The following is a 64537-nucleotide window of genomic DNA, read 5'->3' on the forward strand; positions in this document are numbered from 1 at the left end:
CCAATTTATTTTTGCAGTATACATGATTCAAGGTAATCCTATGTTTTAAAATTAGCATATATGATATAAAATTCTTCAAATTTCATATAAACTAAATATTTGGAATTAAGATGAGTCATTTCTTTTTAAATTTATTACTTGTAAAGAAAATAAATTTTAATATTTGAAAATAAAAAGTCATTAAATTATCATTTTAGTGGAATAAAATATTATTAAATTGATACTTTACAAATAATATGTTATTTTTTAGAATTTTATTATTATTATTATTATTATTATGATTTTGAAATAAGTTTTATCATTTGATTCTTGAGAACCGGAACCAACGAGTACTTGTGATTTTTTATGGTTCCGATTCTGATTTCGGTTTCACTTATTTTAAAATCGGAATCAGAACAGATAAAATATAAAGGTTATATGGTTCCAATATTCATAAGAACCAAATCGGAACCGACCCTAAATCTAGTAGAATTTCAATAAACAACTCTCTTACCATACATAGATTTTCAATAGCTATTATGATAATGTTGGAAAAATAATGTAGGCAATGTATAATTTGATATAATCAATAATAGGCACAATCTAGTAGAATGTAGATATGTGAAATCACAGAAATCCAGTATGAAGAGAAATCCAATATGACTACGATAGAATCTTTAAATACATAATCTAATCAAATGCAGATATATGAAGATCAGAATATAGGTTGCCCCGAAACACATGTTCATGAGTATGGTGTCCTAAACGAAATATCACTCCTACTCCGATGCTTTTAGGTTGCAAAGATTTTCCTCGTACGGAATTAATCTCTATTAATTGCATAGTAATTGAGGCATAAATTCTCAAGGTGTAAGCTTCATAATAAAAGATAAAAATTGGAGTTAGAAAATAACATAAATGGTGAAAATGTACGCTCCTATGTTGTGCCCCCCAACGAAGTTTTCTCAAGACTCTTCCAAGTTAGAGATTAAGTGGGAAATGTGTTAGACATACTTCCCATGATTTAAGCTTCTTCTATTGTATTGCAACAAACCACAAATAAGGACAAAATGGAAATTAGTCATCAATTAAATTGTGACTAAAAAGAAAAAGGAATACCCAGAGTTCTGGGCTTGAAGAGCCCAATTGGGGCCACAACCTATGCTCATCCTAGCTCGACTCAATGTGGCATGGTGTGCGTGCATTTGTGTGGCATTTTCAAAATTTTCTTGAACAATTCTAACAAAGGAAGAGCATATTGAGCCCAATTGGGACCACAACCCATGCTCAACCTAGCTCTACTCAACATGGCACGGTGTGCATGCGTTCGTGTGGCATTTTTAAAAATTTCTTAAAAAATTCTAACAAAGGAAGAACATATGAGTGTTTAGAGAGAGGTTCATACTATTATACTTGATTCATGTGAAACTAAAGGAAAAGAACTAATAACAACAATCTTAAACATAAGGAGAAAAAATGAGAATAACGTTTTGTGATCAAACTTTCACAACTACACGTTATCAAGACATGATAAAAGGTCTACTTTGATAATAAATATGTCATTCAAAATAAGGATATAAATAAAATAAAGAATCGTGATAATATGACTACCCCACATGGCACACTCAATCAACTCTTTTGACATGACAAGTTCGGGAATCACATATTTGTACGCCTCAAGATACATACATGTACTTCCCCATAAAAACTCGTATCCCGAGACTTACAAATATGCAGCTCTCGAACTTGTCACATCAGGAGACGATTGAGCGTGCCATGTGGGGTAGTTAGATTATCACGACTTTAAAATAAAATGTTGGTTTTTAATTCCATAATAAAGACTAGTGGGACCAACTAAAATCGCATAAAGATAATTATTTATATCATATGACCCCCCCCCCCTATGAATGAAATATAAATAAAGAAAAAGAATTTTGGAGTACAACTGAAAAAAGTCATGAATGGCCAATAATATCTTTTGGACTTGAACCTTTGTTGGTGTAAATCCGTAGAGTACTATACTATTCTTATCCAATATATTGATATCTTGAATTGTCCAACTATATAATATAAACCAAGACAATGAACTATACACATTACTCTTTCTAATCATTATATATAGAGTTCTTTAGTTGTGCTAATTTCAACTTTGAGTAACTATCCCAAATTTTCATGAGCGCTTTAGAGAATTAGCCAAAAATTCTCATAAGAAATGATCCCACTTCCACGCTCATATAGGTGCTTCTAGCAAGAATACCCTATAACTAAACACTCCAATTGACATCTAGTTATAAAAAATATTAAGAGTAAAAGATTCACTCTTTCATTGATATATGTGTACTTTTATGTCATTGGAATAAACAAGGTAAGATCTCTACATGCCACTCAAATAACTTATCTTCTCATTGGGTTCTCCAATCACTTAGGTTAGGTTTCTATTACCGATGATTTATTTTCAATAGCTTGACTCCTATCACTACGTCATATTTCACATAAAACAACAGACATTGTCGTCGCAAGGACAGTTGTAAAAAAACGATGTCGTTTTTTCTGAACAACAGTTATCATCTGTCAACAAAGTGTTGTGAAAAATGATGATTTTTCTTTGCCGCAAGAAAATGATGAGTTGAAGCTATCGTTTTTTGTGTCAAATTTAAATTTAATTAACAGCTTATAAACAACAGTCATTATCTGTATTTTTATTTTTTTTTGACAATTTTTTTAATGACAACCATTGTTTGTCGTTTTTAATATTTTTCACCTGAGAGGAAAATGGAAAATTACATTGAAAAGAAAATTGAAATCTAACAAAATAAGTAAACATACCAAAAAAATTTACATTTTTTATATGGAAATCATTTTCCTTCAAATTTTACATGTGCAATCATAGTCCAACATGCTCAATTTCCATGGTGTCGGTTTTAATCCAAATAGTTTCAACTGAAGTCTACATTCATTATTAAAACAATAAAGTTCAAAGAATTAATTATCCTTTGTGTCAACAACTTAAAGAATTCAAATGAAACTGTTTGAAGTACCACATCCCAATGTTCAAAATTATTTTTAAAAAACAACTTCTACCAACTTCACTTCACTTGACTTGTAGAAATCAAAATCAACATCTGTCTTTCTTGATCTTTGGAAAGAATGACGTAGTGACTCTTACAAACATCATGCATTCCTACTTCTTGCGACATATTACCGAAATTTGTGGTTGAAAATTAAAAATCATTGTCAGATATATAGTAATGACACCGACTACCTAAAGCAATCCAAATAATTATGCAAGAAAGATTAATATATCAAATTATAAATTAAATAGATAAATGGCTTTGCTCAAGTACATATTTTCAATAATCTCTTATTTGTTGCCCTTAAAGTCATTTGTGAACAACACACATGACAAGATGATGTAAGTGGTGTGCAATGCTTGGACCAATAGTTCACACATGAAAAAAAAATTGTCAAAAGAAGAGATACTCTGCCTAATTTCTGAATTGAGGCATATTAGCTTATCTCAAATCCAAGTTCATTCAAGTAAAAAGAGATGCTAGAAATATAAAAGATTGTCAATATACAAATTAAAACAACAAATTTATTTTTTGAAATACAAAAAAGATGGATGATTTGGTGTAGATAAGGGTTTCTCTCAATCTTCCACCATATTGGAAGTTCAAGATCACTCATGAACTTTTGCTTACAACACTCCAATTCATATGTAAATCACCACAGAATTAGTATTCATCTTTAGGTGCTACTAGTAAATATTAGTGTGATCATAGAAGTTCTCAAAATAAAAGAGTTCTCATATCTACCATTGTCAAACATTCAATTATCTTATTATAATTTTTTTTTATGTTTAATGTCTATCTACCATATAAAGCAAGAAAAATACATTTCTTCAGTAAAACTTTATTCTAAATTTGAGCCAATTAATAATATCGCTGCATGTCAAATAATGAATGTTCCTTTTTCACTTTGTAAAATCACATTCCCATCAAAGACCTTATTTATAAGGATATCGTAACAAACTCAATCTGCATTAAATGCACCTATCACTCTTCCTTCGACAACACAATCATGTGGTCGTTGTAAACAATTCACCTTACAAGGACATGTATGTATGCTTGGTGGATTAAAATGGTATTTTCACTAGGAAATGTCTTAATTATTATGTTTCCTCTCCAATTTTATCTAAATCTATCCATAGACTTTGATTCCATAGTGGATCAAACAATGCATGTTTACTTCGTGGATTTGCTAGATATTGCACATCTTCTAGGAGTAAACACATCTCTGCTAGTGGATAACGTCTGCATTATCCAAATATTTCATTTCAAAGTTTTTCACTAAAAATCTTTGTTGATTTTTTTACTATAAGATTTTTATTTTGTTTCTTTTCAAGGTTTAAGCATTTTTTATAAAAAAAAATTATATATTTAAAAATTTTGAAGTGCAAGTTATTAAATTGAAGATTTTTTCGAGTTTGTTGAGTTTAATTTGTGTAAAAATTTGTTGGTTTTGAGAAAAATAATTGTCTTATCTTTGGCAAGAATTTTCAAATTTCAATGTGTATTTCAAGGTTTTGAAGTGTTGCAAGGAATTTGTAAAAAATGATTATTTCAAGTTTTTAAATATTTTTCTATGTAAAAGGTGGATGTGGGTCCGTTAGGGGTATTTTGATAATTTCGCAGATTTTAGTATTTTTGGTGAAACAATTTATTTTATCTTAGATCAATGTTCTTTTATGTTTTGGAAGTATTGTTTCTATGCGTAACGTTTGATTCTAAGCCCTATTTGTTACACTATAAAACTTTGTAAAAAGCAAGGCTTTGCATTTATGGTATTTTGTAATTACAAGTTTTTATGTTTTCTCTAGGGTGGGTTGCTTGGTAATCTCAATGAAAAATCTCTCCAAAGTTTTGTAGATGCTTGGTTAACAAATAAAATATAAAAAATTGTAATTTTTTTTTATATTACTTTTAAATAAAAGTTGACAACTTCATACATACATTACGTGAAAATTGGAAAACTAAACAAGAAAATTCAACGGGCCAAGACCCACGATTTTAGAAATTGAATTTTGGTGGTATAGGGCCATTGAAATTTTTTATAATCCTCATATTTGACGGCTCTAAACTGTCAAATTTCTTCCATCCTCCATTAATTTGAGAATTTTAACCATTGAAAGAAAAAAATCAACAATAAAAAATCTGATGCCTCGGTCCATCGAATATGTATAGTCCATCATATCTCATGAAAATCATTTGAAAAATGGTTGAACAAGCATTTGATTTGAAAGACCATCGAGTCGAGTCAAATTGAGAACTTATAAGACTCAAAGAGTGAAAGTAAAATATAAGGATTTAACATGCTTTTATCTTAAAAATCTAGTAGTATTCCATTGATCTTTCTCTTTAATGTCACCCATCTCCAACCTACCTTATGGTCTTAAAACTTGGTATTTCTTCTTGTCTCTCCTACCGATATTGAATTAAGTTGTAGAAGTATTAAAACATTTAACCCAATACAATTATTTGTTATAGCATTCTCCACCTCATTCATGTTTCATTTATAGTTTTGTTCATTTTATTTTTTACTAAAAAAGACAAAGATATAGTAATCTTTTACATAATAAATGTTTGTCTTTTACATAACTAGCATTTATAAATATATTATTGGTATTGATTGTCAAAGCATTTACTGTAAATATATATATATATAGATATAAATTCAATAAAATTCCCTTAGTATTTATTATGTAAAAGACAAGCATTTATTATGTAAGAAATTGACATACCTTTATTTCTTCACTCGAACCAAAATGAGTAAATGTATAAATGGAAAGTGAATATGGGGTATATATACGTATATATGTATAATTTAAAAAGGGATTAGAAGATGTTTAGTCACAAAATCACATTTTTTACTTAGATAATAAATATTTAATCATAAAAATAATTATTTAAGTAAAAAATAAAACAAAACGAGAAATGCAGGTGTAAGGTTTAGTAGGAGGGAAAAAAAAAGATTGCAAGAAGAGAGAGGTGGGTGAAGGGGATGAAAATCGAAATAAGTGGTTGAAGGGGCTTGTGAGAAAGGGGGGGTGTGAAAAGAGGGGTTGCACACACACACACACATACATACATACATACATACATACATACATACATACATACATATATATATATATATATATATATATATGTATGTATGTATGTATGTATGTATGTATGTATGTATGGGAGCATTTCGGCAGCCCTAAAGTTTGCCAAGTTTTGTGCTAAATATTTTTTGTAAATCACTTTTGATAGGGTTAGAAGTTTTGGAATAGGCTGATTTTTTGTGAGGATGATCTCTATGGTGAAGAGATCATCTTCACCAAAAATCAGCTCATTTTGAAACTTCTAACCCTAGTTTACAAGTTTAAGAATCATGGACCGTCTAATTTTTGTAAATCACTTTTGATGGGGTTAGAAGTTTTGGAATAGGCTAATATTTTGTGAGGATGATCTCCTCATCATAGAGATCATCCTCACAAAAAATCAGCTCATTCCAAAGCTTCTAACCCATATTTTAAAAAATGTTTGATACAAAACTTGCCAAACTTTAGGACTGTTGAACCGCTCCTTTTATATATATATATATATATATATAGGGAAATGTTCAGCAACAAACGTTTTGGCAAAACATTTTTCAAAACATGGATTAGAGATTTTGGAATGGGTTGATTTTTGGTGAGGATGATCTCTACGGTGAGCAGATCATCATCACAAAAAATCAGCCTATTCCAAAACTTCTAACCCCATCAAAAATGATTTACAAAAAATGGACAGTCCACGATTTTTCAACTTGTAAACTGGGGCTAGAAGTTTTGGAATTGGCTGATTTTTGGTGAGGATGATCTCCTCACCGTAGAGATCATCCTCATAAAAAATCAGCCCATTTCAAAACCTCTAACCCATGTTTTGAAAAATGTTTTGCCAAAATGTTTGTTGCTGAATGGGACCCATATATATATATATATATAGAGAGAGAGAGAGAGAGTAGAAAATGTAAACTTTGAGTGAATGTAAAATGGAGTCTCTCCAATTGTAAACTTGAATTGCAAGAGAAATAACCTTTAGAAAACACTTGTAAGAGAGAAAGATTGAGGAGGTGGTAGTGAAAACCGAGGGGCGCAATGAAAATAGTAAATGAATAAACAAAGAAGAAAAATTACTTAATAAACCTGCGGGAGGATTTCTTTCTAAATAGGCCCCAACTTTTGGGCGGTAGCTTGATAGTCCAGATTTAGCGAACTTTTTTCTTTCTCAACGGTCCATCAACCTCATCTTTGGTTATAAATTTTTTGAAATGCTCAAACTATCTTCTATACATACTTAGATTTTACAACGAGTTGCAATCATATTTTTAACCTTGAATGTCTATATACTCCTAATTTTTGACATTTAGATGTTTTTTTTTTCTTTCTATTTATTTTAATGACTTAACAAAAAAGGAAGAACGAAAATGAGATTCTAAATTGTTTGAAGATTTCCTATAATTTTTCATTCAAGTGTCTGTTCTACAACTATGTTATTTTAGGTATTTTGAGAAGATACATCTAATATTGAATTCAAAACCTAAAAAAAATAAAAAAAGCAGAATCACATTTACAATGTCGAGTTCAACAATTTTATTGTTGAGCTCAACACTTTTATTATTGAGATTAATATTGTTATTGGCGAGCGAATCAATTTTAAAAAATTGTTGAATTCAACACTATAGTGACAAATATATGCACTGTTATAGTTGATATACTTGCAGCTATTAGCTTTCATTGTTGAATTCATCAATTTTCAAGAGCGACAATTTTAAGACCTATCACGAAGGATATATCCATCACTATAATGTTGAGTTTGGCATTTTTTTTAAATGCCAAACTCAACAATAAAATTTTTTAAACTCGACAATAAAAAGTGGTGAGCTCTACACTGTAAATGTGATCCTAATTTTTTTCATTTTTCAACTTCAATACTGGATAAATCTTCTTGACATACCTAAAATGCATATATTATAGTGGTGAAACAAAATCTTCAAAAAATTTAGATTTTCTAATTTATTTTTCATTTTTTTGAAATTAAAAATTGTTGAATATAATGAATAATATATCTAAATGTTCAAAATTAGGAGTATATCAATCTTTATTTATCATTCATGGTTAAAAAATCGTCGAAAATAATTGTAATCATTGATAAAAAAATTAGGGGCTATTCGTTTGAGCTTCAAAAGTTAGCTCTTTTTGCTTTTTTAGCTTTTGAGCCAAAAAAAATAACTAGTTGAATATCGTTCGTTTGAATTTTTTCGGCTCTCACGAAAATCAACAAAAGCTCAAAAGTAGCTTTTATTTAGAGTCGTGTAAATTGGGCTTCGTAATTTTGCTTCTGCGCAAAGCCCGTTACCGAAAACGGCTTGTGTATAATGACCAATATACCCTCCATCTTTATTTCAATTTTCAACGAAAGTAAAACCTAAACCCTCTTTCGTCATCGACTTTCAACGAATGTAAACCCCTTCTGCGTCTCTCTCGTTGCAGTCCCAACCTCTCTGTGATCTCTTCTTCTTCCCCAAGCCTTCTAGGTTTTATAACCGAGAGATACGAAGCTCTGTGCACTTAACGAAATCGGAAGAGCTTTTGTCGTCATCCACCATTGAAGCTCTCACTCCACAAACCCTAGAACCAGAGAGGCTATTCGTTTGTGCTTCAGAAGCCGGTATTTTCACAAAAACTACAGGTATGCCACACGCACAGCTCGACATTTCGATCTCTCTCTCGTTCCTTCCTGTGTTTTGGTTTTGATTTTGATTTTGTTATTTTTCCTTTATTTGATGTTAATTTGTAGAAACCTTCTCCATTTTACTTCTCTTTAATGCATTTTCAATTATGGATTTCTTCTCCTCTGTTTTTTTTTTTTTTTTGGTATTTAAGTAGAGTTCTCTTCTCTGTTTTGTTGTTTCTGCGTCCTCAAGTCTATGATTGGTACAAGGATAAAGAAAATCAAACTTAAAAATAAAAAACCTTGTAAGAAAATTGCTGTTGAGATTTGGGAAGAGCTGGACACAACCTTTATAGGAAAGTTATGGAATCATTGTAGTTGGTTTTGATTGTGGGGTTCTAACCCAATTTTATATGAGGGGAATTTGTAGAGGAATTACAATAATTCTTTTGGGTTACATGAAGGGTGTCACTAGCCTATGACGTTAATTGGTCATTAATGGCAGTTGTTATTGATCCAACAAGAACAATATCTGCTGGAAAAAGTAGAAATTGGAGCATTTTGGACTTACCCTGAGGGGTATAAGCCTTCTGATGAGCCTGTTTCGGAGTATCAGACTATCCCTCTCAATAAGATTGAAGACTTTGGTTTACATTGCAAACATGTGATTCTTCTTCATAGATTAGTAATCCTGAAATATAAGCATGGTTTTAAAATTCGGTTTGATGTCTCATCTTGTTTGTGGACGAGACTAAGTTGTCTCGAACGAGATAAACCAATAAACTCGGTTTACAATTATTTATTCATATACATATGTTTATATGAAAATAATTATAATTTTTTTTATAAAATTTGTTGATTAGAAAATGTTTAGACATAAGATCATATTTATTTAGATAATATGTATTTAAATTCTAAAAAAATGATTGTTTTAATTAAAATATAGAAATTCCGGGTTGACTCGTTTGAGTTCTATTTGCTTGGATGAGATTTTGAAAATCTCTTGCAAGTCATCTCATTTATCTCGCGAGATTCCACACTGTTGAGACTTGAGATGCCACATCTATCCATCTCATTCGCTCGAGTCATCTCGGTCTCGAACGAGATTTGAAACCATGAATATAAGCCATTGGTTCTTTTGGCCATTGTAGTAATATCCTTGTTTTGTTATAGTATTATGCATTGGATATCACATATTTCAATTCTTCACTCGATAGCCATCTGTTGGATCTTTTATAGAATAAGTATTGGGTAAATGCACTTTTTTCATCTCCACTGTTGGGAAATAGAGACTATTTTGCTAGACAGATTTCAGATCTTGGTGAGCCAAATACTTTAGTGGTTTATATGAAAAATGGTTTGTAAATGAACCTCGGCTGTTTTGAATCGGACTAAAAGCAATAGGTTCTACTCTTATCTCTTTGACATTAAATAATTTTGCTTAGCCTTGTGCAACGGAAAAGCTGGAGCGAGCGAATAATCAATTCATTCACGGTTGAGATCTTTTATTTTACCCCTACATAGAAAGAAATAGGTTAATGTTTAAATTGTACCACATCCATTGGTGATGCACAATTTACAATTATAATAGTTTGATCTTGCACTAAAATGTTGCATCTCACTAGTGTTGTTATTGGTCATCTTTGTATATGCCAAACCATCTCAGTTAATTATCTTATTTTATCTCCTATTGGAGGCATTCCTAAATTTCCTTAAATATATTCATTTTTTATTTGTTTTTCTTAGTACTTTTCCCAACTCATTCATCTGAATATTCTCATTTTTGTTATCCTTATGTAAAATTATAGTTGATAGAATACTATCTCTAGCTTATCAATTGTTCTCAAATATAGCTATCTTGGAAAATATGTGGGTTCGCTATCTCCCAGTATTTAATTCCTAAATTAAAGATCAAGATAAACCCATGTAAGCATGGACTCTTTGATATTAGATTGTGTATGGGATGTTATGTGGATGTTGGATTTGTGTATAGGATGTTATGTAGATATCAGATTGTATATTATGCAGGTATTTTCTTTATCAGGAACATTTCATATGTCCATTTTTAAGAGGAGATACTACTGAAATTTCGATAAAATCATAAAATTTATACAGTTATTTAAATTGAAAATAATTATATATATATTAGTGTAATTATATATTTATTATATTTTAGTCATTTTTTGTGTATTCTGGGTGTATTATCAACATGAAGGGTATTCTGGTCATTTTACTATAATCCAGCAATAAAAAGCTGTAAAACGAACAGGCTTTTCTGACTTCTGTGCTTCTGTAACGAATAAGCTTCTGCTGAATATGGCTTTTCAGGCTCCTGGCTTCTGGAGCTAGAGCTGGCTTCTGTAAAGAAAAGACCCTAAAGTATGTGAAGAAAATGAGAAAAAAAAAAAAGTGTTCAAGTATTTTAAAAACATAATAACAAGAAATGACTTAGGAAGAAAAGGTTCACTAAATGGACCATCAAAAGTTAGGGATTATTTAGAAAGAAACCCTTTCCACAGGTGTATTAAGAAATTTGGGGCTCATCTTATCACATTAGTCATCTTCAAAATCTTCATTCAAAAAGAAATAAAGTAACTATTGACAGTTCAATTTTTAGTTGTTACACCCCAACTAAAATAAAGAAAATAATGAATCTCCATTTCTTGCATTGAATATGACGAAATTCCGAGTTGGATACACTATTCATTTTAATGCCCAAAACATGCATTCGTCATTCTTAAAATGTACGAACTCGTAAATTGTTACTTTTAATATATACAAATTCATAGATATATCAATGAATCTATTGATTATTAAAATGACGAATTCATGCCAAATACATGTTTTTTTAATTAAAATGAATTATTTACCAAAATCGGAATTTGGACATAAGTTGTACATGCTTAGGAAAAAATCCCATATTTCAACAGTGTTATGAGTTTGAGATTATAATTTAAGTCAAATCTTTTTAATGTTTGATGAGCTCAATTGGGGTGTGATAAATAATTTAAGAAATTGGGGTGCTAATAGCAGTTCTATAAAAATAAAATAAAAACATGATAGAGCTTCTTTGATGAGATGACATGGGCCCTCGACGTAGGTTAACGTGAAATGACCTAAATACCCTTTTCTTCAGCTTGGGTCTCCCTTCTCTTTTCTTCGTCCCTAAAACATAGCTTACTTCCTCTCAGTCCTTCAATTTTTCGTTTGATCCAAGTAGAAGAGCAAAAGAGGTACCTATCTCTGTCTTTCCTTTGTTAGTTTTTGTTGAATTATAGAGAATCTTATGTTAAACTCCCTCAATTTCGACCTGCAATTCATCTTATACAGCAGGAATCAAAAGGGATTCTGTTTCATGTATGGAAGCAATTTTTTTATTATTAATTTTTAATGTTTATGAAGCTGGAGGAACAAGAATTGTGCGACCAATTTGTGAATCAAGAACACAATAGAATGCAAATAATCAGAGGGGAAAAAAAAGATTTTTCAGCATTAAAGGAAAAAATGAAGGTTATAATTTTTCCTGAAGCATAGAGGATTATAAGAAGAAAAGGAATTTTGTTATGCCCTAACAAAATACCCAAAAATTGAAATTTATTCTCACATTGTAAAGCTTCCAAAAGAATCCCTTTTTATTGTATTGAAACTGAGTGCAGCTTCTGAATTACTTGGCACACGGGGTTGAGGGTTCAATGTGGATTAGTCTCACCGATGTGGGGATACTCGTTGGGTTGAAAAAAAAGAAAGATAAAAAATGGTTTTATAATGGAAATTTATAAAGTCTGTAATGAATGTAATGAAGCTTAGGTGTTTGAAGAAATGTGTCGCTCACATAAGTGATATTTTAGTTCTAATTAAATTGATTGGAATGTTGCTAAAGTGAGGTAAGTGTGAATTTATCATTTAATTATGGGGATTATTATCTGTTAATTTGAGTTTAAATGATGTTAATTTCAGATTGGGTCTGGTTGTAAATTTGTTTGTGGTACTATAGTTCCATGGTTTGATAGTTGGTGATGGTTAGAGTAGGAATTGTCTGTAGTTCTTTGGAGAATCGCTAAACTTAAAGTGATTTTATGTTGATTGGTCTTAAGTGTTTGGGAAATTGTCAAACTTATTGGAATGGATGATTTAAAATGTTATTGAGCTAAGAAATGTGAAATATTGAGTGAAAACGATATCAAGGTTATGCTTCCAATTTATTTTGAAAATTGAAATCTCATTTGATTCCTTTTGATTTATAAATGGCATTGTGAAGCATGATTTGACATTGGAAGGGTAGTAATATGCAATTTTGAATTCGAAGTTCAGATTGGTTTTGACCTCATGATTTGAAGGTGACGCCATTTCAATTTTGATTAAAATGTTGCAAATGTTGAATTTGACACCATTTGATATTTTGATATATGATTCTGATTTTGACGCTATGATTTCAATATATGGCTTTGATTTCAACACTGGTTAGCAGTTTGAATTTTGAACTATGATACCATACAATAGCTTTTGATTTTGATATGAATTTTATCGATCAAAAAAAAATTTTGATATGAATTTTGTGATCCATATGAAAAAATACGATTAGAAAGAGTATAGTGTTCTTTGGGTGCAAGATCATAGATTATGGATCCACTATTGGCCAAGTTGGTATTTGGTGTGGACCCTTGTGCTAAGGGATTATATTAGCACACTATTTGGACTCTTGTGTTAGGGGTTATATAAGCTCACTATTTTGACTCTTGTGCTAAGGGGTTATATTAGCACACTATGTGGAGCCGTGTGCTATGGGGTTATATTAGCACCCTATTCAGACCATTGAATCGTTAATTGAAGTATAATTTCAATCGTCCGTTCTATTTTGGGATCTAGATTTTAGAGTTTTGTTTTAAGTATTCTTATCCAAGAAGTGCCAACTTAGCTAAGTGGTAAGATGTGTGGAGTGTTGTTCCCAAGTCCTAGGTTCAAACCCCCTTGATCCCAACTTCATTTGCTGCCACTAACCCTATACCCATCCAAAAAAATAAAAACATTCGGCCAAGTATTTGATTTGGTAAGATTTGATCAAAACCAAAACTTTGTTTAAATGCATCCGAGGTTTTGGAAAGTACATTAATTTGTTTTCTGCATGCTTTTATCGATGCAAAACCTTATTATTTGGTTTAATAAAATAATAAGGTTCAAATAAAATAAAGAACCTTATTATTTGATTTGTTACTTCCTGAGTTTCACCCAAAACCTCACCCCCCCTAAAGTTATATTGCAGTACAGATGCGTAACAATTGATATAGAATTGTTTGTAGTAATCAAAATGTAAGTTTTGAATTTTGGATTAGCGGCAACAGTCGATTAGTTCAATATAGGTTTGATAGCATGATATGGTATTGGTTCGTAGCAGTTTTAATTATAGAAGTAAGTTTTTCAAATGATAGATGTAGGCATTGTGTTGATGATGGGATGTACGGAACAAAAATGTGATGCTTTATATTTGTATTTGGAAGTGCTTTTATGCAAATTTCTCTCATTAGGTGAACTTTCCAACGCCTAATTTATAAAAGAGGTGCTGTAGAATTTAGAGCAGAAATTTGAAATTAGATCTTTGTTCTTTAATTTTTTTTTGCTTTAATTTAGATTAGATGGAAAGTAATTAGTTTGGATTTAAAAAAAAAATCTGAGTTATTTTTTATTTGAAAAAGTTCACACCTCAGGGTTTTTGAAGTTTGTATCTCAAGGCATGACACACATAGTTGGTCAGGTTTTTTCTTTTGGGTCATTGAATGTATGGCATAACTTTCCATCAAGCACATTGAATTCCTAGGAATTCTCAAATAAAATTATGACTTTCTCTGTTCCCATCTTTTTTGCATTTTTTTAATTTTATGATTTTTAAAGATGAAGAGGAAACTTTTTTTTTCCAGAAGAAGTATGATAAACAATTGCTTCTTCTCTTTAAGTATCACTTGGAGAGCTAAATTGGTCTGCATTGGGAAAGAAGGGAGTCTTAAATGGATACATTGACATAATTTAGAATATGTATTTGGGGTTGTGTTTAATGTGAGGGAAATGGAGAGGTGACGAATAAGTTCTCAGCTATAATTGTTTTTCACTTGAAATCGTCTTTGAGTATGTATTTGTTTTCTGTAGTTATAGATGAAGTAATTGCTCATATTTAAGAACACATACCTTGCTGTATGTTATTTGTGAATGATGTAATATTAGTTAATGAAACTAAAAAGGTAATCAATGTAAAACTATAATTATGGAGAGAGATGTTAAGAGTCCAAGGCCTTTAGCATGAGTAGAAACAAGACTAAGTATGTGGAGTGTAAATTTAACACTGACATCCAAAAAAGTACGTGGAGCGGAAATTTAGCACTAAGACCCAAGAAAAGGAATGGCTAGTTCAAATGACAGCCTAGAAATACCCTGAAGTTACCAATTTTGTTATCTTGATTCTTGGTTCTATTATACATAAGGATGAAGAGATTGAAGAAGATGTTGCCCATAAGAGTCAAAGCTGGATGGTTGAAGTGTTGATGCACTTCTGAATTACTATGTGACTGATGTATATCGACCAAACTACAAGGAATTTTTTATAGGATGATAATGATACCAGCTATGCTTTATGAACCTAATTGTTGGGAAATCAAAAGCCTCATACTAGTGTAGTAGAGATGAGGATGTTGTGATGGAAGGGTGGTAGGACTAGGAGAGAGAAAATTAGAAAAGAATGCATTTGAAAAAAATGTAGGAGTAACTCCAATAGGTGATAAACTAAGAGAAAGTTGGCTGAGATGGTTTGGGCATGTTCGACAAAGGCTGATTACAACCTGAGTTAGAAGAATATTTAAGTTGAAGGTCCAAAAAGAGTGAGAGGAAGATTAAAAAAAAATGTGGATGGAGATAATGAAAGCATATATGAACTTACTCTTAATAACAAAAAACTTTGCTTGGACATAGTGGAGTGGAGGAACAAGTTTTCTTTGGCCGACCCCAAACCTTTGGGATATGGCTTTTGTTGTTGTTGTAGTAGTAGTGGTAGTAGTAGTAGTACTAGTAGTAGTAGTTGTTGTTGTAGTAGTAGTAGTAGTAGTTGTTGTTGTTGTTGTAATATTTCAACTTTTCAACTGATCAAAAAATAATATTTCAACTTTCCAAGACACTACCCACTAATGGGGTTGTTACTGATCTTGTCTTGACACAACTTGTCATCCTATGTGTCTCACAATCATCATGCCCCATTCTTTTATGTCATTTCAGGTGAACTCTCCTTTGGTTTGAACATACAGGTCAGAGGTATTGGAAGCAAAAGGTAAAATGAAGAAGTATGGTCTACAGCTTAGAGTTCAGTCATCGCAACAGAAGAAGCAGCCAACAAGACCTCTTCTCCATGCTCCTGGATTCGGTGATGATGATGATGATGACGATGTTGTTAATAAAGAGATTGCTCGCCATGCTACCAAGAACAAGGCCCTCAAGGATGTAAGTGAACCAGTGGAAGAGTTAGTAATGACTCTCGTTAATGACATATCTTGTTTGTAATGACTTTCCTTGCTCATTCCTCTTACTTTTTCTTTTCCATAGATTGAAGAGCAGCACAAGAAAGCTTTGGAAGAAGATCCGTCGGTCTTTGACTATGATGGGGTCTATGAACAAATGAAAGAGGAGACCATTCGCCCCCTCGCACAAGATCGCCAGGAGAGAAAGGTACCTTGCTTTAATACTTGAATTCAGTTTCAATATTACCCTTTATCTTCAATCTTTGTTTTTGGTAAGTAATTTATCTTCAATATGCAACTCTTGAATCCTCACATGATTGCATTTTAAACAATTTTGTGTGCATTTTGTTAGTTATTTGCGTACATAATTTGTTCCCTATGAAGTGTTCTTCAAAAATTAAATTTAGTTATTTTCTTATTGGCTGACCAAATGCTAAGTTAAACTAGGTAAACCTTGAAGCTTGATTTGAAGTTGTCTGTTCATTCATCATTACTGAGATGAAATGAATATGGAAAAAAGAAAGAAAAAAGATTACTAAGACAATGAGGTTGAGCAGAATTTATTTTTAGATGCTCAATTGTGTTTTTTGTAGAAATATGGAGAAGAGGTTGTATATGAAATAATGGTTCATGTGCATGGTGTTATGCTTGTGCTCATTGATTATTATGTTAATGCCCAGGGGTCATTTTTCCAACTGATTACGACATTTATAGTATTTATACTTTCATAATAGATATACTTGATGGTTATGTGGATCTTTTTTTTTTTGGGTAAGTAGAATATTACTAATACTAAGAACAAGGCAAAGTCACTAGAGAACACTGGGCTACAAAAAGAACACAACAATACAGGAAAATAAAGCCCAATAGGACACAATACAAATTTACATATACAATTGAAGATTCCAACATAGATATGACATCCATCATGGAAGCCTTTGAGTATGATGGGTCATCTACTGTTTCGGAAACTTACATTCACCAAATGTGAAATAGGGCATAATTTTGATGCAAGAACATTTAGAGACTAAGATCTCCTACACTATAATGAGGCTTTTTTAATGAATGGTTATTATCTCTTGGCCAAGTCTACAAAATGAACGATTTGACTTGTTTTCAATTGCTGATGGCACAAATAACTTATTTGACCCATCTCTCGGTTAAACCCTCATTGCCAGCATGATTCAAACTTGTTTTTATTGATAGGTTTAGGGTGAAGATGAGGTTTTGATCCCAGGTATGTGGTGTCACCAGTTACAGAATTTACCCACTTTCCAAGTTGGCACCTTCATTTCAAATATTTTATGACTTAAGTCCTATTACTTGGCTGATACAAAGAGGTTTAGCAGTCTCAACTTATATATATATATATATATATATATATATATTTTTTTTTTTTAACATTGCATGTGTAAAATTTTCCTGAATCCTGAAATTATTTTTACTTGTATGCAGCATTTTTTTACAATGATTTTTCCTAGCCCGGTTGATTTGGTACCAACTTGGTTTTAGTACTAGTGAGTTACAGTTTGTAGTTGCATTTATTAGTTCATGTCACAGTTGGTCAAGGTCGTTTCTACCTTTGTTTTCATATGGTTGCTTAACATTTGACTTCTTTGAAAGCAACAAATTTTATCAGTTATTGTTTTTGTTTATTCTAATTTAATTCAAATGGGAGTTCAGGTCCAAGTTTTAATTGCAGAGTAGTGCAAACACGTAAAGAGGTTTGAATCAAGTTTAAGATTATTTGAATGCCATGGATAAGTTTGTGATACTCTTGCACATGTAGGAGGCATCGAATACCATAAAAAAAAACGTCTATTTCATGTAGGAGGCACTAGTTCTGAGAAGATTTAACTATCTTGGGATAATTTCCCTAGTGTATTCTTAACATCACAACTGTTTTATTTGCATTTGAAAGTTTGGAAGAAAGAGTTGAGTCTCACCTTAGGATTTGTTTAATAAGGAGAAAATAAAGCCACACATTTAATTACGTTACTTGTGAATATTAGGTAATAAATTCATTACTCAGAAAGGTCATTTGTCATTAAATATCCTCCAATTAAGGAAACTCAACTATTATGCCTCTTTGACAGATCTATTGGTTTTCTTATTGCAGTCAAAATACATACAAACACTGATGGAGAAAGCTAAAGAAAGAGAACGGGTGCACGAGGTAGTATACGAGAGAAAACTTGCCAAAGAGAGAAGTAAAGATGACCACCTGTTTGCAGACAAGGACAAGTTTGTTACAGGTGCTTATAAAAGGAAACTTGCAGAGCAGGCAAAATGGTTGGAGGAAGAACGGCTACGTGAACTTCGTGAAGAAAAAGATGATGTATGTGTAGCTTTTATCCTTGTCATGTGATCTTACTGCACTTTTGATGAATTCTATTATTGCTAATTAACATATTATCATGCAAACATCTGTTTATGCTGTATAGGGAGCTACACATAAGTATTTAGGGTATAGTATTGGATAAGATATTGAATTGTTGTCTCACAAGTCTCTTAGTTAATTGAAGATCTAAGGTAATTAGTAGTGTCTAAGGTCTAACATATGACTTTTTTGTGCTGTTGATAAAATTGAAAAAAAGAAGAAGATATTCTTAGCTATTTCCACCCTGTGTTTAGTCAAATTGTCACATTGGCTTGAAATTTATTTGTTGGATAGAAAGGAGTCTGATCTTTCCTTGGAAGTAAGGAATAAAAGGATCGATGCTAAAGGAGAATTTCTCAAGGTCTCTAAGTTGGAAATGATTAGCTGGAAACGAAAGGCAAGCGAGAGATGGTTGAAAGAATATTTTATTATAATACCAAATTTTCTATTGTGTCCCAAATTATCACAAAGGGAAAACTCCATATCCAGGATTAAAATAAATGGGATTTGACCAAAAGACAAAGATCAAATTACGAAGTGGACTGTGGGGTTCTATGAATCTATATATTCAGAGCGAGAAAATTGAGTCCCTACTTAAATGACCTAGATTTCAAGCAAATTACTCAGGAGAACAAAGATTGGTTGGAGAGACTATTCAATTTAGAGGAAGTGTGGGATGTTGTTAGGAGTATGGATGGATTAGTTTTACCACGATATTTTTCTAAGAATCTTGAGGTATTATCAAAGACGGTTTAATGAGAGTAATCAAAGAATTTCTAGTGGAAACTTTCCTAGATTATGGTGGTTGTTTTGAAGGGGTACTGTATTTAGCAATAAATACTAATAAGAGCATGATCTTTGGGGTAGGAGAAATCGGAGAGAAAGAGTAGTGTGTAGGGTGGGTAGCTTGTTGGCTTATTACCTCTCCTTGGTGGCTAATTATAGGTCTATGAAGATTTTAAGACCCTATTCTGGAAAAGATGGACAAAAGGGAGTCTTATTTGAAAAAAACAATTATTTATTGCAAGGTGCCATAGTAATCTCGATCAAAAGTTGTCTATCTAGTCTCCCAATTTACTTGGCTTATCTATTCTATAGTCTATAATGTAATCCTAGATAGGAAAGTTAGAAACTTCTTATTGGATGATAGGGAAGATAAGCTTAAATACTATATGGTAAATTGGGACAAATTGTGAGAAGTAGTGGAGGCTTAGGAATCAAAAGGGTTAAAATAATAAACTTGACTCTCTTAGGTAAGTGGATATGGACATCTGAGGTGGAAATAGATAGCTTTTGGAGGAGAGTGATTGTGAATTTTTTTGGCAATGTTTCCCATAGACAGAATAGTGATATGCTGAGATCATCCTCATTTGGGTGTGGCTTGGGAAGGAATCTAATATTAAAGGATGAGTTTTTGAAGCCAAGCCTCAATACTATCTGTAAATTCTCAGTTGTAAAAGTAGTGAGGGCCTAGGACTCAGAAAGGTTAATGAAGTTGGTTTTCTTAGGTATATGGCTAACGTGATATATTTGTGCTTATCCTGGGTAGTGAAAGAAGTGCTTCCTGTATCCTTGCATGTCTCTTTGACGGAAGAGGGAATAAGAAGAATGCATACAAGCTGGCAAATGCAGAGGGGCGAGATTACTAGAGGCATAGATGAAAAGGAAAAAAAAAAAAAAAAACGCAAAAAAGAAGAAAAAAGACTGACATTCTATCTCTGAAGCAAATCGATTGCAGCATGAATGCTAGAACTGAGATCTTAAAGAGAGTTTGGTGTGATAGATGCAGAAGTTTATATAGCACTAGGAGCATCAGTGTATGGGAAGAGAGTGATTGCAGGAAAGTTTGTCTGTGATCCTGGATGGGAGAGTGATAGGCTGAGATCCTCATATGAGTGCGGCAATTTGGAAAGGAATCCTAAAATGCCGAGTTTGTGATAGGTGACAGTTTCAAGGTGGGGGAGGGAAATATGATTCGATTTTGGGAACATTGGTGGTTGTCTCTTCCCTATTGAGGTTTTAGTTGGTAATCACTTTTCTATTTTAAATAAAACCTCAAGATCCAAAATTTTATAAGCAGGTTAGAGAATAAAAATTCTATTGAAATTTAAAGGGATGATTTGAAGATTTTGTTTTCAGGTGGGGTTCGTTGTTGTGGGAAGAAAGGTAATCCTATCTTTATTTTATCTTACTCATTGTAGCCTCCTCTTCCCACTCAAGGGCTATCTTATACTTCTCTCTGGTTCTTGGATATAATATATGGCGTATGAGTTATGAGAAAAAAAACATCGGTACAAGTTTGATCTCAAATCCATAAAATTTCCCTCATAAATTGTATTCATACTAATAAGCAATAATCAGTGAAACTTTGGAAATTTAGTTCGTAGGACTCGAATTACTTTTCTAAAGGTAGAGCGATATTATCCAAATGGTTTATATATAGGGAAAGCATTTTGTGATTAATAAAATAAACTTGTTAAAAAAAGATTTGAAGAGAAAGCAGAATTAATTTATTGGTTTTTTTTTTTTTTTAAATTAGTTAATTTATGGGATTTATTGGTGAAACTCATTCAACAACTCTTTACTTAGGTTTGTACAGTTAACCTTTTCTGTAGTATCTGACCATCCCTTGATTATATACATATTCTTCCATGAGACCAACCAATCTGTTCCTAAATTGTTTAGCTAATATTACAATTTTGTTTGTTCTTACTAGGTTACCAAGAAGAGTGACATTAGCGATTTCTACTTCAACCTTACAAAGAATGTAGCTTTCGGTGCCAAAGAGGCCGAATCTAGCAAGCCAATGAAGCGGGAAGAAAAAGCTGTTGTGGATAATTCAGAAAAGGAAGTCCTTCGAAGTTCCAATGCACCTTTAAATTCTGATGACAAGGTGAAAGAGAAGGATCAAGCTGACGTGGAGCCCTTAGATATGCAACCAGAGCCCAATACTTCCCTTGAAGTAAACATCGTAGCCGAACAACCATTAACTGACCAAACGAAACAAGACCATCATAAAAGAAGTGAAGATGCATTGGCTGCAGCTAAAGAACGCTTTTTGGCACGAAAAAAGCGAGCAATAGAATAAAAAGATAGAACTGTGTTTTCTGTTTTCTATTTTGTTTTACCCTAATCTTCTTGGAGCATATATGTAGAATATTATCAATGTATCTTATGTGTCTGCTTCCATTAAGAGGAATAACCTCTCTCAGCCCATATGAAATCTATGTTTCTGGGTTGGCTAATGTGGTAGTGAACTGCGAACTGGTACAAACTGATCCAGTTCGAGGTTTGGTTCGTAGTGGGCTTCGCGAAGAACAACAAACCCCCTTATTTTGGTGAATTTTAGAATGCCCCCCTATGGCTTGGTCAATGGTATAAATCCCAAGCTTTGGTCAATATTAAAGATACCCTTTTGTTTTTAAACTGATGATATGCCACCTTGACCTGAGTCTTCTATGAGATTTAACAAAAATGACTTAAATATCTACCATAAAATACCTCTATGAACTGGGTTCGTTCAAGAGTGGCGAACCCGAATTTGAACCAAGGAACCAGGTATGTAGAAGGGAGTGTGATTCTCCCTTCTTCAGCCATGCTTTTAATCTTTATTCCTTTCTATGCGATGTATAACGATTGAAAATTTGAGAGAGAAGGAGATTAACATGGTGTTGAATCAGGGAGATCTTAACCTAGAATCTGATTGGGGCTTATAATCAGATTTTAGAATCCGATGCATTGTTTGGTTCAAATTATCAACTTAGTTTTTATTTTATTTTTTATTTTATAGTAAGGAATCAAAATCACAGAGATTCAGAAATAGTTTTCAGCATGGTTCTCCTGATTATCACATACTATCTATTTATAACGATATTGAAATACATCTTGAAATAACAATAATAATAATAATAATAATAAAATTATTATTATTATTTTAATAATAATGATATTAATAATATAATAATATCGATATAATAATTATTATTAATAACTATAGCAAAAGTAATAATAACTAATATTAATCTATAAATAATTATATTTATTAATAACAACAACGTAATAATAATAATAATAATAATTTTTAAAATAAAATTACAAAATCATCATAATTTTTTTGGAGAATCTTAATCTTAACATACAATTCACTTGAAAATTAATAGAAAATGACCTGAATATCATCTTTTTCAAATTTTTCAAAATTTTTTTTTGATTGTTTTTTCTTATCAAAAATCCATTATCTTCAATCTTTGGGATTTGTATTTTATTCATATTTTCAATCTTAAGAAATATAATTGTGTAATTTTTTCCATATGATTAGTTTCCAGAAACAGTGTTAGTATAACGAAATTTTGGATCTTAAAAATTAATATCTATAATTTGATTTTGACAATCCATAATCAGAATAAATAAAAAATAAAGATCTACAATCCGAACCAAGCAATCTTGGACGTAGAATGTGGGAGTAATACTGTAACAGTGTTACTTGGGATACGTCCGTAATTTTATTGAAAGATAACGTACATTTTAGGAAATTAACATGGTGTCCGTGGGAAGGAACCGCGGACTACTTTTACCGCCAAATTGGCAGAAATTTAAATAGCTGAAAGTGAAGAAAGTAGTAGTAGAGCCATGGAAGAAGAAGAACACTACGAGATCTCTTCATCTTCAAACCCTAGCGACTCCAGTGATGATTACAAAATAGAAATCATCGATGAGGACGATGAAGATGAACAATCTTCTCTTGATTCTCCTCCCTCTGATGAAGATCGAAAATCTCAGAATGTTGCCGCTCTCGTAAGGTACACTTGATTTTAATTTTAATTAAATTTTTTTTCTTTTCGTTCTTTGATATTCAGATATTTTGATTTCGATCTAGGGTTTCTATTGATGAATTTCAATTGATTCGGAATATATTGTCAGACTCAAATTATTGGTAGATTAGGGTTTCAATTTCAGTACTCTAAATGCACGAGTACATAGTTAGGACTTTTTTTTAATGGATTAGGTACCCTGAAATTTTTTTAAATTTTACAAAAAATTCAAGGTATCTCTATTTTTGTGGGTTATCATAGTTAATCTCATAGTGATTCAGATTCTTCAATTGATTTGGAGTCAGACTCAGAGTTATTGGTGGATTAGGGTTTCAATTTCAATACTCTCAATAGACTAGTACAAAATTAGGGCTTATTTTTAATGGATTAGGTACTTTGAAATTTGTTTAAATTTTAGAAAAATTTAAAGGGATTTTTTCTATTTTTGTGGATTATCAGAGGTAATCTCATAGTGAAAAGGCAGCCATTGCTACCTCGAGTTCTTTCAGTATCAGATGGAGCAGCGGTGGCTAGAAAACCGTTCAAACCTCCATGTTCTAATGGGTATAGTGATCAGAAGGAAGAGCTTGTTCGTCGTCTTGGGGCTCGTAAGAGGTTTGTCCCATGGGGTTCTTCGAGACCTGCATTGGTTACTATTACAAACCGTTTGAATATTCCAACTGTTGTTGAGAAAGATGTTCCAGAGGAGAGTGTGCCTCTGCCACCTGGGATCGAGCCTTTAGTGTTGTGGCAATCGGAAGAATCCAGAAAAGAAATTGGGAATTCTACATCAATTGTGGTAGATCCATTGCTCGTTCGTTTCCTTAGGCCCCATCAAAGGTACCGCCCTTCCACAAAGTATTCATCTAGTTTGATTTTATTTATTTAAATTTTTTTGATTCTTTGTATGGAAAAGGATGTGATTTTGGGAAGGAATCTCCAACTTCATGTTTTGGGACATGAGTTTTTTCAGCCATGGGAGCTCAGGTCATGGTTTCAAAATTTGTAGATTGTATGTTTATATGAAAATAATTATAATTTATTTTATATAAAATAAAGTAGATTAGAAATTAATTTTAAAAGCATGTTTTATTTTAGAGAGCTACTATTGCCATACCAACCTTTACTACTGCCACACCAATTCCTATATAAATCACCGAAGAATTGCGCACCATTGTGTGTGGTGTTAGAAAAAATTGGTGTGGCAATAGCAACTCTATTTATTTATATAATAAACATTTAAATTCTAATTTTTTAAATGATTTTAATTAAGATATACAAAATCTTGGTCAACTCGGCCGAGTTTAACTGACTCGACCGGGATTTTCAAAACATTGTCCGAATCATCTCCTTTCTCTCCCTAGATGGTGTGAGGTCTGAGATGGTGTGTAAATCTGCCTCGTTGGTTAACAATACTAAGATGACTTAGGCGAATCATCTCAGTCTTGGATGAGATTTGAAACCATGGCTCAGGTAGCCGGCCAAATGGGCCTGTCTGTTTTGCTACCTCACCCTTGCCCTTGTGGAAAATTCGTGCAATTTCTCTTTGCCTCATGATTGTATAATTTTTTTTCAATGGCTGCACCAATCCTATTGAAAGATTATAATACTATCTGGGGTACGGACATAAGTGGACATGGTTACTGCCCCACATGACTAAGCCAGAGAGCTTTCTATCAGATTGAAAATCGGGGTTGGGCCCAGCAGTCCTCAACTTGACAAGAGTACCCTTGTCTATGTGTAAAAGAGGTTTGGGAGGACGGTCCAGAAATTCTTTTTATTCCCATTTATTTAAACGATAATATTTATAAATTCAATGGGGCCACTTAGCTAAGTGTTAAAGGCTTAAGGAGAGTTGATCCCGTGACCTAGATTCAAATCCTGTTGAATTCACCTTCACCAATATTGACCACTGACCCCTTGCTTGTCTAGCAAATACATATAAATTCAACAATAATATTCATTTGTGTTATTATTATTTTTGAATCTTCTTCAATTGTCAGCTCTTGCAACTAAGTTTGAAGTGGAATTTTAAAATTATAGTGACTCAAATGCTGTCTGAAAGGTTAGGATGTTATTAATTTAGCCATCTCCCTTCATTAATTTATGGGCACCATCTAATTTTTGATGCAGAGAAGGAGTTCAGTTCATGTTTGAGTGTGTTTCTGGCTTAATTAGCTCTTCCGGTATTTCTGGATGCATTCTAGCTGATGATATGGGGTAAAATACATTTTCTGTTCTTAGTTATTTGATATTGATGCTGTATAGATGCTGTACTCTGTCAGCTTTTACTCTCCGGTTGTGTTCTCAAGGTTTTTGTTTTTTGGTCCTTTTGTGCAGTTTGGGGAAGACTTTACAGTCTATCACATTGTTGTATACTCTTCTTCGTCAGGGATTTGATGGGGAGCCAATGGTTAAGAAGGCAATCATTGTCACTCCAACCAGTCTTGTTAGTAATTGGGAGTCTGAAATTGATAAGTGGGTTGGAGAAAGAGTTCAACTTGTTGCTCTGTGTGAGAGCACCCGGGACGATGTTCTCTCTGGGATTGACAGTTTTATAAGACCTCGAAGCCCTTTTCAGGTAAATTTCCGTGCTTCTCTTTTATGCTTATAAGGATTACATGAATACTGATTCATTCAACCTTCTGCAAGGTGCTAATTATTTCCTACGAGACATTTCGGATGCATTCATCAAAATTTGACAAAGATGGATCCTGTGATCTGCTCATATGTGACGAAGCTCACAGGCTGAAAAATGATCAGACATTAACCAATCGGGTATGAAAATAGAAACAATTCGTTTTATTTTAAGTATCAACTTCCAATTATATGTTAGGATATTACTTGTTATCTTCTTAATTTGTGTAAGATTTTTCTGAATCCAGGCATTGGCTGCTCTTTCGTGCCGTCGGCGCATTTTATTGTCAGGAACCCCTATGCAGGTGAGAAAGCATTTGGACTTGCTTGTTGATGTGCTTCAAGTGTTTCAGATTTTCTTCTTGTTAAATAATGGTATTTTATTTTTATTTCTTTGCAGAATGATCTAGAAGAGTTCTTTGCCATGGTTAACTTTACTAATCCAGGAGTCTTGGGAGATGCTGCATATTTTCGTCGGTACTATGAAGTAAGTTGATTGGATTTATATATTGTTCATTGCTCTTGGACTATAGGTAACTAAAATTCCTATATATTCTTGTAATCTTGGCTGTCAATTTTTCATCGGCATTCGGCTAGAGTTCCTTGCCATGGGTTTGAATTCTTTTGAGTGACAAAATCACAAGTTCACAGGAGCCCCCCTTTCTAAAAGAAATAATGACATTCTCACATTAAGCTCTCCGAGCTTGAATTGCAATGGCCTATAGAGACATTTCATACTTCATGAAAACATGATGGCATTCTGTGTGAACTCATTTAGTACCCAGGAAATTACTTTATTAGTTGTTGTTTCAGAGTATGGTCCAGTCGGCTGATTCATAAGCTAGAAAGTATGCATGTTGATAAAGTATAATGTATATTTCTATATAGTTGATAATGTCACAAATTCTTATTTTCCATCATGATGGGGAAAAAACTTGAGGTTTATGGTGCTCCCTCATTCGTTCAGGTAGAACTCAAAACTTTTCAGTTTAGAATTAGATGGGTGAAGCTTTGGCGTGGGATTGATGTGATAGAGTGAGCAAGAAGAGGATATAATGCTAACTCAAGCCCATCTATCAATTTTGTGATTTTTCACATGACTTGTCTACCCCATGTATGGAGAGTTGGAAACAATGTGCACTTTGGGTAGTTTAGTCATTTCACAATAGATGGAAAAAGCAGAGAGGAACTTTGGAAAGTATGCCTGCTGATAAAGTATAATGTAATCATGTAACTTAATGATTTGTACATTAACGTGGCATTAAACATGGATTATAAGTTTGAAGTTTTCTCTACTTGTATATTTTGTTTTTAATATCTTTTTTACTTGTATATGAGAAGCCTTTTAGCATACTTCTTAGTCCCATAAAATTTCTTTACTATTGATCCGGCTTTCTAGTCTTATGTTTACTATTATATGAAAATCAACCAAGTGATATAAGTCTAATTCAAGCCATACAAATTAATTCTGTGACAGTGCGACTTTCACCTGACATTTCTACCCCATTTATGGAAAAAATATGCACTTTGGTAGTTTTGCCATTTCACAATAGATGGGAAAAAAGAGAGTGTATCTAGGAAAATCTCAGGCAGCTGTTCTGCCAGAATTTCTCATCCATTTTCTCTTATGGAAACAATAGCATTTGTTATCGTTCTTTTAGCTTTTAGTCATAGGGGCAATGAATGTCTGGTAAAGGTTACCAACTTACCATATTGACGAATGTGTAACGGCTTGAATCATAACGCAATCCTAACTTGTGTTATCTTTCTTAAAATTTGAAATATTATAAATGTTTTTAATATTGTTGTTATAACTTCTTGTGTATATGAACTTATTGAATATAGTCTCCAATCATTTGTGGAAGAGAACCAACATCAACTGAAGAAGAGATAAACCTAGGTGTTGAGCGTTCTTCGGAGCTAAGTGCCAAAGTAAATCAGGTAATCTATTTGAAATATGGCTGAATCGGAAAACTTAGCTTTCTACCTTAAAATAAAATTCTCACTTCAATAGTAGTTACATTCATGTCTATGTAACCATTTCACATTGATTTTTTAGTCTAGTAGCCATGTCAAGATAGATATACGTGTCAATACAGCTAGATGCAAAATCAAACATGCACAAATATGTTATTCTTTGACTTTTTTTCCTTCTCTCTCTCTCTCTGTACTGCACAAAGCAGACATTTTTTACTTATACCTATTTTCTCGCGTAGCTGTATGTTTACTGCCGATTTGAGAGTGCTATCAATTAGCATTTCATCAGGTCCGTGGTAACGGTTGTGGTCCTCAGGTTTACAAATCTCAGACCTATACTTTAGGGCTGTGCTTAATACTTTTTACACTTGGTTATAGCCTTCCATGTCCCTCTAGCCTGCCTAGTTTTTCTTACATATTAGAAAAAGTATATACTTGAAATGGCACTTCATGTAAGTACACATTAGGATATATATTTATTTCACTAGCTGATGGAGTTGATGTTGAGTTCATTTGCCAAATATATATATATAACAAGGACCGTTAGGGCTTCCAAATATTTTAATATAATCTACACTTTCAAAATAATGGGCCCTATCCACAAGACTTTGCAGACAAAAACAGTAGTGTTGAGTGATCTTAAATGTCTTAACTCTTGGACATCATGATCATCCAATCAAGTTTTGCAGGTGTTTAGATGGGGTTTATTTGTATTTAAAAATATAATGTGATTTTGACGCAGTAGCATGTTTGCGTTTTGGAAATTTTGCAAGTTACAATATTGGACACAGGACACCTCGTATCATTGTTGGACACCCAAACATGTCTGTTCTTTTTAAATGAATTCATTTCTCATTTTCAACTTTCATGTTCAAATGTAGCTGAAGATTGTTCTTCTTTGGGATCAACAACTAATATCGGCTTATGTTTAACATCAACTGACATTTTCTTCTGTGCAATTAACCTATGGATTTTTATTTTCAGTTTATACTGAGGAGGACGAATGCTTTATTATCAAATCATTTGCCACCAAAGGTATGAACCTTATTTGGGTCTGTACATCACCAATATTTGTTGAATCTTGCTTAATGTTTATACAACTTATTAGTTATTGTATGTAAGTTTTGTCTTCATTAACAATTGCTTTATTTATTAACCAACTAGAGTTCACCCATGCTGTGGCGCCCCGCCGAACACTAACACAAATCCCCATGTCAGATTTCAAGGTACGAGATGGCACCTCGAAATTTCGGCATGGTCTCCTCTGTTTATGTTAGCATTCCAAGGCGATTCAACCTGCACCTGATAAACGACATATAATCCTGCATACATATACAAAATATAATACTAGCGGAAGCCTATATAAGTCTAATAACGTACGAATTATCAGAGTGCGGAAGAAGAAAATTTACGGGATTATACAAAATTTTCTCACTCTAACAAGAATCCTAACGCTCAATACAAATCTATAATACTCCTAGACAAATGGAGTATAACTCCAATACTTACCAAGTGACAAAGTCTGGCTATCTATTTGACCCACCAGATGATTCTCACTCGTGCTCTATACTTGTCTCGCCAAGCTTTAGATCTGAAACTAAAAAAAATAGAGAAGGAAAGGGTGAGTAACAAGGGTTACCCAATAAGGAAGCAACAATTTCTGCCAATAACCTCTCCTAACATGAACGAATAAACATACTGAATCATTTTAAAATAAACAAAATTTTACAGAAGAAAACTACGATTAACTGGTACATATAGCCAGGGATGAGCAACTAAACATTTTAAAACTCACATTACATCGATCAGCAGTACTCACTATAACATTCTCTTTTTATACAAATCTAATTGATCAAATGGAAACAATAAACATTCATTTCATCTTATATATCAAAATAAGCAACAGATACATAATACACAATGGTAGAGTATTGGAATTAGAGAGTTGGGATTCACGACTGGATCGCTCCCAGTCGGGACATGATGTTACAATTCTTCTCGGGCTTTTAGTTCCTGATTTTGTGGCTGGTCGCTGTTTACCACGCTTGGTTGACCATTTATCCGGCTCAGGCTGGCCGTTTGACGTGACCGTAAGCAATGGGTCTCTTTTCGATGTGTCAGAACGTTCGACTACTATAGATTGTTAGTGATCACTGACTAATCATCTTCGTCTATGCCTATCAGGCGTACATGTGATTCCCAAAGATACAAACCATTCGTATACGACCACCTTTACATTACAAGTTCACTGGTAAAGATAGAGAGGAATAAACCCGGATTCCAGTTGTGACTCCACTCTCATACGCGTCCCATACCACGTATGAGTTTGGTGGTCCCTACCGTACATCCCAGGATAGTACACCACTCCGGATGATATGATGCACTATCCCTTCAGGCATTCACAAACTCTTTAACAGCTCACAAAATAGCTACTTATATATATTATTTTCATTTGAAAACAAAAGAGAAATTAACAATACAAGGTTGAGAATAGATATCCAGTTTTCTACCATGCAAGTGTGGCCACCCGGCCTAAAATAAATAACATAACGGAGCGCCTCGCGCTAACAGAAAGGAAATAAACATGCAACCAATAATATTATCACTGGATATCTGTTCACCAACCTACACACAACACAACAACGTAAAATGCAGACATCACCCCTCGGGTGTGACTCTGACATTTTACCGTTTCATACCCTTTTTCCCTTTTTTTTTGACTTTTACAATTTTCAATCTCTTCAATAAAACATCCATTTTCTCATATTCATCAACTCAATATGAGTTCATTGAATATTAAATCACATTTTCCAACTAACGAATTTATTTTTATCAAAAACCTTAAAAAATACAAAACTTATATTAAAACGGGTTCCGAGCAGTGCACCGGACCCAACTTACAGAAATAACCCAATAAAATACCTTACCCACGTATAATTTGTTAAAAATATAATTAAACATATCAATCATGCAATTTCTGGCGTGAATTTTTGAAATAACAAAAGAATTCTACATTTCGGAAATACATCCAAATTTTTCCAATAAAATCCTAAATGCAATTTTCACAATCTACGATTACTAATAGAAATTGAGAGTTCCTTACAATCTCTAGGCGAAAGGATCAAAGCACGTGCACGGAAATCGAGGCGATCGGCACGGAAATCGAGACGGACCGAACTTCGAAGCGGTTGATTTTTGAAATCGACCTGGTGGTTTTGAAGATCTCGATGTGCTTGTCTCTTCTCCCTTCTACGGCGAAAGGCGGTTTGACCCCGAAACAGATGAAAATCGAGGTCGAAGTTACGAAAATCTCCGTATCCAAATACGGCTGATTTTTGACGATATCGGGTGAAATAGAAAGTAAAACGAAGCAAGGTTGGGTGGGTTTTGTAGAGAATGAGGCTACGGACGTTTCTCCCTTCTGCGTCGGAAGACGGTTTGACCTCGAAACGGACGAAATCCGAGGTCAAAGTTTCGAAATTTCCGTATCCAAATACGGCTGATTTTTGACGATATCGAGTGAAATGAAGAAAGGTTGGGTGGGTTTTGTAGAGAACGTAGCTGCGGACCTTTTTCCCTTCTGCGGCGATCGTCGACGGCGAACCGTTTGCGAAGGATCTGAGGTGGAAGGTCGAAAAGAAAAGAAAAAAAAAATCGTTTTATATGTCTCGGTTGTATGGATGCGTTGGGGAAGATGGGTTTAAAAAAAAAATTAAATTTTTTTATTTATATAAAAGTTGGGACGAAATTGGTATTTTGTCAATTGTTTGGATCGTCGATAACTTGATCATTCGGACTTCAAATCTGACAAACGAATACTCTATTTTGCCTAATTTTTCATTTCGGATCTAATGGTATAGTCAATTTCTACAAATTATGTCTCCATCAAAAATTTACATTTTTAGCCTGACGTGACCCCTAAACTTGATGTCATTTTCGTTTTTGACGATAATTCGACTTCCTGATCTCCAAAAATGACAAATAAATAGTCTATGTTGAATAATTTTTCGTTATGAACCCAATGGTATGATCGAATTTTAAAAATTATTCCTCTAACAAAAAGTCACTGTTTTAGCCTGGTCCGACCCGGTAATCGAGGATTTTGTAACTTTTATATTCGGACTCGCATTTGAGCGTGCTTACAGGCTAAACTATGTTTTTCGATCATTTTGAATCTAATGGTGAGGTCAGATTCCATTAAAATGATTAAAAACATCCTAAAGATTTACTCCTAAATCCCACTTTCAAGATTTTCTTAAAAGGGGGAAGAGGAAAGCAATAAAGGGGGTAAAAGAGGAAAGATAGTAAATTGAAGGGAAGGGGTGAAGAGTAAAGGCATAGCTGGATGGTGCATTTGTCCCTTACAAAATTGTAGGTGATGTCCTCACAAAACTGTAGCAAGGGTGGGTCCCACCGTTGTGTTTTATTATATAGATTAAGTGTGACATATTGTTTTATATTCTCTATATTCTTTGCATTCCATGTTTCTTTAGTCTTCCATTTGTTGAGTTGTAGCTTTAGGCAATTGTTCTTAGGTTTGACTTGGAATAGATGGCAATATATAAATGTTCCTTGGAACTTATGAACATTTGACTATTGAAGTGCTTCATGGATGGGTTGTATGACCTTAATGATTTGCTCAATAATATGCATAGAAAAAATGTAATTTTCTATTGAGTTTTATCGTTGGATGAGTCAGTTAGTGAATGGTATATTGCATTCATATAGTTATGTGCTTAACTGTTTGGTCACCGCTTATGGATGCCCAAGAATTATTCTAAATGCCTTTGTAAAATATAAAGGTGAAAATTTTCTTCAATAATTAGATTGACTTCAACATAGAAATTACCATGCTTGAACTCATTTCTCTTTTCAGCAAGTTATTCTTAGCCCAATTTAAAGGTGGAGATTTCTGAATTTGTGACATGAACATCTCATCTAGAAAAAAAAATTTGGAGCAATCTCATTTAACACATTTTTGTTGAGAACTACATCGGGAGGTAAGATATCTGTTATACATGTTCAAGAGACATTCTTAAACTTTATAAAGAGGGTGACTGACCCTTCTTCGTAGATTTGAATTTGAATTTTGAAATCCATGTGTCCTATTTGATGGTTGGTTGCAACCTATGTAACAAAGAGACAAACATGTACTACCTTCATGTTGGAAGGCAACAACTGATAAGCGTGCCAAGTAGTCAGCTAGTCGCATACCTATTAGGAAGCACAAAGTGCATTTGGGTAACTCAGGCCGATAATTGTTACATGTAGACGCTTGAATCCTGTTCCAATAATGCCAAAGTATTCACCATGTACCTGCTACTTGGTACGATGCTTTGATGCTTTCGGTGGCATGCACGAATATAAGCTATGTTAAGGGCTCCCCATACTAACAATAGTGTCCTTGGGTCATAACCCAAGTGTTTTGAGGCAACTTGGGGTCACATGAGTGAATCGGGCATCTAACAAGGTTAACATGCAATATCGAGTCCATTTCTACTGTTCTAATGCATGTTTCCCATACTGTGCTATAACTCCACGTGACTGGGAACTACTTGATCTATAAGCACCAAACAAGTACACCTGTCACATGATGTCCAGGATAGCCAAATCCTGCCATTGGAACTATTCGAGGTTAGGTAGCCCCTACATTTATGCTAGTGGTGTAACAAATGTATGTCGGGTGAGCATATGCAACATAGTGCCGTTTCCCCAGTCCTGCACCGCCCAAGGCATGTCTAAGTGCCCAGGATTGCCTCGAGCCAGCTTTGGCTTGAGCCAGGGGATACCCATGTGATGGCCCTGGCCATGGGGAAAGGATGGGCAACCACCCTTCCTTAAAAGGTTGCTATGACTTTTAGGATATTCCTAAAGTGGGCATAAAAAATCGAGGCCAATCATACTTGGATTTATTTCTTCCATAGAATTTTGATTGATGAGTCGTTAGTTGTGTTGGACTCGTGTTGACATAAGCTTCATAGAAATGCCCTCGGTTGATATTGCCTCTGTTATGCAATTCTATATGTTATATGTCGGGGGCTGTTCGTGTAATTGGGTCCTTATGTCTTTATTTCTTATTATAAGAACATCTTTTTACATGTTTTATACATAAGAAATAAACCCTCTCTAAGAAGTGTCAGTTAGCTAAGTGATAAGACGTGTGGAGAGTTGTTCCCACATCCTAGCTTCAAACCCCCTTGAACCCATACTTCTTATGCTAACCACTAACCCATCTTTACCTATCCAAAAAAAAAAAAAAAAGAAGAAATTATTCCAAAAGTGTGTGTATGTTTGGTTTTAGTAGTTTTAAAATTTTCTCATTCTTCTTCCAAAACCCTAGTTTGCAAAACACAAATTTTCTGTTTGTCTAGTTGGTACCACAGTGGTCATATCCCAAGGTGACAAGAGTGTGTGTATATTTGATTTTAGTAATTTTAAGAAGTGAATGTGTTGGTTTTGTTTTATTACTACTTTTGAAATTATTGAATTGTGTGTGACCATGCAGATAGTGGAAGTTGTTTGCTGCAAATTGACTCCTCTCCAATCAGAATTGTATAACCATTTTGTACATTCCAAAAATGTAGGTTTTATTTATTTGTTGCTTTACCTCTCACCTTTCTGAAACTTGTAATATTCCTTTGTTATTATATACTGTCCATCACCACTTCATCATTGATCTTTGTTACAGATTAAAAGTGTAATTTCAGAAGAGATGAAACAGGCTAAAATTTTGGCATACATTACAGCTCTTAAAAAGCTGTGCAATCATCCAAAGGTAAAATATCGTTGGAGGCTGTTATTTCCATTCAGAGTTGCTTCTATTGTAAAACATGTCATCTAAATCTTAAGTAAACTTGGTAAAAAGTTGTACTTGCAACACGGTTTCCATTAATGTTTATGCATTTTGTAGTGATTACGAGCTTTTTCGTTTTTGACTTTTATCAGAAATTTCCAACCTTTTTCATCACTGAGACTATAAAGTAGACAAATAGAATTGCTCTCTTAATATTCCACTAGACTTTCAGCCAAGGTCAACTCAACAGCCATTTGTATTATTTATTTATTGGACTTTTCTATTAGACTTCCCATTCTGCATGACTTGAATTTTTGGCTGCCTGAAGTAGCTAATGTTTGGTCCACCTAGTCATTGATTTTAAACTATGCTCATGGGAAGAGCTGTATTTTATATTCATGTTGAGGACACTTGTAAAACTGTTGTTGAAATTATACTTCTGGGGAGAAGATGGTGCATCTAGTTGTGGGCTCCACTTCACGCTTTTTCTATTAGAGTTAACATCATCATAAAACGTGCAACATAATCCTCCCTTCTTGATATGTTTGTAAAAGACTTTTGGCCGTGAAGGTTGTGGATTCTAATGAGGTTTGGGAAGGTTAACTATTGCACTGATGCAGTAACTTACAAAAAGGAGAGAATAATCCAATTTGATCACGAAAAGGAAGAATGGAGATTCTCTATTTTTCAGAGAGTCATACATATAAGCCTCAGGTTTTTATATTCTCCATTTTCTGGATTTATGAATTTAATCTTGTGTAGCAACATCTGCGAAGATATAGATGCCATTCTGGGTCCTATTTTGGCACCGAGGGAAACATTTAAGATCAGGGTCTCCAGGTGATGAAGACTATGTTGGTCACATTGGTTTCTTTTTTTTTTCATAGCTGTAATATATGCTTTCATAAAGTTTGAGGCATTAGATCTTGTCACCTTCTTTTTTCCTCCCTGGTAGGCAATCTGACCTTCTTGATCCATCAAAGTTTGAGTATAAGAGAAAATATATCTCAAGTGATAGCTTCACCATTCATAATCTCCTCTTCCGTGATGTGTTCTAGCCTTGCCTTGGTCCAGGCCATAGGCAGATCAGACGACTCCTGCTCAAAGATTGACAGGCATGCTAGTTGATGGATCGGAGACAATCAAATGAACCAAGTAATGCAAAGTGGATAGTAAATATAGTGTATCAAGATCACATACATGGAATATTAGGAAACTAATTTATAATACATCTTCATGTAAAGCAAACCAGAAACCCAGAATCCAGCTTTGTAATGGAAACAGTAAACACCACTGCAATGAACTCAACTGCTTTAGATCTGATTTCCCTAAATGAAATAAAGAAATTCTGGGAAAAATGTTCAAGTGACATTGAAGTAGCAAAGTACTTTACGGATGTAATTCTTCTGCTTTTGTGATAATATTCTGAATTGCAAGGGATCGGTATTAAGAGTGGAGATCATTATTGTTATTATGGCATCATTGTACTACTACGTATCAGTTGACAATTGGGTAGAAATGAAAATTTTGATTTGAATATAATATAGTTCCTGCCACCTTTCCTTGTGCTGAGCAACTTTTTCTTCTTTATATTTGTTACTTCAGGTCTGTTGCCCATGAAAGAAGGTATTTAAGAGTTGTATGCAAACTTTCAGAGCTAATCATGCCATATTTTATACTTTTTAAGCTTAATTCTTTTTTCTATATATGAGTTCCAGAATTATCTACACATACTCTATAGGCAATATTTTGTCTCGCAGCTCATTTATGATACAATCAAAAGTGGGAGTCCAGGGACCTCAGGTTTTGAGGACTGTATACGGTTTTTTCCCGCAGAGATGTTTTCTGGAAGGTAAGGTATTTCTGAGTATGCTGTGTAGTATATTTCTTGTTTAGCAATGTTCTCTAAGATATCTAGTTTCTGTTCTGTAGATCAGGATCATGGACTGGTGGTGATGGGGTTTGGGTTGAACTGTCTGGAAAAATGCACGTTTTAGCAAGGCTACTAGCCAATTTGCGTCAAAAAACTGATGATCGAATAGTTCTTGTTTCAAACTATACTCAGGTATGTTACTGATTCTAGCCAAAGAAACCGGTTTGGTTTCAGGGTTACACAATTCGTTAGTATGGTTCACTCTGGGTTTGTGAAATGCAGCAAACCAAAACGAATTCCATTGTCATTTAACTTTTTTTAACATCACCCTCCACATGTTCATAATATTTGAGATATCACCCTAAAATTTCATACTGCTATTGTGCCCCTTTGACCTTGGTCTTTATTAGTAGACTAATGAAAAATGACCAAATACCTTCATCTTCAACATATAAATAAAAAAATGTTGATTTTTTCAAACCAAAATATGATCTTCAATCTGTTTTTTACCCTATGCATCACTTCAAGCATCAAATGCCCTAATCTCTGTCTACCCCTACGAAACGGGTTCATTCTCAAGTGGCGTACCATGAACCGCAAACCCAAATTCAAACCAAATGAATAAATCAGGTAATATAGGTATAGATTGTACTTGCTTGAATGCCCCCTCCCCTCTGTGCGTCTTTCATCTGGCAACACAACACTGCGACACTTCATTTTTGTGCCATCAGGCTTATAATAACAGAGGTTTTCAGTATTAATCCTTTTCAAGACCAGGGCTTTGAACCAAGGGTTTTAGTGCATAAGCCATGAGCATGAAGTTAGGAACTGATCTGTATAGTGATTTTTATGCACTATCATAGAATACCTATTCTGCGAATCAGGATAATTATGATTCCACTGCAAACTCTTCCTTGGAGGGTTTTTGCACTATCAAAAGACTATATGCACTATCGGGATAATCTGTATAGTGATTTTTATGCACTATCAAAAGACTATATTATCTTGTCGTCCATATGAGGGTTTTTGTATAAGTCTTTGTGAGTTATTCTATTAGCTACAAGTTCATACTCTGTATTTGTACTTCTGTTTGTACGGCCTCCGTGAAAATCATGTTTGCTAACCAACTATGACCATTCTTATCAAAAAAATTGTTCTTTATAATATTTCTAACATCATGAAAAGTTGATTTGAAAAATATGGATTACTCAATGAAAATTTACACCGGGCTACCGTTTTATATCATTAGCAATGTTGAAATATACTGGTCTTTGTAATGCTGATGATCATGTTAAGGACAACTTACCATACAGTTGGATTGTCGAACATGATCTTCAAGTGGCAATACTGATGGGAGTTAGAATGGATTGCAGTCATTATAGTTTTGCTATAACCAGCTGTTGCATTCAAGTTATCATAATTGACATTTTCTTTATGAATTTTTTTTTTTTTTAAATTTACTGTTAATTTTCACAACATTCCTATCTTACCTTGGGACTTCCAATTGTTGCTTGATGGGTTGTAAAACCCTAGTTTGACATAGGGCTGCTGCTTTGAGGGCTGTTTTGTGTAAAACAAACCTTGTTCAAAGTTTGTTTTTCTTCATTTTTTGGGTGAAATTTGAAGTGTATTTCAGCTTGTGGCTGTTGGCATTGTGTTTCCTCTGTGTATGAGAATCCTGAGCGTCTAGTCTGCATAGTTCAAAATTCTGTCTAGCAGTTCAGGACCTTCCAATCATCCATATGTGCCTGTGGAAAATCCAAGTATGATGATTTCCACCATAAAATTAGATGAAAAGAACTACTTAAAGTGGTCTCAGTCAATTCAGATGTATATTGTTGGCCAAGGGAAATTAGGATATATCAATGGTTAGGTTACTGAACCAGATTCATCGGATATTTTGTAGGATAAATGGGAGGTGGAGAATTCGACTATCCTGTCTAGGTTGTTACAGACTTACACTCTATGAAACCACATATCAGTCGTGGTTTTTTTTTTTTCTTCCCTATTTCCTTGTACATCTAAGGAAATATGAAATTTTGCTATCTAGACTAGATCTCAACTGAGGAATATTTTACTAGAATCTCAGTTAACATAAGATATTTCTAGTCTTCGTCAGGGCAAGAAACCATTAGCTGATTTATTTATTTTTATTTATTTTTTATTTTTTATGTTTTGCAACCTTAGGGTTACGTGGGAGGAGCTAAACCATTGTCAGATGTTTCAGCTTTGTGACCAATACAAACGACATCTTCAAGTTTCTTACGAGGTACAATCAGAAGTACCTCGTAAGAAACAACTCATTCTACTAAAGATATGACTCATTCTGTTATGCTATTATTATTATTATTATTTCTTTCTTTCGAGAATGCTAGGAGTGGACACTTGCTTCTGTAGAATGACACATTTTACTCTCACGTATCAGACTCTGGATCTTTTTGCCCAATTGTGTCGTGAAAGAAGATATCCGTACTTGAGGCTTGATGGAACCACGTCCATCGGTAAAAGGCAAAAATTGGTCAACCGTTTTAATGACCCTATGAAGGTATACCTCTTTCCACTCATTTACTCAAGCAAGATGCATTATGGGTTATTTCTTATTTATGTACAAAACTATCTTATATCATTCCTCGCAGGATGAATTTGTCTTTCTCTTAAGCAGCAAGGCTGGTGGCTGTGGGCTTAATTTGATAGGTGGAAACCGCCTTGTCCTATTTGATCCTGATTGGAACCCTGCCAATGACAAACAAGTACATATGCTTAGATGTGTATTTATGTTATATATGTTAGGAAGACTTCACACTATTCTTGACAGACTTTAATCTTCTATATCTTACCCTCTTATGATTTACCGATATATAGGCTGCTGCAAGAGTCTGGAGGGATGGGCAAAAGAAGAGAGTGTACATCTACAGATTTTTGAGTACTGGAACCATTGAAGAAAAGGTGTTGACATGTTAAGCAGAACATTTTCTAACAAATATAATTGATACCTACCATTCCTTTTTGCAACTATATGTTATTCTTAGATTCCTTTTTCTATGGTTTTTGTAACATTTGTTGTAGGTATACCAACGTCAGATGTCAAAAGAAGGGCTTCAGAAAGTTATTCAGAAGGAGAAAATGGATAATCTGAAGACACAGGTTCTTTTACTGGCTGCCTTTTTTTTTTTTTTGAGAGATTCTATTGCCACACCAACTTTTGCTAAGAGCACTCCAGTTTGTATGTAAATCACCAAAGAATTAACACACATCTTGGGGGTGCTCTTAGTAAAAGTTGGTGTGGCAATAGAAGCTCTCCTTTTTTTGTGTTTGATGTTGGCTGTTGAATGCAAAGTATTTTAACTATTTTGATTGCAGGGCAACATTCTCTCAACAGAAGACTTGCGTGATCTTTTCACATTTCACGAGGATGTCAGGTAATTTATTTTTGAAATTCATTTCCACATGCACAACTGGGTTGCCATCTAAAAGAAATTGTGAACTTCTATGAACCATAATCTGTAGTGTTCCTAACAATAATTAGACAGAAAAGACTCTTCTTAACAATTTGGAAATTGGATGGGCATTCGTTGATGTCAAAGGAAAGCCTTCTAGTTAATGCTCTTGTTTTGTTACTGTACATGTCTGCAAAAAATTTGGTAGAGCATTACACTCATGCATAGATTCTTTAAAATCTAAAAACATACAGATTTTTAATGGGTCTATTGGAATTGCTTAAATATGACCTATCGCAGCAGGGTTAATCAAACTGAGTAGCAAGAAAAATCTCTGATCTTTTTATAAGTTCTAGGAAATAGCTTTTGTAATATAGAATACTTTGTAAAACATATAAATGATGCTGTTATCTGCACAACAGCATCACTCCCAGTTAAAACAAAAACACCACATCACAGTTAATATTTACCTATATATCCAGTACATATTTTATTCACCTTAATGTTTCATACTAAGTTGCTGAATTAGCTCCTCTTGTACTGAAATATCGACCAGTATTAAATAAACAGTTCATGGTACAGTTGTTCAGGATTTGTGGAATACAAAGAACTCCATACCAACAGATTTGCGAACCAAATTGTTGCAGTTCCCTGAATTTTTTCATTAGGTTCAACGAACTCGATATAGAATTTGGATGAACCGAAATGTGGATGTACTACGTGTTGCCTTGAGAACTTTGATTACATCTCCTCTCTCTTGATATATATATGGGTTGGGGTCAAGGTACAACCAAAATTTGACAATCTTTGTCTTATATGGGTTAGAAGTTTGTAGAGATCATCCTCACAAAAAAATCAGCCCACTCTGAAACTTCTAACCCCATTAAAAGTGGTTTGCAAGTTGAAGAAACATAGACCGTCAATTTTTACCATTAACTTGTAATCTAATTTTGATGGGGTTAGAAATTTCAGAATAAGATGATTTTTTTGTGAGGATGATCTCTATGGTGAGGAGACCACCCTCACAAAAAATCAGCTCATTCCGAAACTTCTAACCCATAGATAACAATGGTTGCAAAATAAGGTTGCTCCTAATCCTAACTGTATAAACTTAAATTTCTCATTAGTGCAAAAATCATCATTGAGAAAGAGTGTCCTTGACTCTTTTTGTACCTTCACATTTCTCAAGGCAATATGTTTGGAACATGAATACTTGATGGTTATAATTGGTATAATAACTTGGAAAAGGCAATATGTAATCTTTTATGTTTGTATATTTTATATTTAGAATTTGGATCATTATATGTATCTTGTTCTTGCATAACTTAGAATTTTTAGCATTATGGTTGTACTTGTAACTTGTTGACATGCTTGAATTATGTATATACGAGAAAACCAAGCTAGTGAACCAAAGAAAACTGAACTAGCAAACCGATTCTCTCTTCCTACCCGTACAATCTGCCTTCTTTTTAGGGTGGTGAACTAGCAACTATGGGTTAGAGGGTACCTGATATATGTTTATGTCAGCTAGAATATCTTACTCTCATCCTAGATATAGGGAAAAGGTTGCATGGACCGAGGTCCACATTTGAGCCATGTGGACTTCCATATTGGTCCAAATGACACCTCATCCCTCTTGATTTGTAGTCTAGATTAGGTTTGAAAAAAATAATCCTGAAAACAAATATTTTTTTGGGCTAGATCTTGAGTTTGAAAATGAACGTCCATTGAACTCCTATATTTAAAATTTAAATCCAACGGTGAAAAAATCTCTTTTTTCAATTTTGTTTTTTTGGTAGTTCATAAAATTCCATGCTCAACATACGACACTTGATGGTGGTTTTGGGCGTCACGTTTGCATGTGGTCAATACAGATAGATGGTCCTTCGGTCCATATAACCGCATCTCATATATATATATATTGATGTTTTATTTCATATTTTCTATGTAGCTCTGAAATTCATGAAAACATGAACTGCATTCGTTGTAAAACGTGTGAGCTAGAGATCAAAAATCATGAGAGTACAAGGGAGGTTGAGGATGAAGTGAATTCAACAAGTGAAGGTTGTCTGGTGGATCAAGTTGATATAGGTGGATTTGCGGAGATTTCTGGTTGCTTGCATATGTTAAAAGGCTCAGAGAAACAGGTGGGTCAGAGTTCATCCAATTCTATGTTTAGGGTTTATATCTGTTTAGAACAATGGATTTGAGTCTTCAATTTTCAGCTGGGAACTCCCCTAGAAGAGGATCTAGGAAGTTGGGGGCATCATTTTTTCTCAACATCAGTACCTGATGCAATTTTGCAAGCTTCCGCCGGTGAAGAGGTGGGTTACAATTTAAGACTTCTGCCTTAGATTTGATTATTTTTCGAAATAGAAATTATTTGTTTACTTCATTACAAAAAGCTTAGGCCTCGTTTGATTTAGCTACCTGAATCTGCTGTCAGCTTCTGCTGTCAGAATCTACTGTCAGAAGCTGAAATACTGAAAAGCTTGTTTGTTACAGCTTCGTAAAAGTACTGTGCTGTTGACCAGAATCTGGTAATTATTGTTTGATACAGCGTCTAGAATCTGCTGTTTAGGGTAAAATGACCAGAATACCCTTAAGGTTGATAAAATACTCAAAATGCATAAAAATTTACCAGAATACCCTTATAAATATAATTACATTAAATATATATAAATATAATAAAATTATATAAAAAAATTTATAAATAATTGTATTCATTTTAAAATATTTATAATTCAAAAAAAAAATTATAATTCTACAGAAATTTCGACAGCATCTCCTCTTAAAAATGGACATATGAAATTTTCCTGATAAACAAAATACTTGCATAATACACAATTCAACATTCACATTACGTCATATATACATAACATATTCACATCATATCATATATACATAACACATCCACATAACTTCTAATTTACATTCTGACATCATTTAAACATAATAATCATAGTTAATATAATAAGTAAAATTGAAATAAATAAAAACATGAAAAATATACATCCAACAAATGCATACAAAATATATTATCCAAATTGCGTTGGATAGATAACTCACCCAAAAGGGAACACCAAGATAAGAAGAAAGCAAGCAACATGTTAGCAGCTAGCACCTTGCATCCACCCCTTCCTGTGTTCACAAACCCAGCAGGCGAAAAGTAGTCATGATAACATCTCTTTTGAGGGGTCAGAGGGGGGGGGGGGGGGAGGGGAGGGGTGATGAATATAAGCCCAAAAATTGTCTCAAAATAACAAAAAAACACTTCTCAAAAATCTTAGATGGAAATGAGAAGCACCTAATAGAAACCTGATTCCTTCAAACAAACCTGATTCCTATTATCTCAAAGAATTTACCAAAGACTCCACTGCCAATATGAAAAGGAAACAAACAAAGGATCCCCTTGCAACAACTCCTAGAGCTTCCAAAAAATTGGCCCCTTACACATGGGGAGAAAACTAAAAAGATGCACTTCTGAACCCATCTTCACCATATCAACCCAAAACTATTTCCTCCCAATAAGATAATACAATAAACTACAACTGGCATAGTCATATGCCTTTAGTATGTCTATTTAATTGAAAAAAAAAAATCTCTAAAATCACATAAAGGACTGTGGAATCAATACACACATCTTCAATAAGAACTCCTTCCAAGATATGCCGACCCTTAAGCCCATAGATCGATTTTATATTTAAATTATATATATATGTCTTACAAAATGAAACACCCATGACATGTACCTTGACAACGTAAAGTGAAAACAAATCAAAGAAGAAAGCCCAAAAGGACACATGATGCAAAAGAAGCACATATATGAGATTAGTTTAAAATCTTCTACCCACCACCATTCAAAAAAAAAAAACAATCCCTAACAAGAACCATCATCACATAACCCCATTCTTATAACTAATATTTAGTTTAATATGAGGATAAGCTTTAGTTATGTCATTCCAAAATTTATTGTATAAAACTTGAGTCTTATCCAACCAAAAAACTTAAAAAATGGTAATAAAACCTTCAGATTATTTAAAAATCTATCAACCATCACTTTGTGCCCGGTGGTATTATAGCAATACATAGTTCACCATTCCATTATGGTCCAAAACAGGACAACCTATCAACTATCACTTTGTTTTTCTTCTTTTTTGATTATTTGAGTGAATAAGCTAGAATTGGAATTAAACCCAGGATTCCATTCAATTATAGGCAAACCCAAATAATTTAAAGTACAGTTTCATTCAAGATTTATCTGTGTCAAATGGATACTTCAACTGTATAAAAAAAATTCTGAATTATCTACAAATTCTCAACTAAGGATTCAAATACTAAATCAAAATACAGATTATGTAAATTTTACATTGAAATCTAAAATCGAAATTAAAGGAAAAAATGACCAAAATGATGATGAAATGGAGATAGATTTACCTTCAGAGCCAATTTAGAAAGGAATCCCAAAATCCCATGGTGTTAGAATCTAAAGTACTTTCTGAATCTATAGGTTCTTCAATCATATTGAGATCTCCAATATTTTTCAATTTCTACTTCTCTAATTTCTCGATCAACGGTCCTACACCCAAGTAATCTTCTTCATCTTCATCATCAACGATTTCTACACCAGTCCCTTTCTTTTCCTCTCTACACCCAAGTAATTCTCTTCATCTTCATCCTTGTGACTTAAAACATCAACACCACCAAGAATCTAGAATACCCGATAGTATTCTATTCAATTTATTAAATTTTTTTTATATAAATTTATAAATTAGATTATCGAATACCCGATAGTATTCGATTCAATTTATTATTATTATTTTTTTTATAAATTTATAAATTAGATTGTCGAATATCCGATAATATTCGATTTATAAAAAAAATTATAAATTAGATTGTCGAATACCCGAAAATATTCGATTTATAAAAAAAAATTATAAATTAGATTGTCGAATACCCGATAACATTCAATTCGATATATAATTTTTTTTTTTAAAATTATAAATTAGATTATTGAATACACGATAACATTCAATTCGATTTATAAATTTATAAATTAAATTGTCGAATACCCGATAATAGTCGATTCATAAAAAAAATTATAAATCTATAACTTAGATTGTCGAATACCCGATAATAACCGATTTATAAAAAAATTAAAAATTTATAAATGAAAATCAAGGATTGTGCTGTGTGAGGATCTTTCGAGAGAGGAAAACTCTTGATTTTTGAAGATGAAAATCAAGGGTTCTTTGGCTTAGGTTGAGATGAGAGAGAAGATACCTGAATAATCGTCGGAGGTGTACTGTGTGAGGCTCCGTTGAGAGAGGAAAACTGGTGTCCAGATCGGCTGCCGTTGGGTGTGCTGTGAGAGGCTCTGTCGAGAACAAAATGTGTGTGTTCAAGCTTCTATCGACAACGAAGAGAAGAAGAGATGATGAGCGAGTATCTGTGCGAGAGAGAGAGAGAGAGAGAGAGAGAGAGAGAGAGAGAGAGAGTGTTGTGTGAGATAGAGAGAGCTGTGCGTGAGAGAGAAGTTTCAGTCGACAGCGGAGAAGAAGAGAAGAAGAGAAGGGCATTTCCGCCTTTTTCATTCGACCGTTTTTCGGTCATTGCGTCTCCCGCAAACGCAGAAAAAAAAAGCTCCTTTCAAGAGCTTCTCAAAACTGCGGTTAAACACAGTTGCAGATTCGAAACGCAGAATTTTAAAGCGTTAACAAACGGTAATTTGGGAAGAAAACTCAGATTTTCAGCGCAAACGCACTGAAATCCGCGTTTTGAAGCGGAAACAAACACCCCCTTAGTCATTGCTTGATAGGTTTCTAATTATTGGCAATCAATTGAGCCATTGTTTTCAGACGTTGAGACATGAGGTGAGGCTCTTGGCTGACCAACCCCTCAAGGAGTAAACTCACATGAATGGAATTTTAAATAAATATCTAAATAATTAATATTGAAAAAAACTATACTGAATAAAATCTATTTTTCCTATCTGTAGTGCATAAAATCTGTTAGTAGTTATATTTTAACGACTGAAATTCTATTTTAGACAATGGTTGATGATTGATGAATACTCCATTAACCAAATTCATTGTTACTGAGTACAACAGTTTATGGGCTAAATATTGTATTTATAGTTTCCTTCTGATTTATATCTTCTTTTTTCTTGTGCTTCTTATTTTTTGTGATTGTTCTTATGGAACAATTACTCATCTAAGTTTCATAGAGCTGAATGAGTCACATAAGTCCTCGTTGGGTGAGCCAACAAACTATCACCATCTTCACCTTGTTAAACAATTTGGGGTCGGCAACATGAATCTGATTTCTTCATTCAACTCTAGGTGAGCTATGTCATCTTGTCAAGGCATACTGATCTTTTCTTAATATCTTAATCCACTTTCTTAATACCTTAATCCACTTCATTTGTCCTTCCTCTCAACCTATATAACCTTCATCCTCCACCAACGTACTACTTACTGGTGCTGTCACGAGGCATCGATAATGGTATCTTACTGGTTTCTCCATCTCCTATCCCCTTTTTTCCCTCTCTTTATTAATCATTTACGGTTCCATAAAAGATGAAACAAGTTTTATTCCGATTTAGTTTTGCAAACTTGCTTATTGTTTACATTTTTTACAAATGACATATATGATGGAAACAAGGTTCTAAACCATCTATAGTGCTTAAATTAGGGTTTTAGCCATGCCCGATTTCTCCTTGCACATGAATCTGTCTTCTTAAATAAAATACCAATATACTGGGCTTTTTTTTTTTCTTTTTTTTTCTTTTCTGTATTGGCAATTTGTCTAGCTTACAATAAAGTCTATTAAAAATTGGATATATGCCATCCTATCTCTTGTTCCTAATAAAACTGTGGGTTGCGCTGCATTTGATAAAATAATTCAGAAACTGAATTCTGTAACTTTAAATTATCAGATTTTGCTCTAATAAAAAATGAAATGCAACATACACATAAAGGTTTTATACATCTCCAAAGATAAATTGTGGATTTGTTGTCCACCAATTGAAATGCTTTGTGCTCAAATTTTTACATTGCTGTTGCAGGTCACATTTGTTTTCACAAACCAAGTAGATGGGAAGCTTATTCCCGTCGAATCAACAAGATCAAAGCCTCGATGCATGGAAGGACATAAAGACCATTCTGATACAACCCAGAACCGAAAATCCTTACTTTCATCACACCAACGATCCCAACTAATTACTTCAATTTCCTCTAATGGAGATTCTATCATGAGCTCATCACCTGCCTCATCCAAGTCTTTACAAAGGGCTTCTACAAAATTCACCAGAACGTCTATTAAAAGTACGTTGCATGTGCCAACAAAGCCTAGGACTTATCTTGGGAATCAATTACCCCTTAAAAGGTTGTCTCCAAGTATTGTAGAACATAACGATGATGATTTTATGTGAATCTTTGCAAGGTTTATTTCATTTTCACTTTATTTTCATGTGCAATAACTTAAGTCGCAACAAATGAGATCTACCTATCCATTTGTTTTGCCATTAGTTTTCCTTGAGATTGATGATCTATAAACAAAGCTTGGGGTCCGAAAACGGACAGATACAACTCAACCATATGTTAGCTTTTAACCTCTCCATTGAAGCATAAAGGCATATTTTTGCTTCAATTGAGTTGAAGATACATATTTTTACTGACCATCCAAAAAAAAAACATAAAAAAAAGAAAGAGTAGTTAGGACTATCAGTTGAGTTATAGTTTGCTTTTGAGGTCTACGAAGTGGGACTCCATTGGATAACTGAATACTGCTACCTTCAGCATTTGTGAACATTCCTTATTTTTCTTGTTTAGCAGAAGAATTTGAGACAGCAAAACATCTGACAGTGCCCTTAGCTTACACATTGAAAACAGTCGACTCAAAATCTTCACTTGTCTTTTGGAGATAAACAACAAATAACAAAATGGATTTGCTGGAAATTAAAAATGGGTCTTGAAACATGATTATTTCACAACATTTCTCATCCATGTTAGTTGTTATACATTTTGGTATCTTGATAGTGTTGCATGAAGTTCAACTTTAGTTAGTGAGTATTTTTGTAATGCCGAGGATTTTTTAGCCCGTAAATGGCATTTTGCTGATTATAATATGAAAATTTTGAGAAATGTAAAGAACCACTGTACAATTCAAAGATTTAGAGTAACTCATGATTTTTTTTTTTTACTGTTCTAATGTGTCCAACATGAAATTAAATGGATCAGTTTTTATTTTTATGAATTTTAAAAGTATGTTGGAACAAAAACCTGAACTGCTGTTCCTGACCTTAACATACACAGAAGAATGCAAGAATTCAATTGTTTTTATTTATTTATTAAGAACATCTTTTTTTCTTTCTTTTTTTATTTATTATTTATTATTTAAGAGTGCATAGTTTATTGACTAAATGAAGAATTCAACAATTTGGGTCTACCTTGCATGAATCTACTTACATATCTACCATGAACTTTACATCCTTCAGGTGTAATTTTGGAACAGAGATTAAACAGGTTCTTAATTTAATCCAAAGCCAATGTTTTGCCTTCAAAAGGGGAGACCAAAAGAGAGACTTCATCCACCCTTACTCCCTTAGATCCCCTAGAAGGTTGAATGAATATATGAAGTTTTGCATAGAAACATAAGAATGCACCACGTGTTGCAAACCCATTAGGCCACCCCACGAGACTTGCACCATAAAAGGGTAAACCATGTGAGTGACAACTGTGCAATTTGGTAGTAATGGAAAAAAACAAAAATTAAAAATCAAAAAGTAAATCCCCATCAACCCACCCTTATCTTTTCATGTTAGTCAATCTTTAGGTCCTAATATAGCCAAAGTTTTTTTTAATTCTTGTTTTATTTTTTAAGCAAAGAAGTAAAGAAAATGACCTAACAATCCCTTGAGTTCTTCATTTGTTAATTGGATGAATTTAGTGAATGTCTTCCCTTAATTTACTTAAAATATACAATTCTTTAAGGCAATATTCTTGAATTCCAAAAGAGTTGTGCCGGAGTGACCTCAGGCTTGTACCTCTCTCTCTCTCTCTCTCTCTCTTCATTTTTATTGTGAGTATCCCCACCCCACAGGGTGAGATTAACCCCACGGTCACACGCATTGCCCCCTTGGAAAGTCCTACGTACAATTGGTTAAGTCGAGGGTCAATTGGACCCTGGAGGGTGGTCCCAAGGAATTCATAGCTTTGTGGGGTTCCGAACACTTGACCCACCCTTCCCTTCCTGAGGAGCTTATCAAGGTTTAGCTTGCCACTAGGCCAACCCCTTGGGGTTATCTCAAACTAATACCTCACATTGCACATCTTGACGTGAAAGTGGATAGCAATCATAAATGTTTTTTACTCGTATCTTGATGAAAAACATCGGTGGTCCCATACACTTTCACGTCAAGATGTGCGATGTGAGCTACAAGCTTGAGGTCACTTCAACATTATTAATTCAAAGGTTTCTTTTGAATTTTAAAATTGTAACAAAAAGAATAAATGTGGTTAAGAAATAAAGAGTACTTATTATGGTGGAGGTAGTAAAGTTCTTCATGAAGAACCTATTTCAATATTTTGGGAGTAAGGATTAGAGAATGATCAACTCCCAAAAAGTGAAAGCAAGGATTGAGAATGGGAGTGATAAACCTAACCCAAGGATCTAGATAATCTCATTTTTTATCCATTAAGAAACAACTAAACATTGAATTGCTCACTAAATTTGTATTAATTTTGCAAACCAAATAAACAATGAAGTTTCTCAATAATATATATAGGGTATCGTTTGACTACCAACATTTATGAGCTAAATTTTTTCCTACATGACTTAAAGAGTTTCGAATTGGGCTGATTAGTTGTGAGGATGATCTCCTCACCATAGAGATCATCCTCATAAAAAATCAGCCAATTCCGAAACTTCTAACCTATATAGGACAAAGGCATTGGGTCTATGTTGGCTCCCCATATATATATACTCCTTGTCTCTCTTCAAGTCCACCTCTAGCGGCATCTATTGAACTCCTTTCTTCCTCTCCAGTACCCTCCGACTGACTCTCCGTCCTCAACTCCACCTTCTCTAAAGGCGGAAGGAAGAAAGCCATCAACGAGCCAAGGAGGCGAACCCTGCCTTAGGGGCTGCAAGCGGTGAGGAATGAAACTAGTCGGCTGTGATCCCTGGTCCTTTCCTCCGCCGAGCCTTCAAGGCCGACTGCAATTCAAGGTGGTACGAGCCAGTGCGAACTAACATCTTGAATCCCCACCTCCTATGTCTCCCTTTCCTGGCCATCAATCAAAGCATTCCAATCCACCTGGCACCGACCAATCCTTACCAAAGGTTCTGAAAGAAATAGAATCGAATAAGAGAGCGGGTCGAGACGCTCTTTCGAAAGTGAGATCACCCACAACACAGATCGTTGAATCTCCTTCGGTCAAGTGGCTTTACGCTCCTGACTCTAAACTCGGGAAAGTGGCTTCTTGGAATGCTGTCGTTCAAGCACGGCGATCAAACGCTTACTAGCTCGACCAAAGGCAGAGGGTGCTTAAAAGTTTTTGAGTGAGCTGATTTTTTGTGAGGGTGATTTCTATGGTGAGGAGATCATCCTCACAAAAAATTAGTCCAATTCAAAACTTCTTAGTCCATCAAAAGTGATTTACAAATTTTCAGTAAAAAATTGACGGTTTACAATTTTTAAACCATTTTTTATGGGGTTAAAAGTTTCAGATTGGGCTGATTTTTTGTGAGGGCGATCTTCTCACCATAGAGATCATTCTCACAAAAAATCAGTCCAATCCAAAACTTTTAAGTCTTATAAGACAGGTGTGTTGACTGTCGAACTTGACCCATATATATAGAAAATAAAGGTAATGCTAGAAATTTATATGAATAGATTTTTTTTGAATTATAACACTCTTAGATAAATTCGCTAATGCATTAAAAAATAATCTATCTATCGACTCGTCAAAAATAAATGAAAAAACACATGTTGATTATTAACCCAAATCCAACATTCTAGATTTATATATGTATCCCAAATTTCCAATAATGCATATTGCTCTGATATAATCCGAACAATTAGATTTCGTGTTTTCACAATCAAACTCATCTATTTTTTTCCATGAGTCATCTTATACTGATCTTATTATAAAAATAATATTTTCATCATTTAAAATTCTTTTATGAAGCAATAAAATATGCAATCACAAAATTATAATTTTAATAAATTTTTACCAAGTACATTTCCCCTCCTAAAACTCTAATAGTGGCATTTTTGTACTTTTTCACGTAAGGGCCCCTATCATATAAGAATAGAAAAATCTTTCACTTGCCCAGGAGCTCTCATCCAAAGAACATTAATTAAAAAAGAAAATATTTCTTTGTGTATTTTTTATTTATTTGTATTTATGTTTACGTTACAGAGAGAAACTTTAGTCATGTGACATAGCCAGCTCATTCAACACTGACAGCATGCAAGTGAAAGACTGGTCAAACATATCACTTCTACTTCCCATCACATCTGCACCCTCTTTTTTTTTTTCTTTCAATGTCACAAATGATATAAGATTCTTTCACTCATAATGTTTCTTTCCATAAATGGCAACCATCCATGAACAAGTTATCAAACTTGTGAATCCATTATATTTTTTAAAATCAAATCAAATTGGTGGTCGGACCGAATTGGACTTGTATTGCCTCACATATCATCTCAGTGGCATGTGTACAATAATAGATAAATAGTCACTTTTTTTTTTTTTTTTAAAAGAACATATAAAAATTCAAAGTCATGTCCTGGCGAGTAAATCCAATCAATCTTTCTATCTCAACTAACCCTTGATGGGTTATAGATTAGATTGATAAACTGACGATTGTTTTGAGTATCACTCTTTTATGAATATAAATAAAGGTATAAGATGCATTTATACATTTTTTTAGGTTAATTTTCAATAAATATTAATAGGTCCAACCAAATTCAAGCAGGTCAGACCAACTTGATAAATCATAGTTAGATCATTAGTTCAATTTTTAAAACATTAGATTGAATGTAATGGAGTTGGATGGATTTGGAACTTGGCCCCTAAGTTCATTAGAATCAATTCATCAACTCAATTTAGCAAAGAATAATGATTTTCTGACACCCCCGTCTAACACATGCCCCTTGACGTGGTATGTGCTAGAATCATATATTCTATTCCTCAGTTGTCAACTGCACGTATTTATGGGAATGTATAGTTGTGTATTCCAAAGGAAAATCTATGGTTTTAACCCACACCACACAAAGGGGCGGATGGAGGTGTGTGTCAGAGAGGGCGTTAGAAAATCACGATTGTTTAAAAAAATCATCAAATTATCAAGTCCATTCATCAACTTGATCGAGTCAACTAGAGTATGCAGAAAAACATCAATTGCCATCAAGTGTATAGCACTCATATCTTGAGAAAAAACATCTATGATTTTCTGCAAGATCTTTATTTTAGAGAACAAAAATCTATTTTTTTAAGGATAAAGTGTTTTAAAAGCTTCATAATTTATTAGTTTCAACTCTAACCACCCTGTCTCTATTTTAGACTCTTAAAATATGAACTCGTAAGATTTATTTAAAAAATGCAAATAATATTTTTCCCTTGAACAAAAACTAGGTCTTAATTATTGAAAAATATCGAATGGTGTTTGTTTCCTCCAACAATTCTATTCAATTAATAGTAGTATGCATATACTACAACAACAACAAAAAAACATATATAATTTTTTGTAATATACATTGAAAAATATTCGATAATGGTCTCATTTTAAAAGTGTGGATGTGACCTTTAATTTTTAAGGATAACAATTTTATAAAAATCAGATTTGTAGATTGAAAGTCACATTAATTTTATAAAAAAAAAAAATTAAGTTGAAAAATACGAAGGACGTAACCAGTGTTGAATTTAAATATAATATATATGAGGAAGGCCAAAATAGAAATTTAAAGAAAATGAGTAGTGCTGGAGACAAAACCGTGGGTCTGCAAATTAGGGTCTCCAAAATAGAGACCTCTTTTAGAACATGGTTGAAATCTTGGGTGCAGTGTCTATGATCTATTTCCTCAAGTCAACTGCTTACTCATCAAGTTGACTCGACTCAGCTTGACCAGTCAAAGTTGTAAGTTTAAACATTGCTTCCAATCTCCATCCACTATGCTTGGAAGTATTATATTATTGGTGGGTTAGCTGGAAATCCACTATCTCAAAGTTGTATGTAATAAAAAATAAAAGTTACAACAAGGTATATCTTCAGTCACAAATCACAGATCTAAATGTTAGCTACAAATGAAAAGTACATACCATAACATGATAAAACATAAATACATACATACATACATACATATATGCATGCATGCATGCATACATATAACTAGGTCCACTTCTTTATATATAAATACAAACTTCTACTTGTAGGTTGAATCAGTCTACCTATGTTCTTGAGTGTCCCATGGCATGCCTAGACATGTTCAACAGTGAGCACCAAGGCATGTGTACTCCAATGAGTCCAAGGATCTCTTTCTCCAACGATTTCGTCAAAACCCAACAAACAGTCGAGCATGATCATCATCAACACACCTCAAGAGAAGCACCTGCAGTAGCAACAGATTTTGAATTCTCTGTATCAAGTTACTCTATGATGTCTGCAGATGAGCTCCTCTTCAAGGGTAAGTTACTTCCTTTCAAGGATAATTGCACCAACAAGTCGCCAAAGATGACGTTGAGAGATGAACTACTTAACGGTGACGACGATGAAGACATGCCACCGAGGCCACCCAAGAGTCCAGTGAGGTGGAAGGAACTCTTGGGGCTGAAGAGGACCCACATTGTGTCTAAGAAAGCTGATAAGAGTGATGGGTTGATGGAGATGGAAGTAGAAGGAAATGGGCCAACCTTGGTTCATGCAGAGGAGATGGTAAAGATGGAAGATAATTATATAATTATACTTAAAATATGTTGTTGGCTTTATTTCTTCTTCTTCTTCTTTTTTTCGGAATATAAGTTTTTGGGCTTGGGGTTGATCTGATTTAGTTTCTTGTTGCAGGAAATGTTCAGTGATGGAGGGATGAATTGTAGAGATGTGAAAATTGGGATATGAAGGAATTTATTGGTGGATATTGGCCTTCTTTTGGGTGTGAACTGGTAATTTTGTCTAATTTTAGAGGGTGTTTGGATAAATTTAGTGGAAGAGGGAGGAGTGAGGGGTAGGGTTGGTTGTAACTGTAGAAGTTGGTGTTTGGCTGTTTTATGTACAAAATGTTTGCAGTTGAAGTACTTAAATTTGTGTTTGGTGTTGTGCATTAAGGTATCTATGTGTTGTTGATTCCTTTTCTTTGATCTGTCCATGTATCATTACATCTTTGGAAGGTGATCTCCTTTTTAAAATTTTTATCAGTGTGTGTGTGTGTGTGAGAGAGAGAGAGAGAGAGAGAGATGTGCAATGAAGCTCATTCACACTCAAGGGTGGGTTTCAAGCCCAATAAGCAAATGCTTGAATCTAAGACCACTACGTACAAAGAATATGCTCGAATCATCCAATCGTTAGAAATCATTAATTAATCAGGCTGATTATTGATATGTAGCTAGAAGTCTACCAAGAGGATGGCAATGTGTTCATGAAACTGCAAGTCTATCAACCCATGATCCGTGAGGCTTGTTTCAATCAAATTCAATTGCTTCACAGGGTTTGTTTCAGGAGATGCTCTTTAAAAAATAGTTCTAAATATATGATGTTTGGTTCAGTACTTTGACCTAAACAACAAAAATGGGATTGATTAGTTATTTCTATATGTCGGATTCGAGTACCCAAAGAATTTTTTAGTTGAAAGTAGAATTCATCAGATAAAAAATAGGCTTAATTATCTTTGGTATTTGGTGTGTAAGGTGTTATAGGTTAAAAAAGTAGCTCAATCTCCATTGATTATAATCATAAATTGACGTTTGCACCTCATTTATGTACCTTAGGGTACTTTGTAAGTTTTAGAGTCATTACGGACATTTACTAATTTTAGATTTAAATAAATGAATGGCATATCTATTTTTTTTTTGTAAGGAGGATGCTTGTAATTTTTAAACTTTTTTCCATAAAAATAGGGTTAATTGGATAAAAAATTGCTCACAAAACTCAGAGAAATTTAGGAGCCCATGGACCCACATGTATTGAATGACATCCCTAACTTACAAAATTACCCTTGTCTTGACGTGGAAAGCACTGAGGAGTCTGTGAGCAAAAAAAACGTTCAGGTTAATTGTTAGGATTTAATCACAAATACAACAATGTACAGATCCACAATTAATATCTAGAATTTTACGATCAATCAAAATCAAACATTTAGATTATTATTTATGAAATTCAAATCCACATATCTTGGATCTAAAATAATAATATCCAGAAGCTAACAAAAAATTTCTTCGCACTTCCAACACCCGATCAACAACATGAATAATATCTCTCTACCACAATCCTTACAAGGCCAAATTGATGGAAAAAAACTGAAACAATTGATTCATGTGGGAGAGGAATGCCTATCATTTATAGATAGTGAAAGGAATTTAGGTGTTTACCTATTAAGCGCAGTGGAGATCAAACCTTAAATTGTGTCACGTTTGTCGATTGTCGAAGATCGGAGAGAATCCAAATACTTATCACGTTGACACTAGCAGAGCAATCACAAAGCTTCCACGCCTTAAACCCTACGATCCTTGCACTACAACATTTTTGAGATACAGTAGCGAATTTTTCCGCCACTACAGGGTACCTTTTTCGTCTGTAAAAGCTATTGCAGAAAATGAGCAGCGGAACTGATATCCGACGTTGTTTCCTTGGTCACTAAATGTAGCAATAGATAGCTCGTTTTGCTGTTGTAGATAATACCTTTAGGTCATTTAAAAAAAAAAAAAGAATATAATACATATGGTGACAGATAATAATATCCGCTACAAAACGTTTTTTTTTTAATTATTATATATCCTTCAGAAACAACATATAAAGGCAAAAGTTGTATTTGCTGCTGAAAGTTTTTTTTTCCTATATATATTATACATTTAACCTGTGTCCTCCAACCTGCATACATTGAAAACTCTAAAATAAATGACAAAAGAGAGTTGTTATTGCCACACTAACTTTCACTAATCCCACACCTATTCCTAAGTACACCACCAAAGAACTGTACAGAATTGGTATGGCATTAGTAAACATTGGCATGACATTAGTAACTCTCTAAAAAAATAATGAAAATAATATTTATTAAGCTTCTTGAACCCTCAAGGTCCATGTACATATATATATGGGTCCCGTTCAGCAACAAACATTTTGACAAACATTTTGGCAAAACATTTTTCAAAACATGGGTTAGAGGTTTGGAATGGGCTGATTTTTGGTGAGGATGATCTCTACGGTGAGGAGATCATCCTCACCAAAAATCAGCCCATTCCAAAACTTCTAGCCCAGTTTACAAGTTGAAAAATCGTGGACCGTCCATTTTTTATAAACCATTTTGATGGGGTTAGAAGTTTTGGAATGGGCTGATTTTTGGTGATGATGATCTCCTCACCGTAGAGATCATCCTCACCAAAAATCAGCCCATTCCAAAACCTCTAACCCATGTTTTGAAAAATGTTTTGCCAAAATGTTTGTCAAAATGTTTGTTGCTGAACATTTCCCTATATATATATATATATATGGGTCCCGTTCAGCACCCTAAGTTTTACCACACACTTTAACAAACGTGTTTTGTCTTACATGGGTTAGAAGTTTTGGAATGGGCTGATTTTTGGTGAGGATGATCTCTATGGTGAGGAGATCATCCTCACCAAAAATCAGCTCATTCCAAAACTTCTAACCTCATCAAAATGGTTTACAAAAAATGGACGGTCCACGATTTTTCAACGTGTAAACATGGGGCTAAACATTTCGGAATGGGCTGATTTTTGGGGAGGATGATCTTCTAATCATAGAGATCATCCTCACCAAAAATCAGCCCATTCCAAAACTTCTAAGCCATGTAGGACAAAAAACATTTGTTAAAAGTGTGTGGTAAAACTTAGGGTGCTGAACATTTCCCTATATATATATAAGGTGGCGTTCTTTTGACAAAATCCTAAACAAAGCATTTTGTCCTATATGGGTTAAAAAAATTTAGAACGGGCTGATTTTTTTTTTTTTTGTGAAGATGGTCTCTATGGTGAGAAAATCATCCTCACAAAAAATCAGCCAATTATAAAATTTCTAACCCTAGTTTATAAGATGAAGAATTGTGAACCGTCAATTTTTACCGTTAGTTTGTAACCACTTTTCATGGGGTTAGAAGTTTCAGAATTGGCTGATTTTTTGTGAGGATGATCTACTGACTATAGAGATCGTCCTCATTAAAAATCAATCCATTCCAAAAAAATTAGCCATATAAGACAAAACTTTATCTAGAATATTGTCCAAGATTTTGTCAAAAAAACGCTACCCATATATATATATATATATTATACATTTAATCTGTGTCCTCCAACCTGCATACATTGAAAACTCTAAAATAAATAATAAAAGAGAGCTATTATTGTCACACTAACTTTTACTAATCCCATACCAATTCCTAAGTAAATCACCAAAGAATTGCATAGAGTTGGTATGACATTAGTAACTCTCTAAGAAAATAAGGAAAATAATATTTGTTAAGCTTCTTCAACCCTCCAAGTCTATATATATGTTACATTTAACCTTTGTCCTCCAACCCGGATACATTGAAAATTCTAAAATAAATAATAAAAGAGAGCTGATATTGCCACATTAACATTTACTAATTCCACACCAATTCCTAAGTAAATCACCAAAGAACTACATAGAGTTGGTATGGCATTAGTAACTCTTTAAGAAAATAAGGTAAATAATATTTGTTAAGCTTCTTCAACCCTCTAAGTCCATGTACAGTTCAAAATTATCTTTTATGCTTATATAACATAAAAGATAGTTTTAAGTTGCATTTTTTCTACAACTCACAATGCATCATCTATGATATTCAAACGAGTTTTAGAAATGTCATTAATTGTTAAAAATGCTTATTTAGGGACCTCCTTATGTACACTTTTTACTAATCTAATACACTTTCCTTACTTTCTGAGCAAAAAAAAAATTCATTTGTTCTAATAGGATAATGTATGGCATTTAAACTTGTAATTGCAAAGACGTAAATTTTATTTGTTGCATTTGCCTGGTGTGTGATAAGTGTTTACAACAGGAAGAAAAACAAGAGAGAGGTGAACTTAAAGCTTCTTGTCCATTCAAAAATTGATCAAACAACAAAATGCACTTCCCAATATAATAAAAATAACCTAGTGAACCATTGGTTTGATTACTACAAAAGTAAATTTGCAACCTATAAACAATTAGAGAACATTAAAAAAAACTTCAAATGCAGTAAATATTACAGTAGAATGTGTATAGTTCATGTATGTAGTTGATCTCAGAAGCCCCCATCATAACCCTACATCAATTGTAACCTATAAATGTTGTGACAAAAACATAGACTATAATGGTCTAAATATCTACTAAATGTTTTGACATAAATATATGTAACTACAAGTAAATGAGAAATAAAAAATGATCATAACCACCTAATTCTTTAGAATTGATTTGTTGACTCTATTGTTTTCAATCATTCCTTTAAACAGATTCATGGTCTTCAAGGCTTCCTCAACCCTTATGAAGCACATTAGATCCTTTAGCTAAGTAGATACACATGTTAAAGAAATATATAGAAAAAAAAAGCTTCAGATAAACCTATGAATGAATTAAAATTAACTACAAAGATGAACAAACACGATTTAATTGAAAACACTTATCGATAAACGACCTCAAGAAATATTAATGGGTAGAGCCATAACTAATTTTCTAAAGGAATTAGAAAGAGACAAATGAAATTGACTCTCTAATTACAACAAATAGTCAAATTCTTAGTTAGAACATAGCTAACTTGATTCATGTTTCAAATCTAATGTAGAAAATATGATTTATGTTGCGAAGAATAGAGATATAAACTTACTTGGATTGAGACTTAGCCACATTGTCTAAAATATTTATAGCAACAGTTTTCCATCAAATTTAGTTCTAATTTGCATTGTAGACTCATCTCCATGCATCAAATTTAGTTCTAATTTGCATTGTAGACTCATCTCCATGCATCAAATCCAGTACCTTCTCATCAAGCGTGGAAAAAATCACATGTCAAACATTTACTAGTTCAAAATTTTCAAAAATAGGTAATATTGGCAAATCATCAGACGGGACATCAGGCAAGCCATCCAACAAGCCATTAGACAAGTCATTAGACATGCCATCCGATAGGCCATTTGGCAGGCATCTGACATGTCCTTAGGCAAGCCATCTGACATGTCATTAGGCAAGCCATTGAACAGGCCATTCGACATGCCATTGAACAGGCCATTCGACATGCCATTGGGCGGCCATCTGACAGGCCATTGGGCTTGCCTAATGACTTGTCATCGAGTACTCTTCTCATACCTGTAATCATCATCAGTCAAATACTTCTCCTAGCAACATCTTTTAGAAATGATGCAATCAATGACTATGCTTTATAAGCAATCAATAAGGCACGAGAGTATAATAAAATATGAAGTTAATATATATTCTAGATTTATCGAGTAGATCTAGATTTAAGAAAAATAAAATTATAATTTATGCAAAAAAAAAAATATAAAGATAGAAATAAGCTTACAATCTGATTAAGTGTATACACAAAGTTATCCTTCATTGATCCACTATTGCATAATCTACACTATCATCTAATGGGGTAGTAGTAGATTTATCAATGTTGCTAATCCTCCAAATTTAATTTCAATAACTAAAATTACCAAACAAATAAGAAAACTCCAACCCTCAAGAAGTAGATCCAAGTTCACACTATAACATAAACTAGTAAACAATAATACCCAATATAAATTAGGTATATTTAAATATCAAATTACTAGAAATAAAATAAATCCCATAAAACTTAGTCCTTAATTATTAATTAAAAATAAAAAAATTCCTCTATAAATTTCCTAAAACTTATATAAGCATACACAATTCAAGATTCTACACAAAATCCAGCATTCAAGTAATAATTTTATCAAAGAAATCCATATTTCTATAAAGAAAAGGGAACAAAAATTCCTAAATTTATGAAAAAAAAATTGGTTCAATAATACCCAATACAAGTTGGGTGTCTTTAAATATAAAATTACCATAAACGGGACAAATCTCATAAAACTTAACCCTTAATTATTAATCAAAAATCAAAAAATTCCTCCATAAATTTTCTAAAACCTATATAAGCATACTCAATTCTAAATTCTACACAAAACCCAACATCCAAGTAATAATTTTACCAAAGAACTCCATATTTCTATAAAGAAAAAGGAACAAAAATTCTAAAATTCATGAAAAAAATTGGTTTAAAAATACCCAATACAAGTTGGGTATCTTTAAAGATCAAATTACTAGAAATAGAACAAATCTCATAAAAATTAATCCTTGATTATTAACCAAAAATAAAAAAATTCCTTCATAAATTAACTGAAACCTGTATAAGCATACACAATTCAAGATTCTCCAGAAAATCTAACATCCAAGTAATAATTTTATTTAAAAATCTATAATTCTATAAAGAAGAATAAGAAAATTTTCAAAATTCATGAAAAAAAAGAACATTCAAGATGAAGTAAATGGGATTTATCAAAGTAAATGAGGTTTAGAAAATAAAACCTTTACAAACCTTAAATTTATAGAGTTTTGGTAAAATAACTGTAATGAGTTAAGCTTCTACGTCTTTAATGACAAAGAGGGTGTGAGAAGAAGAGATTAGGAGTTAGGACAAAAGAGTGAGATACACAGAGAGAGTGCGAGAAGGAGATGGAATGAAATAGAGGGAGACGTATAGTACAAGAGGAAGAAAAGAAATAAAATAAAAAATTGGTGCCAAAAAATCGGTGATTCGTCGACGATTTCCCAAAAATCACCATTGATTTCATCTTTTTAGGGGCGGTTTAGAACAAAATTGCCTGTAAAAGACGTTTATTTTTTGTTAGCTGATTTACATATAAATTTGGTGGCGTTAGCAAAAGTTGGTATGGCAATAAAAACTTTCTTATTTTATTCCATTTAAATGAGTTGAGATTCAACTCTATGTAAGGCTGTCAACGGATGCAGTAAAATCTGAATCCGAATCCTAAATTTTATTTAATATCTGAATTCGAATCTGATGGATGCTCTAAAACTCTATCTGAATTCGAATTCGATTATCCTATCGGATATCAGATAATATCCGATTCGAATTTGAATAATTTTTATTTATAAAAAACATAACTTTTTCTTATCCAATTAATTTTTTATTATTAAAAAATTATTATATATTATATTATTTATATAATAAATTAAAATAATATATATTATAGTATTTATATAAAAAATTAATCAAATAAAATAATATATATATTATATATCATTTCGAATCGGATATTATCTGATTCGAAATGTTAATATCTGAATCCGTATCCGATAAGGATTTGAATGTATAAAACTATCCGAATTCGAATTTAATATAAAAATTAATCGGATAATATCCAATTTTTCGCATTCAAATTCGAATTTGAATCAGATTCAAATTTTCAACTAACCATGTGCATCTAAATCGAGTCGGGTTTTCAAATGTATTTAATCAACATGAAGTTTTACACAGTTTTAAAACTCGAGAGCTTGAATTAAATCGAATGTCCAACTAATATAGCATGATAAAAAACTTGCAAGTCTACACAAATGAAATAAATAAATATATTTAACATATAAGTATTTTTAAGATACATCTCCTAAAAAATATCATATATAGCCGATTAAATTAGTTAAGTTTCTGATCCAATGTAGTTCATTTTTTGGATGACTCGATCGAGATGAGGAGTTGAATTAGTTGATTTGCCGAGTTAACTTAGTAAGTTGGGTTCACCTGTATTAGCGGCACTTTATAACCGCCTCTAAATATCCTTATTATTTATTTAAAAATTAATTTGAACAAATTAACGACGTTTTTATAAAAACGTTGTTATTTGTATAGTATTACCAGTGATTTAATGAAAATGTCATTGTTTCACATGTATTAGCGGTACTTTATAACCGTTGCTAAATCTTTTTATTATGTATTTAAAAATTTATCAAACAAATTAACGACGTTTTTATAGAAACGCTCTTATTTGTATAGTATTACCAGCAATTTAATAAAAATATTGTTGTTTCACATGTATTAATGACACTTTATAACCATCGCTAAATCTATTTATTATGTATTTAAAAATTAATCGAATAAATTAATGACATTTTGATAAAAACGTCGTTATTTGTATAGTATTACCAATAATTTAATAAAATACCGTTATTTCACATGTATTAACGGCATTTTATAACCGTTGCTAAATCTCATTTTTATGCATTTAAAAATTAATCCAGCTAATTAACGGTATTTTAATGAAAATGCCATTATTTTTTTAGTATTATCAACAATTTAATAAGAAATGTTGTTGGTTTACAATTGACGATGACTTTTAGAAAATACCGTTAAATTTTCGTCGTAAAAAGAGGTCGTTTTTGTAGTATTGATTGTGATTCCATCATCTTACTTCTTTAAAATTACCCTTGAATACTTAAAATTTTTTTCTATTTTCATTATCCTTTGTACCCTATTGTCACCAAAATATAAAAAGTGTTCATGTAATACTATGGATTCAGCACATGAAAATATGTATTGAAAAATATAACACAACATTAGATGAATAAAGAAAAGAATACCTTGAGAAAGATGAGTACCAAATCTAAAAATATCTTATGATCCGAAGCAACCTATGTTTTATTTTTTATCTCTGCAACCTTAACTTCAATTGAATTCCAATACTTTTACTCAATAAAAGATGAAAATGAAAAATGATCAAAAGGACATAATCAACACATGCGAGATAAAAAATAAAATAAACAATTAGATATCAATCCATATATATGTATATACGAAATGATACACACATTCAAGATCAAGTTTTTGTCTAATTTTCATCTTTACATTGAGTTGAACAATTTTAACATCTTCAACTATCGCTAATGAAAGTTGCAATACAAAAAATTGATCATTGATCATTGATCACTACTCAACAAAAGTTTGTGGATCAAACTATTACTATTAATAGAACTTGCAAAACAAAAGATTGATCACTGATTTCTAAGCAATAAAAGGTTATGAATCAAATTATTACTAGTAATAGAACTTGCAAAATAAAAAATTGATCACCAATCACTATAAAAAAAAGTTTGTAGATCAAATTATTACTATTAATAAAACTTGCAAAATAAAAAATTGATCATTACTCAACAGAAGCTTGTGGATCGTTACCATTAGAAGCCTACAAATAATATTACTTTAATTATTAGTACAAAAAATTTAATTAAAGATTTTTTATTTAAGAATGTGGAATAACAAGTTATTACTTATATATTCCAAAGTACTTCAACCATATTTACGGTATGGCCAAGTTGTTAACTCATAAATGACATCAGTGCTTGAAATTGCGTCGACATGCTTATTTGAAATTCAGTCATCTCTTGATGTGTTTCAACGACTTCTCGACATGGCCTCATTAGTATGACGATTTGCTTCAATGGACTGTGAGATACATTCTTGATGTGTAGATTGGGGTCTGATACTACCATCCTCATCTGCCTGACAGACCATGACCATCTTCTCCCATGACTTGGGAGAAGATGTCATTTCTACCTGTGTTGCTTTGGGAACCATTTGATAGTTGGGACGCATTCTTTTTTTTTCATCTTATCCTAAAATAAATTAAATACAATAAAAACTTACGTGATTTAGAAAAGACAAGACATAAAAAATGTTGACTTGTTATTGTCATCATCCCTAATCTCATCTGTAACAGTTAAAGGTGTCCTGATAATTAAAGGTGCATTAATCGTTATTTTTGACATATCGACATATCTCATGTTACGTTATCATAAAAAGTGATCAAAGTATCTACCATACTCTAATTATTGCAAGATAAGCTTTGCAAGTAATTATCGATATCCTCTATTGTACTATTTTCTCCCATTTCAAACAAGTCTCTTGATTTTGACTATACAGTAGTATACTAATTTGAATTTATGAAGGCATTGACGTAGAATACTTGTGTGACTTAAGATGCTAGTATAAATGGTTTATCATAAATATTTGCTTTATTGTTGGATAAGTATGTAAAATTTACAAGTGTAAACCTTATGTCATCTTTTTTTATTTTTCTTTTAACATCAGTCCACTCACTTAAATAATACAACATACTTTCATCCATAATAAT

At 33.2% G+C, this 64537-nt stretch overlaps 3 protein-coding genes and 1 long non-coding RNA gene across 7 annotated transcripts; 3 read left to right on the forward strand and 1 right to left on the reverse strand.

Annotated features, from left to right (window-relative positions):
- The first annotated feature begins 8431 nt into the window (after positions 1 to 8431).
- LOC147404909 (uncharacterized) lies at positions 8432 to 21850 on the forward strand. 4 transcript variants are annotated; one of them, XM_086441009.1, is made up of 5 exons: positions 8432 to 8756; positions 16022 to 16214; positions 16317 to 16439; positions 18351 to 18569; positions 21328 to 21850. In XM_086441009.1, the coding sequence occupies exons 2-5, from the start codon at positions 16050 to 16052 to the stop codon at positions 21697 to 21699; spliced, it is 879 nt and encodes a 292-aa protein (XP_086297135.1). In that variant the 5' UTR covers positions 8432 to 8756; positions 16022 to 16049; the 3' UTR covers positions 21700 to 21850. The 4 variants fall into 4 exon arrangements, with proteins under 4 accessions (XP_086297135.1, XP_086297132.1, XP_086297133.1 ...); XM_086441006.1 differs by having other exon boundaries at positions 8433 to 8756; positions 15993 to 16214; XM_086441007.1 differs by lacking the exon at positions 8432 to 8756 and adding an exon at positions 11816 to 11971 and having other exon boundaries at positions 15993 to 16214.
- A 1352-nt stretch (positions 21851 to 23202) lies between these two features.
- Positions 23203 to 47619, forward strand: RAD54 (DNA repair/recombination protein). Its single transcript, XM_086441010.1, has 21 exons — positions 23203 to 23410; positions 23882 to 24262; positions 25556 to 25642; positions 25763 to 26003; positions 26075 to 26200; positions 26308 to 26364; positions 26460 to 26546; positions 27905 to 28000; positions 29021 to 29071; positions 34542 to 34616; positions 34725 to 34811; positions 36590 to 36681; positions 36762 to 36894; positions 39128 to 39247; positions 39339 to 39452; positions 39565 to 39648; positions 39769 to 39846; positions 40063 to 40121; positions 42091 to 42286; positions 42365 to 42463; positions 47206 to 47619. The coding sequence occupies exons 1-21, from the start codon at positions 23241 to 23243 to the stop codon at positions 47569 to 47571; spliced, it is 2799 nt and encodes a 932-aa protein (XP_086297136.1). The 5' UTR covers positions 23203 to 23240; the 3' UTR covers positions 47572 to 47619.
- On the reverse strand, positions 29370 to 31717 carry LOC147404911 (uncharacterized). The gene is made up of 2 exons (XR_015177269.1): positions 31140 to 31717; positions 29370 to 29633 (listed from the first exon to the last, which is right to left on the reverse strand). It is a non-coding gene; the product is annotated as an uncharacterized LOC147404911 (long non-coding RNA).
- A 5968-nt stretch (positions 47620 to 53587) lies between the features above and the next one.
- LOC147404912 (uncharacterized) lies at positions 53588 to 54472 on the forward strand. Its single transcript, XM_086437774.1, has 2 exons — positions 53588 to 54080; positions 54210 to 54472. The coding sequence occupies exons 1-2, from the start codon at positions 53616 to 53618 to the stop codon at positions 54261 to 54263; spliced, it is 519 nt and encodes a 172-aa protein (XP_086293900.1). The 5' UTR covers positions 53588 to 53615; the 3' UTR covers positions 54264 to 54472.
- Positions 54473 to 64537: the final 10065 nt, after the last annotated feature.

The sequence above is a fragment of the Akebia trifoliata genome, chromosome 4 (genome assembly GCF_017979445.1).
Source record: "Akebia trifoliata isolate Shusen 1 chromosome 4, ASM1797944v1, whole genome shotgun sequence".
Classification (NCBI taxonomy): Eukaryota; Viridiplantae; Streptophyta; class Magnoliopsida; order Ranunculales; family Lardizabalaceae; genus Akebia; species Akebia trifoliata.

Excerpts from the sequence above, each read along its gene's own strand:
- LOC147404909 (XM_086441009.1), top strand. The coding sequence starts at position 16,050 with ATGAAGAAGTATGGTCTACAGCTTAGAGTTCAGTCATCGCAACAGAAG. Across the intron at positions 16,440-18,350 it reads AAGATCGCCAGGAGAGAAAG|TCAAAATACATACAAACACT; the intron begins GTACCTTGCTTT and ends TTCTTATTGCAG. Across the intron at positions 18,570-21,327 it reads TTCGTGAAGAAAAAGATGAT|GTTACCAAGAAGAGTGACAT; the intron begins GTATGTGTAGCT and ends TGTTCTTACTAG.
- RAD54 (XM_086441010.1), top strand. The coding sequence starts at position 23,241 with ATGGAAGAAGAAGAACACTACGAGATCTCTTCATCTTCAAACCCTAGC. Across the intron at positions 26,201-26,307 it reads ATCAGACATTAACCAATCGG|GCATTGGCTGCTCTTTCGTG; the intron begins GTATGAAAATAG and ends TTCTGAATCCAG. Across the intron at positions 28,001-29,020 it reads TAAGTGCCAAAGTAAATCAG|TTTATACTGAGGAGGACGAA; the intron begins GTAATCTATTTG and ends TTTTATTTTCAG.
- LOC147404912 (XM_086437774.1), top strand. The coding sequence starts at position 53,616 with ATGGCATGCCTAGACATGTTCAACAGTGAGCACCAAGGCATGTGTACT. Across the intron at positions 54,081-54,209 it reads TGGTTCATGCAGAGGAGATG|GAAATGTTCAGTGATGGAGG; the intron begins GTAAAGATGGAA and ends TTCTTGTTGCAG.